Below are 72089 nucleotides of genomic sequence, written 5' to 3' on the forward strand. Positions count from 1 at the left end.
GACCATAGGTGCCATACATAAGTGGAGGAATACTGTTTTACTGGGCAGTGTTAAAACCAGGTTTCCCATCACATCTTGGTAATTGCAATTCAACCTCCAGAACAACAGGGCCATTCATACTCACATTCCCCTACAAGATACCCACTGAGAACAATTTAACACAAAGTTGTGCTGATGCATAAAACCCTGCGTTGTGTGCTTTACTACTCCACCCTCATAAAGTTCAAAGCTGCACTGAGGCAAGGATGGATTTACTCCTCCCTGTTCCATCCCTTCCAAACCCCACATTAATAACCAGAAATAGCAACGTCGCAGTTAAATCCCAGGATGGCACCATCTTTCTCCATTTCCCTCATGCCACTTTCTCCCCTACTCACCCAAAATTGCCTTCCCTTTTTTTGAGGCTCTTTGGTAAGTCCTTTACATGGATGTTCACTGTGACTTTAAAATCCCAAGTCCGAAGCAGCAGGCAAATGAGGCGCTGTCAGCTTGGGCTACATGGTTCAGTGACTTGGCATCGATGACGTTTATTTTGGAACCTGCATGATGCCCTGACCTATTTTAGGATCTCTGCTCCTCCCTCCCCCTTTTTTCCAATTAGAAGTGAAGGCAAAAGGGAACGTGGGGAGTTTGGGGCGCTGGCGGGGGACAGGGAAGAGCTTGGAGTTCAATTTTCTAGAAGTTCCATGTGAAGCTGCCCAAGTTGGCTGTAACATTTTAACCACTGTCATAAAGGCGACTATAAGCCATCCTGCAAAGGCTCAGGGCTGCGGCCACAAAATGAGAAGAAGTTCCAGAGGCACTTCTCTGCCCAGCTTCCTGGGTGCGGCCGCAGGAAATGAACAAACCAAACGCCACATTTGGTATTGTTCAACGTTTTCCTCTGTGCAAAGACCTGTCCAGGAGAGAAATTATTTCGTTCTTCCGAAGAGAAAAGCTGTCTTGAGGAGGGAACGACAGGGGGAAAAAGAGGGTGAAGCAAGCGCAGGCAAGTGGCCAACCGCGCACATTTACAGAGAACAGGAATGTAAAACAGATGTTGTGCGGGAATCTAAACCATAGCCCTGGGAGCGCCATCCTCGGCCTCCGGAGAATAGGGTTTCTCAGATGCAGGCAAATAGCGCAGTCTGTCACTGAACGCTGCAGAGTCATCATAACCAGCTCTAAGGAATGGTCCCCCTGGGCGGCCCGGCGCTCCCACTCCACGTCTTTCTCATGGCTGTGCAGTGGCCAGCGTTCCTCGGAATACGCGTTATTCTCTCTAACTAGGGATGAGGTGTCCTCACCCATGCTGGAGCTTCTTACCTTGGCCATGCAGCAAGACCTGGAGCTCCAAGAGGGAGATAAATGGTGGCTCTGTGAGCCCTTCCCTAGTGTCCCCAGTGGAATTGGTTCCAGGAGAATGAGAGTTCTAAGGAAGCTGAAGGACCAAGGCTACTCTTTGGAGAAACTAATAAAGGACTTGTAGCACTCATGGAGCAAATGGTGACATCAAAGTCCATGGTACAGTACCCATGGCAGCGGCTGCTGGGGGCTACTCAAGAAAACTTCAGTGGCTATCGAGAAGATTCTACCTGGGACCTTCCAAAGGAAAGGAAAGAAAGGCATTTAAAAGGCGTGGGGTCCCAGCATTGCGTGAGGTAGGAGACCAGAGGTATAACGGTCTTCTCCCTTCACATCATGGCCTAGGAACAAGCCCATCTGAGCAGAGCATGACTCTGTGGAAGCATCCCAAAGACATAAAGGGCCAAGGTGAGTCATAAGCAAAGAAATAAAATTAAGAAACAGGTGTCTACCTGGTGGTAAGTCACTAACATTGAACATAGTGATAAGTCCAGCCGGCAAATTGTTCCTGGAAAACTGAACCCATGTGGTCTTGTAATAGATTATTTAAATCAGCAATTTCTATGAGCTGTGAAACATACTCCCAAAATCAGAAATAGTCCTTTCTCTGGGCATTCTTCCTTGCCCTTTCTGAATCTTCTGTTAGAATTTCACAAGGCAGGTAGGCATTGCAATATTTTGGGCCCCAGAATATTTTTCAGGAAAGCAAGCTGGAAATATCAACCTGTCAGACATTGTCTTAAGTTATTAGCCTGCCTGGTGGATGCCTTGCAGAGGCTGGCTGGAAATTTGGACAAGCTTTTTTTTTCCCTCCTTCCCTATCTGTTTCCTTTCTTTACCCAGTGTATTTTCCTAGGACTGTGATTCACATATTTATAATTAGAGCAGAAAAAGGGGAAAGGAGGTGATTCATGTTCTTTACCCATTCCCAGCATGGTTGAGCCTCTGGAATCTAGATTAACAATGTTATATTAAATATATTGAGAGCCTGCAGGGAAATGGAAGAAAGAGAAGAAAAAGAAAAAGAAAAGGAGGAGGAGGAGGAATTGAAGAAGATGGAGTTCACTGCAAATTATATTTCCAGTTCTCAGACCCAGAAGGACATTGAAACTGAAATTGCTTGCTCTTATAGAATTCTGTCATACTGAAAGAACTTCTTTTTATAAGTGGAATCGGGTTTAACAGAGGAACGTTGTGCCTTAAAATTAATTAGAATAAATTAATTCCCTAATGAAATATACCATCGAGCATGAAAAAAAACCACAAAAGGGTAAAAAGTATTAATATGCCGATTAAGAGGAGTTATCATAAGGATGTCAGTTTATAGAAACTAACTAACACTGTGTCTATATACACAGATGGCTTTAAAAGACATCCACTCTTCCAACCGTTGGATCACAACCAACCGGTTAGTAACTGCTTGGTTGCTTGACTGAATTCAGCTGGTTTGTTTTGCAAATAACCCACACTCTGCCTAACATCATCACTTTTTGAACCAATTTGCTGGGTGCTATCTTGACGTGTCTGCCTAAACCCAAACTGCTGATGGATGACAATCAGAAATTGGCTGAAAAAGAGAGTTAACAGAAAGTCCAGGAGGCAGGAGAGAATCAAACGGGGGGGGGGGGGGTGCTGGCTGAAAGCCAACTGCAATTTAAGAGCGATACCAAACTGAGACAGTGGAACTGCCAGAGAGAAAACCAGGCGATTCTAGAAAATTCCATCCTAAAACATGTCAAGGAAGCATAGTTTTTCCTAGGCACCAGCACTCAGGGGGCAACCCTGGAAAACAGGAAGAAAGAACCAGCTAGGCAATCTGGTCTCTCCGTATGGCATTTGGCAAGGTGAGACCATTAGTCAGTGATCTGTCGGCACTCTCCTCCACGTGGAATGTCATTGCCAGAAGTCTTTATGATCCAGAAGTCTTCAGAAACGGCACTCTTGATGTACTGCTCAACTGACCTTTAGTTGGTTCCAGCAGAAGAACAGAGAAGTCCACAGAGAGCTGGCTGCTTATTCTAAACAGCTGAGATGAAGTTGGGATGACATAAATGTAGACATCCATTTCTAGCACCTCACAACAGTGACACAGCTCCAGAGAAAGGCATGGGGACTGATTCCTTTCTAATGAGTCACAGAAGCTTTTGATAAGAACCCCAGGAGTCCCATACCTCCAAAATATCACTTGTCACATGAGCACATGAGCTCACGAATGCACTGGATGAGATGGATGGGGGGTGCCAAGTCCTAAATCTCCTCTGGGGTTCCCCTTGACAGGCTGCTCTTATGATTTAGGGCACCATCAGTGGCCCTGGTTTGACTCATCACTTGGTGATTCATCTTTTCCAATAAGCTATGGTTCCTGTTTTGTACTCCTTCCATTCCCCGCCTTTGATGAGAGAGAGAAACAGTGATAAAAGCCCGGCTTTGGAACAGAATCCTAGCTTTTTTCCTTCCAGAATTAGCCCTCAATAAAGCAGCAGCAGACAGGTTGTGAGATCAGTTTAAAGCAAGACTGTACATATGGGACAAAACAATGCCCATTTACATCAAATGTGTCACTTGTATTATTTCACGGATTGGTATAAGTACCAGGAGCAGCCATGGCAACATGTGAACAACTGAGTGGATTTTTTTCATCTGAACATTGTGACTATTTAAAGGTAAAAGCACATTTGGCTTTTTAAAGGACAACTATATCTTGACTCTTAAGTATGTCGATTTATTAATATGCTAAATCTTACATTTCTGTCTTACAAGGTATTACTACCATTTTGAATTTTGTTATGTATTGCCTGTTTTGGCTATTATAAGTCCCTACACTTCTTGTTTTTACCATATTTATAAACAATAGTTGAACTTTTATTATATAAAAGCAATACACATGCATTATAGTGGACTTAGAAAAATAAAATTTCAGGCTAATATAAAGCAAACAATGCCTATTATACTACTACTATGTACTAGAAGCAGTCACGGTTCATAACTTGTTGGATTTTATATATTTATATATAATGTACATACTAGATAAAAATATATAAATTAGGGTCATCTAATCTAAACGTAACATAGTAATATTTTGCCTTTCTCTGTAAATGACCTTCACCCTAGTCAGCCCTACTGAGTCTATAATGTCCATCGAGCTGGAGGGAGTTTATTATAGAAAGAAAATATAAAGGAAACTGAAGTAAAATTCAGCTTCTGGAATTCAAAAGTAGCATTCTGCAGGAGACAATACCTGTGCAATTCCAGGCATTTTCTTAAGAAGGTTTGTCTAAATCTCTTAATATCCTCTACCCTAAAACGCCCCAAACCAACTGTTTTTTTTTAATCATCTAGATTATAGATTTTCATGTAAAAGTAGTACAGACAGAAGGAGGAAAGGGGAGATCCCACCCTCTAATGTAGATGTGCCAATTTTCCCCTGGGAGAGGCAGCTACATATATGAATGAATGAATGAATGAATGAATGAATGAATGAATGAATGTAAAATAGGAGCCAGGATAGGGATTAATGAAGGTAACACAGAGAGCAAAGGGGGCTTCAGACCCCACTCCTCATCTAGGACTCTGAGACTTTCCAGGCGCCATCTTGGGTGCAAACATATCCATTTGGGTGCAGAGCGGCAGTCAGCTAGGGAGACACCCTGAGGTTTTGCTCTTCTGAGCTGTCTTGGGATCCCAGATGGCAAAGATGCAGAGTGGAGAGCCAGAGGGGCTGCCCACTTGTTAGTTCTCTTCCACAGAACTCTGAGTGAGTTTCTGAAGAAGCTTCTACATCACCGTGAAATTTAATCTTGGTGCCGTATATCCGCTTCCTTGTTCCCTCCATGCATTCCTTTCTTCCTTTTGTTTCAGCTTATTAAATATTAATCTCATCCCATTAGACCCTTTGATTTAAACCTAAGTGAACACTGGTTAGCATAGCTCCCAGCTAATTTTTTTTAAGGATTTTTTATATATCCATCTGGTTCTAATTTTTTGTTTACTTCCATCCCCACAGCTTGGTCCTTTGATACTGAGAAATAATGAAACATAGGGTTATTAGTTAGGACGTGGCAGTAAAAATTGGACCCAAAGGTTTATAAATGGCTCAAATACAGTAGACATATTTCTAGCTCCTATAAGTGTTCAAGAGCTCCTGAACAACAGGCAGCTCTCCTTCATGCGGTGATTCAGGGACATGGGCTCCTTGAATTTCCCTTCAGAAGATGGAGGAAAGGGAAGAAAACAAGAAGAAAGCATAGTCTCTTCCTAAAAGTGTTGGCATGGAACAAGCACAAATCACTTCCATTCACATTTCTTTGGAAATACCAAATTCAGACCATATCTAGTTATAAGGGAAGCTGGAAAATGCAGTCTAGGTGTTAGAGAAGAAGAGAAGGATATCTATTTGGGTGGACAAGTCTGCCACAGCATTGGAAACTAGAATCACCAGTACATACTGCTCTATAGACTTTTCCTGCCTTCTCCCCTTGTCAACATTGCTTTTCTTGGTTGTACAAAATACAGCTTCCAGTCTTTGTCTACTATTCCCCCTCTGGCTCCTTCTCCTCCTGGCTAATTTGAGTAAGTTAGCCCACTCAACCCAGCCTCAGCCCTTGGGATGCAAACTTGATAACCAAGCCAGGCAGCCTCAGGTCATGATAGAAATTAACCAGAGAAAATAACACGGAGGGGAGGAGTGGCCAACCTAAACCAATTCCTTTTCTTTACTTATTTGGGAAGACACTTAGATTTTTCTCTGAAAATAGAGACAAAACAAAACAAGTCAATATATCTCCAGCTTAACAGTTCTCAAAGTGTGGTCCTTGGGGCAGAAGCATGAGAATCATCTGGGTACTTGTCAGAAATGCAATTTTCCATGCTGTACTCCAGACCTGATGGATCAGACACTGGAAATGAGGCCAAGCAGTCTATGTTTTAACAAGCCCTCCAGGTGATTCTGTTATATACTGAAGTTTTAGAACCACTGCTCTAAATAAAACATGCCTATGACCTGGGCCATGGCAAGACACCCTATGTTAACCAGTAGTAGTTAATTTTAATTATATATCAAACACATAGAGGAATGTCTAAAAGTCTAATCTTGTAAGACTAAAAGTATAGGATGATGATAGGAAAACTCAAATCCCTATTCTGACTTATTAGGAAATCTTAAAGCCTTTGTTGAATAGGAAGATGTCATCACTCACAAATTATTGCTTGTGTGTTTTCCTTGAGGCTAAGTATCTAATTCCCTGTGCTAAATGAAAATGACCATGGATGATAAACACAGAGACATAAAATATCTGATGTGAAAGGACCTCAGCAACCATCAAGTCCACTGGCCCATTTTAGAAACTGGAAAACTGAGATGGAGGAAAAGTAAGTGGATCTTCCAGAGTCCCACCTCTGGTTGGAGGGAGAGTCAGAACTAGAACCCCAGACTCCCGACTCCTGGTCCAGAGCTCTTTGTGCTAACACCATCTCAAGGGATCACGTGTGAAGCCCTCTGCAACACCTAACGTGCAAAGTGGTTGCTTTATATTAATATTGAATTGGATTCGGATAATTTGAATTCCAAATCTTAAAGAGTCAAAGTTAAATGTGTGTGCAAATTTGTTCTCTAAGCCCTGTCCAAATGGAAATAAAAAATGAATGAAGAGTATTGCCTTGGAATTATAGAACAGTTTGGAACATTGATGTTGATATTAAGAAATGTAATGAAAAAGCGTCAGGCAGCAGTCTCTGTTAGCTCCCTTTTATGTTTTCCTCTAAAATGCCCTGAGGTATCATAGAAATCTGGGAGAAATTTTCCCCTAACTGTAATACCAATAGGACCTGAATAGAGAACAGTGATCTGTGGGTTCCATATACCTTCTTTCACAGTGACAGAAATCCAGGCATCATAAAAGAGAGTGGGAAGCATCTAGCTCCTGTCATGGTCTGTCCCAAGAAACATTAGCATAAGCAACAAGAGGTGAACTGTACAGGCAGATGGTAGACAAAACACTTTCCTGCCTCTTCCCCCTGCCTCAGCCTCCCCACGTCATTCGATGACCCTTTGGAGAACGCAATTCCCTGATCACAGCCTATCAGTTTCTGAACGCAGTAAGAGCCATCCACCATGGCAGACCCAGCACATTTCAGAGATGGACAGCAAGTGAGGCAGCGATGAGACAGTGTCGCAGGTCACTGATAAATGGAGCTGGTTTTAAATAAAACCCGACTTTGTTTTATTGGTGGTTGCTGCCTAGTCCCCAGCCGGCTCAGACAGGGTTGGTATAGACATGGGAGCCCCAAACACCTTGGAGCTGCCTTTCCCCAGGTGGAGTGGTCCTTCCTGTTTATTTTTTAGGGTGTGAACTAAAATCGACTTCTCTCTGCCTTAACTTTTTAACTGGCTTAACTGGATCTTTGGCTTGGAAATCAATTTTTAATGGCTTTATTTATGTATACTTCATACACCATACCATTCACTCATTTTAATTGTACAATCCAGTAGTTTTTAGTGTATTCACAGATATGTGCAATCATTACCAGAATTTCAGAAGTATTTCATCACCTCCAAAAGAAACCCCTTACCCTTTAGCTGTCACTGCTGTATCCACCCCCTCCATCCCTCTCAGTCCTAAGCAACCATTAACCTACTTCCTGTCTCAACAGATTTCCCTGTTAAGGACATTTCATATGTATGGAATCACATAGTATGTCATCTTTCGTGATTTGCGTCTTCCACTTAGACAATGTTTTTGTGAGTCATCTATGCTGTAGTATGTAGCAGTACTTCACTCCATTTTATTGCTGAATAATATTCCATTGTATGGATATACCACTTTTTATTTCTCCATTCACTAGCTGATGGACAATCAAGTTGTTTCTGTCTTTTGCCTATTATGAATAATATGATTATAATTTTAGAATTGCCATCTAGTCTAAGGGAAAAGAACTTTTCAATGATGTAATTCCTTTAATAACTGGCTAGTTTTATAGTGTTTAGAATATTAATTTAACATATTTAGCCCCTGCAGAATGCAAAACAACTTAAAGACTATAGTTCTTAGGAATATTTATAACCATAATGGTAAGAAGTCTTTCTCTTACAAAGCCCTTTGACATCATTTAGATGATTCTATAACACTATTAACCTGATATTACTAGTAGCCCTTTTACAGAAGACATAAACTGAGAATTCAGGTTCAGTAGAAAATGGCTTGGAAGGCTTCTAGTCCAGTCTCTTGTTAAGATGTATTTTCAGGCCAGGCATGGTGGCTCACACCTGTAATCCTAGCATTTGGGGAGGCCAAGGCAGGCAGATTGCTTGCAGTCAGGAGTTTGAGATCAGCCTGAGCAAGAGCGAGACCCCATCTCTATGAAAAAAAAAAAAAATAGAAAAAATTAGCTGGGCATGGTAGTGCACACCTGTAATCTCAGCTACTCAAGAGGCTGAGGCAGAAGGACGGCTTGAGCCCAGGAGTTGGAGATTGCAGTGAGCTATGATGAAGCCGCGGCACTCTAGTCCTGGTGACAGAGTGAGACCGTGTCTCAAAAAAAAAAAAAAATAGAAAATTTTAAAAAGATATGTTATTTTCATAGGGAAGAAGAAATCCTTTCAGAAATATTTTCCCATAACAACTGAGGCTTTTGTAGCCCCGGGTTCTGAATCAGGACAAGCACATTTCCCCTATTCTAAATTCCAACTTCTTTTTTAATACCTTTTAAAACCCTATCACCTTTTGCCTTTTATCATCGCATCTGCGTTCAGAGTTATCGCCTTTGCCAGTAGTTCATAGGAGAAAGATTAGACCATAACTGCTGTGAGATATCTGCTAGCCCTAAAGGTTCTATGGCATTTTATTCAGAGATGTGGAATGATTCCACCACTAAAACAATGTTTGTGACTTTCTATGAGGCTGGGCAAACCCAGTAGAAATGCTGACCATGTGGGCTCATGCTAGGTGGATCTGGAACCCACTGGAAGCCAGGGGCTTGTGCATGGCAGCACCGAGGAGGGTCACGTGCTTGCTAATGGAGTGCTATGGTGGGAAAGGAAGCCACCAGAGCAGGGAATGAGCAAGAGTCAGGAGCAAAGGAGGTCAGTCAGAGGTTGAACTGTCTGAAGGCTCACAGCAAGACCTTGGTTATGTTGGTGCCTTGTTTCCTGCTAAAAGACAGACTTGTCTAGCCGAAGGGAGCAGGGCATGATTGAACATTCTGGGCTGCTACTGAGTCTGGTTTCTAGACTTCACTTTCTGAGGGCACCGTTGCTACCATCTTCAGTGAAGAGTTGCCACCTGGCAGCCTGCAAACAAATGGAAACAACCCAAATGCCCATCAGCTGGGCAAGTTAAACTATGGTAAATACATACAATGGGCTACTTTCAGTTCTTTAAACAGTGGTGGAAAGCTATACATGATTCTGGGAAAATATTCATGGTACAATGTTGAATATAGAAAGATTGTGAGATACTAAAAATATTATACCATTCATGCAAAATTTCATGCGTATGTATGTGTATATGGCATGTAGTTTTGTACATTGTATGTGTGTGCATATGTATGTATGATTTTATGCCTCCAGGTATAAATGGACATAGAGAACTCTTGCATCTTAAAAGTATATTTACCAAAAGTTAAAATTAAAATTGAAATCACTTTCAGAATAAGTGATTTCTTGCTTTTCTTTTAGCCGTTTGCTATCATATTTTTCCATTATTGTATCCTTAAAACTTACCAAATGTTCAAAATTCATAAAATAGTCTACTTCAAGATAATACTATTTATTGGACACACACTAGTTGCTAGTTATATTCAATGTCTTAGTGGAACTTCACAGCAATTCTCAGAAGTATAATATTATTATCTCTATTTTTTAAATTAGGCAAGTAAGACTTTAAAAAAAATGTTAAGAAATTGGCCCATGGTCACATAGCAAGCAAATGTCAGAATTAGGGCAGTAAAGTAGAATTGTCTAACTCTACAGTAGATGCTCTCAATCTCTGTACTCTACTGCTATACAAGTAACAAATAATACAAGAATACAAAAAACACAGGCCTTCTCCAGTAAGGACTATGATAGTTAGTGTGCATAATTTCCCATATTACTTATTCTCCAGGACCACACTGACCAGATCGTTATGAACTTGGGTCACCCTTGATTAGGAATGTTCAGAACTCACAAGCCCATTCAAAATAGAGTTGGTCCTCTTCATACACCAATGTGATGGTTTATTTTATGTGTCAACTTGACTGGGCTAAAGGGTGCCCAGATAGCTAGTAAAACTTTATTTCTGTGTGTGTCTGTGAAGATGTTTCTGGAAGAGATTCCACCTTTGAATCAATAGACTGAGTAGCAAAGATCTACCCTTACCAATATGAGAGGGCATCTCCCAACCCAATGAGGGCCAGAAGAGTACACAAAGGTGGAAAAAGGGCAAATTCTCTCTCTCTTTCATCTCGAACTGAGACAGCAATCTCCTCCTGCCCTCAGACATCAGAGCTCTTGGTTCTTGGGCCTTTAAACTTCAGGACTTACACCAGCAGCACCCCTAGTTCTCAGGCCTTTGGATTTGAGCTGGGAGTTACATAATCAGCTCCTCTTTCTAAGGTCTTCAGGCACAGACTGAATTACACACTGGCTTTCCTGGGTCTCCAGCTTGCAGATGGCAGATGGTGGACTTCTCAGCCTCCATGATCATGTGAGCCAATTCCCATAATAAGACTTTTCACATATATGCATCTATATTATTGGCTCTGTTTTTCCAGAGAACTCTGACTAATACAACCAATATCAGATGCTGAAGTGGTTTTGAAACATGTCTGCAAATTCTTCGACACTCCTCCCATGGAGAGGCAGTGTCTATGCCCCTTCCCTTGAGCTAATAGAACATATTGGAAGCAACACTGCATGACTTCCCAGCCTAAGTCACTAATGTGATGCAGCTTCCACCTCACTCTCTGAGACACTCATTCTTAGAGCCCCAAACCACCCAGAGGACCCTGATGGAGGAAGCTCATGGAGGTGCTTAGTTGACTGCCCTGGCTGAGAGCCAGCATCAACTGCCACACTTGAGCGAAGATGTCTCTGCATGACTTTAGCCTCCAGATGACAAATCACCCCCAGCTGCTAAGTCTTTCCAGCTGAGACTCTGACGCCATGGCTCCAAGACAAGCTATCCTTGCCTATTTCCTGACCTACAGAAGTCATGAGCATAATAAAATGGTTGTTTTATGCCACCGAGTTTTGGAGTGGTCTAGCAATAAGAACCAGAGCAGATACATACAATTCTCAGCTTCAACACCATCTCATTTCTTCAACAGCTATCCATTTCACTGAATTCTTACTAGCTGGATTTGAGCTCTTGAGGTTATTTGGACAGGAGTTTTTGGCTCTAATCTCATTCTCCATAAAGCTAGGACAAGCTACAAGCTCCCTGAAGGCAGGAATGATTTGTCATTTTGAAAATTATAGCTCAACACTAGCTACAGTGCCTGGAACACATGAGTAGACTATTTCAGCTACCTATCATATTCTTGAAGTCACCCCAAAACTTAGCAGCTTAACACAGGGATCAGCAAATTATGCTCTTTTGTAAATAAAGTTTTATAGGAACACAACCATACGCAGTCATTTGCATATTGTCTATAGCTGCTCCCGTTATACAACAGCAGAGGTGAGTATTTGCAACAGAGACCACAATGCCCTCCTGCAAAGCCTAAAATATTTGCTACTTGGCCCTTTGCAGAAACTGTTTGCAGAGCCTTGTCTTAAAACAACAATAACTTATTATTTCACCCACTTCTGTGGTTGGCTGGGCTGAGCTGAGCAGGTTTTTCCCCTCTACATGGTCACTCATGAGACTGCATTCATCTGAGATCTTGGCTAGAGCTAGGACATCCAGGATGGTCTCACTCACATGTCTGGGGCCTTGGTGCTGTTGGCTGAGGCATCTCAATTATCCTTCACGCACCCCCTCTTCTGTCTCTCTCCCCCACCTCTCTCTCTGGCTTCTCATGATTCATTAGCCCCTCCCAAGTTTCCTTATTAAAACTTCCAAGAGAGAGCAAAAGCAGACGCTACCAATCCTCTCCAGATCTAAGTCCAGGACCTACACAGCATGACTTCCACTGCATCCTACTGGCCAGAACAAGTCACAAATTAGCCAAGACTGGAGGAGAGGAGACTGTCCACTCCTGGCTAGAAGAAGTGGCAGAGACACACAGAGAGGGCAGGAACCGTTGGTGGCCACTTTTGGAGTGGTCACATAAAGCACATATTTGCTCCACCAATGCAGGAGAGCTCACAAGGCATACAAATAGAAAGAAAAGTGAGCAAGTAAAAGGCAGTGCCTTGAAGGACATGTGCTACTTATCACGCAGGGAAGCAAGTGCTCCTGGAGCTGTCAGTACTGGAAGAGGCTCAGTGGGGCTAAAGAAGGGCACAGTTTCCAGCTGAGTGTGGAAAGAAAGTGAGATACACCAGAGATGCAATCAGTGGAGCCATTTGGGGATGGAAGGAGCTGCAGGGATGAGGTGGAGGGGAGATTAGATACTGGATCCATACAGCAGAGACATCAGCTCTTCTCAGAGCAAGCACAAAAATCAGACTTGATAGGTTAAGGCCAGACAAGAGCTAGCCAGGATTGATGGGGAGGAAAATCAATGAATTTATGTGAGTGCCCGCAACAGCCAGATTGCATTGGATGGCCTCCTATTGCACTGGCCATGTGTCAGATCAGATAACTGACCTCAGTGGATATGACTCCTCGGGCCATGAGCTCGGTTATGACAGCAACTGACCCCGACTAGTTAGTTAATTAGGCTTGGAAATACTTATTACAGTCCAAGAAAGGCCCGTGGTCATGTTCAACAACAACACAAACAACAAAGCGTTACATTCCAATGGTACGGGTAGGTCACAATTCATCAAACCAGCAACTCAGTCGGTGAAACGATCAGAAGATGAAAATGAGTCCTGTCCATTATTTCACTTAATCCTATGAAGAAGCAAAAATCTACCCATATCACGGACAAGGAAACTGAAGCTTAAAGACAGTAAAGAATTCTCCCACATTCCTGCAGCTAGCAGATGAAGGAAGTAGCATTTGAACTTAATTTTGCCTGAGTCTATAACATGTCATGCTGCTTCCCTGGGTAATACAGACATTTCCATAAAGGAAAAAACTAAAAATATGAAGATTCATTTGTCCAGAAAAGTTTATCTCAAATTATGTCCTGTGCAATAACATTACCTAGAAAATAATGGTCTCGGCGTGAGTGTGAGACCTGATACCTTGTAGAGGCTCTTTTGAAAATCACATGAGCATTCACATGTTTAAATAAAACTATGCCTGAAATCCAAGTCTCTTTCTCATGTATTCCCCACCATATCCTGAAGAACTGGTGTTCTAAGGAACATACTTAGGGAAAATAACATCTAGGGAGATGAAACAGTAAGAAAGCACTAACTGTACAATTTTATTAAACACACAACCATTGAGGACACATTTCTGGCAATCACTAGAATTTAGAGATACCCAATGAAGGTTGAAGCAGTTTTAAGACAAATAAGTCAAGATCTTGTTCTTCACAATGTAAAGTAAGCTTATAAACCTTGCCACTACACTAAATTAAAATATTTTAAAAGCCATAATATATAAAATAATATAACCTACTGTCCTCTAAAAATGGCTGTAGGTGTCAAAGTAGAGGCATCATGTTGCATTGGGTGCACCATTGCTCTGGCATTCTGCGGAGACTCATAGCAGCAGTTTTGATCTAGCTGACTTGGCCTGTCACAGCTGGCTGTGGGCTAATTTCTCCTGTTTCTAATCTCAAAGGATACCTGAAAAGTCAGCATCTATCTTGCCATGTTTACATCATTCCAGTAGCTCAAAACTGAGGTGGCAGTTACTTTTGCAACACTGGTGAGAATGTAAAATGATGCAGCCACCATGGAAAACAGTATGGCAGTTCCTCAAAAAATTAGAAACAAAATTACCATATGCTCTGTCAATTTCACTTCTGGGGATATACCCCAAAGAATTTAAAGCAAAGTCCTAACGAAATACTGATACACCCATGTTCACAGCAGAATTATTCACAATAGCTGAAACGTGGAAGCAACCTAAGTGCCCACTGATGAGTAAATGGATAATCAGAATGTTCTATGTTACATGTATAAAATACACACACATACAGTGTATGTGTGTGTGTGTGTGTGTGTGTGTGTATATATATATATACACACACATGGGTTATATACATATATACACACAATATACATTTACATAATATATATAATACTGTGTGTATGTGTATATTATATACACATACAGGCAGTGTGTATATATACACACACACACACACAAATGCACAGCATGTATACATAAATAGTGGAATATTATTCATCCTTAAAAAGGATGGAAAATCGGCCACATGGTACAATATGGATGAATCTTGAAGACATTATGCTACTTGAAATAAGCCAGTCACAAAAAGATAAAAATTGTATGACGCCACTTACACGAAGTACCCAGAATAGTTGAATTTAGAGAGACACAACATAGAAGGGTGGTTGCCGGGGGCTGGGGGAGGAAAATGGGGAGTTATTGCTTCCTGGATGTGGAATTTCATTTGGGGATGATGAGAAAAGTTTTGGAGCTGGATGGTGGTGATAGCTACACAACAATGCCAAAGCACATAATGCCAGTAAATCATACACTTAAAAATGTTAAAATGATAAATTTTATGTTTCATATACTCTACCACGATTTCTTAGAAAAGAACTGAGATGGCAGGTAGGTGGTGTCTTATTTTGCCTCCTAACAATGACGCTGAACACAGACCCTTCCACCGTGGCCCCTCACCTCACTCCTGGGTGGATTTGCAGGAGGGAGGACACCCTGCCCGGAACTGCTCGACCCCCAGAGGGAGGTGGGGCAAGCCCTCGGGCAATTGCACCTGCAGCTGGTTAATTACCTGTCACCCAATCCTTCCTTCACACCAGTGAATAAGGGTCCCACAAGTCTAACTTACCACCGCCCTGTGGTCCTCGTCCTGCAGCAGGAGTGGGTGGCAGGTTTCAGGCTGACAAAAGAACCAGTTTAAACTACAACAAAGAATTGCTTCAAGCCTAATGAAAATCAGGTATTGAAGGAAACAAGAAGCTCCGTCTCTCCTTTCTAGTTCCTTTTTTCCCAGGGAGGGTGAGGCGGGCACTCATGAGACCTGGCTGTGGAGGGGAGCCCGGGATGGGTCATCCTCCTGCAAGTGTTGTGCTCTCTTCCTCCGGGAGGGTCACTGGTCCTCACTACCTCATAGGCCCCATACAGTTTGTAGTGACCCCGCTGATCTCCACAAGTCATGCATGTTTGTCATCTCCTCATAAATTCCTCCTCCTCAGACTAGACTGGGAAAAAGGAACATTTCTGAAGCAGTGGAGAGTCAAGGGTAATAGTCATCAAAGGAACAACAAAGTGCCATTTTATCCCTGTGGAATAGGAAGGAAGGAAGGAAGGAAGGAAGGAAGGAAGGAAGGAAGGAAGGAAGGAAGGAAGGAAGGAAGGAAGGAAGGAAGGAAAGGAGGGAGGGAGGGAGGGAAGGAATTTAAGAGATGCAAAAAACTATATTCTATATTCATTAGAATAGAGATCTCAGAATTATTTCCAATATTGGGAAATTGCTAACAATCTAAATATCCAGTTAACATGGGAATAGCTATGCAAGCTATAAGAAATCAGCTTGATGATGTATAGCCATTAAAAATAATGACAAAGACCATATCATGTTATGAAAATGCTCTAGTAAAGCATTAATTAAGAAATGCAGCCTATACATTTATTGTATACTCTGATTATAAGTATGTAAAATATGTGCATAGAAACCAACTACAACAGAATATAAAACTGAAAATGGTTGCCATAGTAGAGTGGTGGAATTATCAGTGACTTTTTTCCTTTTTAAAAATATTTTGTTTAAATTTTAAATTAAATATTAATTATCAGAATGACTTAAGAGCCAGGAAGGGTGCCAGAATTTATTATCATTTTCTATCATAAAATGCAGTTTTCAGAGATGTATAACACAGGGTTTTCTACATGTATGGGTCATAGATAGAGGAAAAGGGAAAGAGAGAAAGTGCAATGGCCAAGCAAATTCATGCGTTAAAGGCTTGATTAATTGATTGATATTTCAAATGCCCTGCCTGAGACTGAGTTAGGAAATGTAAGGAAGCACAAAAATGTAGCACCAGGGGAAAGAGTTTGATTGCTCTTCAATAAGTTAAACATTGAAGTACTATATAACCCAGCAATTCTGCTCCTAGGTATATTCCCAAAAGAACTGAAAACAGGTGATCAAACAAAAAGGAATGCATCCATGTTCATAGCAGCACCATTCACCATAGTCAAAAGCAACCTGAATGTCCATTAACTGATGAAAGGATGAACAAAATGCACTATATCCATATAATGGAATACTAACTATTCAGCCATACAAAGGAAAAAAAATTCTGATACATGGAACAACATGGATGAACCTTGAAGACATTATGCAAAATGTAAGAAGCCAGACACAAAAGGCCGCATATTGTATGATTCCACTTATATGAAAAATCAAAAATAGGCAAATCCGTAGATTAGATGGAAAGCAAGTTAGTGGTTACCAGGTGCCAGGAGGAGAGTAGAATGGTGCATGACTGCTGATTAGGCATGAAGTCTCCTTTAGGAGTGACGAAAATGGTTGGAACTAGACAGTGGTGATAGTTGCACAACACTGTGAATGTACTAAATGTCACTGCACATATACTTTTTTATGGTTAAAATGATGAAATTTATGTTGTGCATATTTTACAAAGTGCAACACTAGATCTGTGCCCTCAAGTTCATGGCCTCATAGCCAAGAAGTAGGCAACCAGGACAAAAGATATGAGTGTAGCTATCTTTGTAACAACAATGTCCACCATAGTGCTTGGGACTGGAAATATAGGATAGAGGGAAGAAGGATGGGGAGGGAGGGAAGGAAGAGAAAAGTGGGTAGGGGAGCCTCGCACGTGTTTATTGAATTGAGCATCTTACACAAAATGTACCTTAAAGCCACATACTTCTGATAGTTTCAAGGTTATGTTCATATCTCCTGCTTAAAGAATGCTCTCTTTAAAATCATAGCACACTGCAGCCACCCGCAGCTCCGGGAAGTGTTGGCCACTTGATTTGAATAGATAAGTTGCTTTTCCCCAGAGGCTTGCAGGACTATGTATAAAACGCAATTGTCAATACCAGTCCCCGAAAAGTATAAAGGACACTTCCTGGAGGGGAATTTATGCTTTCAGACGGTATATGCTGAAGTTGAAAGGGTACAGGTTTAATAAAATAACTTAAATGAAATCACTTGGCAGACAGCCTGGTTTATAGCAGGTGTTGAATAACTGTACACTGAACCTTCACTAATATGAAAATCAAGAAAGCAAGCTTCCAGTTTCAGGTAGACTGAGGTGTACGGCTTTAAGCAAATCCCTCAACCGCCACCTGACTTGGTTTTGTCCAACTATGACTAGAGGCTGCTCTTTGAGATGACCTTTATTTAGCCCAGTACATATCATAGCATATTAGTTAAAAACACTGTCTCCAGAATCTCTAGCTCCAACCCAGACTTCTTCCAGAAGCTCCAGGCCTTCATTCAGAAGCCAAACAGGCACCTGAAAATTAAGATGATCAAACAAAACTCCTCTCCCCGCTGCAAGCTTGCTCTTCCCACCTTTCCATCTCAGTAAGCAGTAAGTGGTCCTGCTATCCACTCGGTTACTCAATCACAAACCTGATATTCCTCTGATCCTCAATTGTTCTCTCTTTGCCTCCCCCGCCCCGTCCATCAGCACAATGTCCACGCATAATGCTTCTCCCCACCCACCCACGTGCTCTACCTGCAATCCATTCGCATACTGACGTCAGCATGGCCTTTTGAAAATTAAACCTGACTGCATCCCTCACCTGCTTCAACAACTTGCCCTTGTACTTCTAATAAAATCCAAACTCTTGACAATGCTACAGGCCTTATGTGACCCTGCCTCTGTTTCCTCTTGGCTTTCATTTCCTCCATCCCCCTACCCCAGACACTACTGCTCACCCACTGGCCTGGCTCCTTCCCTCATCTGGGCCTTTGTACTAGCCATTCTCTTTCCTGAAATGATTTTTACATTCTTGGAACCTCCCCAATTTTCTGATCCCAACCTAAATATTACCACCTCAGTGAGTAGTTCCATCACCTAACCAAACTAAATGACTTCATCAACTCCCTCTATTTGAACTACCTGCATACAACTTACTTTTTTTTCTTGATAATTTATTGGATTATTTCCTTGCTTATTACTGGATCTCCTTCAGAGAACTTTAAGTCCCATGAGAGAAAGAACCTGTCTGTCTTATTGACTGCTACAACCCCAGCACCCAGGATAGTGACTGGCACATACCAAATGTAATAGTTAGCTACTGCTGTGTAACAAACTGTTCCAAAGCTTAGCAGAATAAAACACCACCACAAATGGATTATCTCACAAGTTTCTGTGAGCCAGAAATTAGGAGCAGCTCAGCTGGGTGGGTCTGGTTTGTCTCTCCTTAGCTTGCAGTCAAGATGTCAGCCAGGGGCTACAGTCATCTGTAGGTTTGACCAGAACTTTCCAAGATGGCTCATTGATGTGGCTGGTAGCATTTGGCCTTACCCAGGGGAGACCAAGGCAGAAGCCACAACATCTTTTATGATATAAACTTAGAAGTCACATATGGTTAGTTCTACAATATTCTAATGGTGACATATGTCAGCCCTATTAACTGTGAGAAAGGACTATCTCCTGATGAATACCAGGATAGCCAGCTTGGAGGATGGCCGCCACAGTAAGATTAATATATGCTGATGATAACCTCATAATTAAATAGTACAAAGAAGTTGACTGCTTGCACTTAAATTCTGGCTCTGGCACTTGCTAGCTGTGTGGCTTTGCCAAATTATTCAATCATACATTCATCATCTATAAAATAAGGTTTCATGAGTATAAATTATATATTCAATGTAAAAGCACTTAACACATGTGTAGCATATAATAAGTGCTCAATAAATGTTGACTATTTTTTTTTTGTTATAGTTACTATTAATTCTTGGCGGTAGGCTCCTCATGAAGACTCCTTTAAAGGTTCATCTTTCAAAGAAAGGGTAATTCACTCACCTAAAAAAAATGTTCAAAGTATTTTACCTGTGCCAGAAAAATCCAAAACATTTTCAAGACAGCCCTAGAAACCAGACAATTGGCAAAACACTAGTTGAGGATTTATTGAATCTACTAAGGCCGCTGAAGAAAACTGATATTTGGAAAAGTTGGATCAAGATGGCAGCTGAGCAGTTGCTGTGGTCACTCTTCATACCAAGAAAGAAACAGGAAATCAATACTCTTACTAGAATATAAAAAAGTGTGCCATCAGCAGATCAGAAACTTTTAGAAATTCATAAAGGAGAGAAAGTAGATGGGCACAATCATATATTGTTAGTAGTAATGTCAGATGATAAAGCCTTTTTTGAGAGCATGAGCTACATGTACCAAAATTGTTTGATGTATATGTTATTTAAACTGTTTTCATACTAGAAATCTATCTTAAAGATGTACTCAAACATGCACCCAAGAATTCGCTGTGTATACTTCTGTGTAACTATACACACAGTATCTTCACTAAAACATGTTTCTATAATTGCAAAAAAATTAGGAATACCCAAAAGGACTGGGTGTGGTCATCATTAAACAAATTGTGAAACACTATGCAGCCATGAAAAATTCTATAGAAGCCTCACATGTACTGATATAGAAAGTGATTTTGATTATATTTTCATTATTTCCTATTATTTCTTATTTCTTCATATTTAATATTAGGTGAAAAAAGAAAGTTGCAGAAGATTAGGCAAAGAATATGATGTCACTTTTGTAAAAATAAAGTCTATACTCGTGATTAAACATATAATATGTGTGTGTGTATAAATGCATAGAAAAACATCAGAAACTTACAAACCAACCTGTTAAAAATGGTTCATTAGTCAGGGTCCAATCAGGAATCAGAAATCACAAAAGTTATTTGCACAGAGAGAATTTAATAAAAAGAAGTTTTAACTAGGTATAGAGTTGTTGACTAAATAACTGGAAGTTATCACAGAGGTAGCAACTATATGAAGCAACAACCACCCTGTGGGCTGGGGGAACAAAGAGAAGAGGCTAGAATTATCAAAACTTAGAAAGCTTTGAGGAGGGGCTATGGGGCTGGCACTCTAACCTCTAGGGAGATGAGAAGAGCCAGCTGATGTTGGTGTCTCTGAGGGGGCATGATGAAGCTCATCTGCAAGCATTGGAGAGACTGCAAACTCAATTCAGCCACTAGTACAAAAAGGAACTGCCACTGCTGGAATGAGACAGTGCCACTTGGGTGGCACTGGCATGAACAAGAAGCAGAGGAAGTCCACAGGAAGCCAACAGGAAATCCACAGGAAGCACACAGGAAGTTCAGAGGAAACACACAGGAAGTCCACAGGAAGCTGACAGGAAATCCACAGGAAGCCCAGGGGAAGTCCACAGGAAACGCCCAGGAAGGAGCAAGTCTCTTCTTCCTTCTCTCCCTTGCACTCTCCCTCTAGCCCAGCTTTGGCAGAGCCTTACGAGCCTTACAAATACGGTTTCCAGAGTCCCTGCTCCAGGATCACAAAGCAGACTAAATCCTGGACTCAGTGACTCCCGCAAAGAATCAGAATCCCAGTGGTGAGGGGTGCTCCTGAGGTCATGTTGACAAGGCTCTGAGACTCCAGGCAGATGTATTTGCGAACTCCCAGAGATGTGATGAGCAATTTCCTCTACTGTGGCCCACGGACCATTATTCAGAAGCAAGGTAGGGCCGGAAGTTAGTAATTCAATTACTAGAGGCAGCACTTCTCAACTCAAAACTGCATATATTTCTATTTCTGTGGAGCAGGAAGAGTCTTTTATGTTTACTTTTTATCAAGCTGTGAAATGAGGTTTTAGCTGTGGGTGTCTCATTGATGCCAGCCGTGCTCAGGAGGCTCTGTCTCTCGAGTGTCTTTAAGATTGTGCCCCTGCAGTGTCCCCTGTAGGCAAGAGCACACAGCCCAGTTGAGACAGCAACTTTTTCCTTAAAAGTTTTCTGAGAAGTTTTTCTGTCCTTACAATTTTTTTCAATTTCATTCATCCTGCTATCTCTCAGGAAGCCCCATTCAGCAGCTGTAACAGTCACTCGCCAAAATCATGTCTAATTTAATAAAAGCTGCAGGGCAACCAAACTGCCTTTTTGGTACTAAGGGGAGATGGACTTAGGGGCTGTGTGTGTATGTATGTGTGTGAGAGAGAGAGAGAGAGACAGAGACAGAGAGAGACAGAGAGAATGTAAAGATAAGGTTTATAGTTTTACTTTTCCAAGACACCTGAAAAATCCAACTGGGATTTTTAAAAAAAACAAAAACAGCTCTTAAAATTTCCCTTAAAGCAATGAAGCTGTTAGGTGTCAAAATAATAAAACTCTGGGGGTCAGCATCTTGAGTTTGAGTCCATTCGCTTTTTTTGGAAAGGATGATAGTAGAAAATCCAGTGTCACCCACATCACAAAGCACAGAACCAATGAAGAATTAGGAATGGTGGGAGTGAAAAAGTTCTGTTGGTCCTTCCAGAGACACCCTCTTGATCTAGGCTTTGAAAACTGATATACTAAGAAGGGATCTAATCTACCCAGGTTCATGTAGCTGCTAAGAGGCTAAGCTAGGACTAGAACCCAAGTTTCCTGATTCCCTGATCAGTGTTGGGTCCATTACCTCACAATGCCTTTCTATATCTGTAAATACATATGGAACAAAGTGAAGAATATGAAATGTTCACCAGGAATCCCCTTGATGTCAGTAGGCCACACGTTTGGAAGAAAGAGTTGATGGTCCATTTAGAGTAGAGTTTAAAACTCAAAACATAAGTTTGAAAAGTTAAAGATGATTTCTCAGCTACCTTCAAATAACAAGTCCTGCTAAGTGGAGATTTTCCAAGTTCCTTCTTGAGTATGGGGATCCAATTCAGGGTCAGGAACTGTGACAGAATAACTCTGCTTAAAAGATTGGTCAGAAAAGTAAGATTCTGATGGGAAGGTCTTAGACCCAAGGAAAGGAAGAAAGGAAATATACAGAAACTAGTAAAACTATGTGTTGCCTGAGAAAGGATTGGGAGGAGGAAGGAATATTAGCATCTTTGCCAAAGATGGACTTTGGAGAAGAAAAATGTCTAAGAGAGATTCTTAAGGTATTGGCTGGGTTGCATGTGATATAAATCCCTATGTTAGGGAAATGTCAGCTGCTGAAACAAACCCCAGAAGTTTAGTGGCAAACATAATTTCTCACTTATGTAAAATTCTAATCCAGATGCTTCTGGTCAGTGTATAGATTTTTTCCACACACTGATTAAGGGACCCTGAGAACTTCTGCTTTGTGGGTCTGCCATTCCCTAAGTCCTTTCTGTTTTATGCATAGCTGGATATCTCTGTGACATCTCCTCCCCCATCACTCCTACAAAATCTTCATTGAATCCCATATTGCTTCCTAAACTTCTAAAGAGTTGAATTCTTTGAAGAGAATTTGGAATTCTGTGACTAGAGCAGGGTGGGAAAATGAGTCTGTCCAAGGGGTCAAAGAACAAGGCAGTGTGGTTGTGCAGAGGATTCTGGTTGTAACTTTCTCAGAAAGAGTGAGAAACTTTGTTCAAGTTCTCCTGTAGCGGAGTAAAAATGAGAACAATGAAGAGAATGTTATGAGAACTAGCCCTACCAGGCTATGTGGACAAGTTTTTAACCCCTTAAAAGCAAAGACATAGGACCAGAAGCTAAAGACATTTCCATAAAAGTGGTATTTCACAAATATTTCCAGGACTCTGCCTTCTGGGTGCATAGTAGGACTGTACTTCCTGGATCCCTTGTGTTTGAATGGAGCTGCATGACTGCTTTTGGACAGTGAACTGGAAGTAGAAGTAATGTGTATCAATTTCAGGCTGAGCATTTAGTTCCTGGTGAAGATCCACCCATTCCCTCTTTCCTCCTTCCACAGTAACCTGTGATATTCAAGATGGTGGCTACTCCTCTCTTACCAATTAGAATGAACAGAGGACCCCACTGATCCATAACGGACATGTAATAAGGGGGCAATTAACCTTTGTTGTTTCAGACATGTTGTTTCACAACATGGGCACCGAGGGCCAAAATGGAGGGTCTCCATTATCTGTAGGTAATGTACATCAATCCTCCAAAATTATACTCAGTGAGAGAGTTCTCCAAGACAGGAAATGGGACTGGATGCTGAAAACCCAGAATAAAGATGACACAGACCTCCATAAAGGGATAATATAGGTGTGCTTTAACCTTGATCGTGTTCTTATCTCATCCTTGCTCTAATTTTTCACAGTTGGAATTCTCAGCTCAGATTCTCCTACCATATAGTGTTTTTCTATCACAGCCTTTGTGCTTGAAAGGAGAATTCTGTGTTCACAGCCAACTAAGGCAGCAGCACAGAAGATCTCATGACCAAGAGTTTCATGACCTACCTTCAGAAAGCACTGGAGATGCTCATATGGTGACAACTATGCCAGCAGATGAATGCCTTCTTGCTATGAGGTGGATGCCCAATGCACCCCTATACACTCAATCCCTCCAACTGCAGGCCAAGTGACTTTGAGCAAGTCAACTTTCTAAGCCCTGGATTTTTGCACCTATAAAGTAAGGTTAACAGTCCCTGCCTTATAGGGCTGTTACGAAAAATAAATGCAATAACATGGGCAAAGGTCTGGCAAACTGCCTGGCACATAGAAGGGTCTCAAATAGAAGAGTTCATTTATCCTCTCTAAAATTTTACAAGCTGGTTAGAAAGACCAGACACATCCCTTCTGTGAGCTGAAAAGAATTTTTGAAATCATGCTGCCCAGGACTTTTCAAAATAGATTCAGCTGCCCAATTCCCTTTTGCAAACATATGGAACCACAAAATACAAAATAAATAAAGCTGAGCTGCTCTGGCTGAAGCTGTGTGGAGCCTGGAGTCTGCCTGCTCTAGGGGGACCCTCATCACTCCATGTTCTCCTTCCTGCCCCTACACAGAAGCTATACATGATATAAACTCTCAGACCCCTCCACGCAATGGGAGGGCTCCATGAAACACACAGAGAAAACCACCACCTACTCTAACCACTTATTCTATAGAGGAGGAACATTGATTCCAAAAGAAGATAGATTCCTAGAGAAGTAATTTGCTTACAGACTCCATAAGTAGCCCCTCCCTACTGGAAGTCAGTCATTCCTAACTTAAAACTCATCTTGAGAATGGATTGATAAGTAATAAAACAAATAGAACAAAATGTTAATGGTAGAATCTAGGTGGTAGGGATATGAGTGTTATAGCATTCTTCCAACTTGGCTGCGTGTTTGAAAATTTATATAATAGAATGTTGGGGGAAATGTGAAAGAGAAGTCTAAATCTTTGTGGTCACAGGCCAATCGGGTTTCTAAAAAATGAAATGGCCTTAGGTTTATAATTTATCAACTTAAAGCTGTTTAAGTGTTTATGTCCCTAAATTGAATAATCATGCAGGGATAAGTTTAAGATTTTTTTTTCTTCTCAGGATATCTGAGAAGATAGTGGAGTGCGGGGTGGCTATAGATTTTCCTCAGGGACCAAAACTACCAAAAGAAAGGTGGAAACACTTTTTCAAAGAGTCATTCTACAGAAGACAAATTAGAAAAGCTACAATTCCTGGACACAAGAGCAACTAGGCCAGGCGTGGTGGCTCATGCCTATAATCCTAGCACTCTGGAAGGCCGAGATGGGAGGATTGCTCAAAGTCAAGAGTTCGAGACCAGGCTGAGCAAGAGCAAGACCCTGTCTCTACTAAAAATAGAAAGAAATTAGCCAGATAACTAAAAATATATAGAAAAAATTAGCCAGACATGGTGGCGCATGCCTGTAGTCCCAGCTACTAGGAAGGCTGAAGCAGAAGGATTGCTTAAGCTCAGGGGTTTGAGGCTGCTGTGAGCTAGGCTGATGCCATGCCCCTCTAGCCAGGGCAACAGAGTGAGACTCTGCCTCAAAACAGAAAAAGGGCAACTATATCAGTGTCATGCTGTTGTGATGACTATAGCTTTGCTTTGCAATAGATTACACAATGTATACATACATCAAAGCATCATGTTATACGCCATAAATATATATATCATTTTTGTCAATTAAAAAAAATTTAAACAAACTATAGAAGCTAGAAAAACTCTAATCTGAAGAAAAAGGGAAGTTTTTCATAGATTTGTGTTGATCGTTTCTGAGTCTTACTGCACACACACAGTGCACAGACAGTGTACACACGGATGGACTCACCTCCAGGATCCAGTCAGGAGAGACAGAGCACATGTCCGGGTTCTCAGGCCATGCTGTAGGTGGAAGAGAGAATAATGAGTACAGAGAAGAAAGAAATCAGTAACGCTAAAAGGCAAATAATGGTTTCCATGTCAAAACAGCAGAGTTCAACAAACAGCTCTCCAGTTTTCAAGGAGGAAAAAAATTGATGGCCCTAAAAATAGATCACGATTATCCAAACTGAATAACAGGAGTCCCTGGAGGAATAGGAAAGGTAAGTAACCTTGAAATTGTAATTAAGAAAATAATTGGGAAAACATTTCCCAGATCTATAAAGAGACCACAGAGGACAAATGGAAGAAATTCTCAGGATTCTGACCAGAAATGTCCCTACAAGCAAAGCCCCAATGCATGTCATTACAAACAGCGTAAACAGAAAGAGAAACAGAGAAGGAAAACAGGATACCAAGAATACAGGATAATTAATTGGGAAGAGAGTTAAGGGAGTCAGCAAGTGGCATGGAGGGAAGAGACTTGGGTTTGGAGTGAGCTGACTTCAATCAGCAATCACCTTGCAACCACGGGGCTTATTCACACTGTCATCTTGGTCAAATGACTCCTTCTCGTTGTCTACCTGATCTATGAAATGGGTGTGTTTATATCTGCCTCCCACAGTAGTCTGGGGGATTGAGTGTGATAACCTACACTGGTGGTTTCCAAACATACCCAGGCTGCTGTGGGAGGTGAAGGGCTGAAAGGGGTCCCTCCCTTCCCTGGCTCCCATCCACCACTCGATCAAGTCACCCCTATCACATCTGCTTTGCATTATTAGTCTTCTTCATAAGACTTCATTTGCAGAGAATGTTCTATCGAGGAAAAATATTATAGCTTGAAAACTACTAACCAGAGTGAGGGTATTTAATGAACTGAGCAACAAAAGCCTAACGTATTAGGATCCGTTCATTCCCACATTCATCAAATATGGATTGAGCCTGGAGCTGTTCTTAGCACTAAAGATACAGCAGTAAGCACAATAGTGGGTAAGGCAGACAGTAAATACATAAACTAATAAATGTATAATGTGCCAAGTGCGATGAAGAAACATGAAGTAAGGTCAAAGGACTGGGTAATTGAGGGTGTTATTTAACAAGGTGGTTAGAAAAGGCGTTGCTGATAAAGTGGTATTTGAACAGACCTCAGGGAAGGAGGGACTGAGCCATGCAGACAACTGGTGGAAGAACATTCCAACATGCATAGAGAACAGCGAGTAAGGTGGAGTGGGAGAGAGGCAGCTCCACCGGCAGGACCACATGGGCCTCGCCAGCACAGAAATCAATCACTTTGCATTTCCTTCTGAGTGAGCCAGGGTTAGAACTAGAAGATTTGGAACCGGGGATGGACGTGATCTAATTTGCATTTTAGATGGATCATTCTGACTGCTGGGGAGAGTCAAGAGTGGAATAAGTAAACCAGCTAGGAAGTGATGATAGAGACAGAGAAACAGAGGAGGAAGTGGTGAGCAGGGCACAGATTTGGGATATATTTTGAAATTAGATCTGGCAGTGGTCGGGGATGGGTTGAATGTGATATGAGAAAGAAGAGTCTAGGACAGCTCTAAAGTTTTTGGTAGAATGGGATTGCAGAGATGAAAAGATGGAAGATGCAAAATGGGGGGAATTTTCGTGGGAAAAGAAGAAGAATCAAGAGTTCTGTTTTGATGCCTCTGATTGTGAGATGCCTTTTTGAATTACAAGAGGCAATAATCACACCACTGGCTACGCAAGCCTGAGGCTGGGACAGAGAATGGGTTAGACCATAGGACTTGTCTTAGGCTGTTTTGTGTTGCTATGAAGGCATATCTGAGGCTGGGTAGTTTATAAAGAAAAGAGGTTTATTTAGCTCACAGTTCTGCAAATTGTACAAGAAGCATGGTGCTGGCATCTGCTCAACTTCTGGGGAGGGATTTTTTTTTTTTTTTGAAACAGGGTTTCACTCTGTTGCCTGGGCATCAGCTTAAAGTACCGTGGCATCAGCTTAGCTCACAGCAACCTCAAACTCCTTGGCTCAAGCAATCCTCCTGCCTCAGCCTCCCAAGTAGCTGGGACTACAGGCATGCAGCACCATGCTCAGCTAATACACACACACACACACACACACACACACACACACATATATATACACACACATATATATATATATATATATTTTTAGTTGTCCAGCTAATTTCTTTCTATTTTTTTAGTAGAGACGGGGTCTCTCTCTTGCTCAGACTGGTCTCGCCTGCCTCGGCCTCCCAGAGTACTAGGATTACAGGCGTGAGCCACCGTGCCTGGCCGTGGGGAGAGCTTTTGTGCTGCATCCAAAAGTGGCTGAGAAGATCGAAGGGGAAACAGGCACATGTGAGGAGGCACCAAACCCGAGGGGTGTCCTGGTTTTATGACAACCCACTCTCTAGGGAACTAGTCCATTTCCCCAAGAACTGTCACATTTCAGGACAGACAGCAAGTCTTCACTCCCTACTGCAAGGACAGCACCCAGACAGACATTTGTGAGGGATCCAACCCTGTGACCCAAACACTTCCCACTAGGCCCCACCTCTCAACACCACCACACCGGGGATCAAATTTCAACATGAGATTTGGTGGAGACAAACCAACGACAACCGAACCATAGCAGGGCTTGTCATGCATGGAGGCTACTGAATCCTTGGGGGAATAGAACAAGTGGAGAAGGGGCCCAGGGCCTAGTAGCATCAAGCATCAAATATCACTTGAAGAGTATAATCTCTAACCCATTGATGGAACATTAAAAGAATAACGGGTACCTAAAATAAGTAATTGAAATATCGTACTATGTCATTTTATCATGAAAACATGAAGGAGTAAGAGGGAAAGAAGAAAAGAAAATTACATTTCCAAGGCACAAAAGCAAAACAAAAACCAGAGATTAGGAGGAGGCATGTGAGTCCAATAGTACCTCTCCAATCCACCCTAAAATTAGGATTCAAACCAAAGTCGTAGGTTCAAATATATCAAGAATAGTAAAAAAAAAAAAAAAAAAAAAAACACAACTTGATTTACTTAAATAGGTTTAATTACAAAACAATATTAGGCTGACAGGAACAGTTTCCTTCCAATTGCATTTATTTATTTATTTTTTATTTATTTTTAGCGTATTATGGGGGTACAAGTGTTAAGGTTACATATATTGCCCATGCCCCCCTCTCCCCTGGAGTAACAGCTTCCAGCATGTCCATTCCCCAAACGTTGCACATTCCAATTGCATTTAAATAGAAATAGAAAAGCTCAAAATATTTAACAGAAATAATATTTGTGATGGGAGAAAACAAAACTTCATTAAGAGGGAAAGAAAAGAGGTTGAAGAAAAAAGGGGTACATACACGATTATAACATTAAGCAGTATTCAGCTTTTGGTTTTCAATATCATCTACTTAGCAACCCTGAAACAGCCTTTCCCAATTTTTAATTAAAATGCCTTTAAAAACACAGGAAAAAATAAAATTCACAATTCCATGAAAAACCAGGAGCAAGACTAAATCTATTTCTAGAGAGAATTGGGAGATTTTCCCCCGTGAGACTTATGGGACTGGAAGGAAAAACACGGTTGATGGCTAAATGTATTTATAGATAGATGTCAGCCCTCCCTTCCAGTATCTGCTCTTCAGTTCAAGGTATGTATCACCAGGAACCTGAGAAGTAGCCTCTCTCCTGCAAGGATGTTCCTTTTTAAGGCCAGAAGAGTGCAATTTCTCTTCCCCCAAACTCCACCTCTCCTCACCCAAATCAGGGGCTCTTGTGTCAATGTTCAGTCAAAACCTGCCATTCCCCAAAAATAGCTGGTCCAAGTAGAAGGGATGGACCGGTAGGAGTTCAGGAGGGCTATGCATCCAGGAGGGTAAAACCCTGAGGAAGGGATACACAGGAAGAGCTATTGTATTATAGCGTATTCTGGTAGCTGTAGGTAGGTTTCACTTCCTACACTTATTCTTAATAGAACCTCAGGCTGTGGGAGTGAAAGATCCCATCTCTCCCAACAGAACCTCCCTAGGGGACACTCCCCACACACTGGCAATTGGTGTTTGGAGCTGCCTGGGTGTGCATGGCCGGCAGTGCACAGTCCGACACTGGCGAGTACCCAGTTGAACACACCTCCCTCCTGTTGAGGATAAGTGAAGAGACCCCACCACCACGACAACCACACACTAAATAAATACGTAGTGAACCAAAAACGCACAAGTGGGATAGAATTTCACTGCCTAAACTAAAAGGAGAAGCAAATTTGCTGAAATAAAGAAGAAAATTTTAGAAAATTTCTTCTTGATAGGCAACATCTGACCTCTGTAACCCAGAAGTGGAAAATCATAAGAAGAGAACAGATAGAGATGAAAATACTGCAAAATAAGTCGGGAACTAAAAGAGATAAGGATAACTTGCTGAGAAATTAAAAACGTCATTGGGGCAAGGAGCATGACTACTTTATCCACCATAATATTGCCACGGTCTAACACAGTATCTCTATGGTACCAATTCTATGTTCTAAAAGTTGTGTAGGCAAAGCACAGGGTGGTCATTATTTCACATGGTTGGTTTTTTTCCCCAAAATATTAAGGGGGTACAGATTTTTTTTGACACATTGCTTGAATCAGGGCTATAAATGTGCCCATCACTCAAATAGTGTTCACTGTACCTGTTAGATGGGTTTCCCCCCTCCCCTCTGCTTGATTTCCAGTGACTTTTACTGTCCTCTGTGCACCTGTGTGCCCATCGATTCGTTCCAGTTTATTAGAAAGTACATGTGGTGTTTGTTCTTCCATTCTTGAGATACTTCACTTAGAATAATGGTCTCCAGTTCCAGCCAAATTACTGCAAAAGGCATTAATTCATCCTTTTTTAGGGTTGAGTAGTACTCCAAGGTGTGTGTGTGCGTGTGTGTATACCATATTTTGTTAATCCATTCATGAATTAATGGACACTTAGGTTGATTACACATGTTTGCAATTGTGAATTGTGCTGCAATAAACATTCAAGTGCAGGCATCTTTTGGATAAAATGACTTCTTTTCCTTTGGGTAAATACCCAGCAGTGGAATTGCTGGTAGGTCTACTTTTAGTTTTTGAGAAATCCCCATACTGTTTTCCATAGGGGTTATTTCACATCTTATTCTGCCCTTCATGTAAAAATAGTCCTCTATTAGTAGGTCATATATCTTGATTTTTCCCCAGATAATCTGACAATCTAATCACAATCTGTTAGATTATGATTCACCTCATTAATAACCAACAATCCACATTTCTGATAAATTGGGTGTAGGTAAGGAAATAGGAATAGCTACTCAACAGAATAAAGTCAATTAGATGGTATGGACATTACACCCTGGTGCTGACCTTATTAGGGTCATGCCCTAAAGAGCTAAATTAATGGCATTACACCAAAATCAGAGAAACATTTAGGGCCATTTAAAACCATTAGGATAGTACATCTTTTGCTTTGGAAACATGCACACGCCTTCCTCTTGCACAAGACAACTCCCTACGCTATCAATGTCTCTCCATCTCGTTGGTTAAAGCATGTAACAATTGTACAGTACTTCATCTTGTTCAAAGTGTTCTCACATCCATCATGTCATTAAAGCCTCCCAGCAACCCAGCAAGGAAGTAGATCAGGTGTCTGCCTGTGTCCCTGCTGAAGAGGCAAGTTGCAGAAAGAAAGAGATTACCACGGCTTCCCAAGATAGCCAGGGGAAAGGGTGGTAGACTCGTGTCTCTCATCATAACCCTCTTCTCCCCTTCCAGCCACTATTCAACGTCAGGACACAGTGCCCAAATCTACCACCTGGGTCACAGAAACCTTAGTGAACAAGAAAGGTTTCCTTAAAAGGGTCTGCTTGAGAAACTGCTCAAATGACAAGTTTGCCAAGATCCTTAGAAACAAACAAAAACGTAACTGATCTCAGGGACTTTGGTGGCAGGGGCGTACAAGAGGCATGGAAGGGTGGTTCTGGGCTGTTAGCATGTTCCGTTTCCTGATCTGGGTGATTGTACGTGGATGAGCTCCCATTGTGGTAGTTCACTAAGCTGTTACCCTTAGGATTTGTGTGCTTTTTTGTGTCGAGGTTATGTTTCAATAAAAGGGGAGTATTTTTTAAAGGCACAGATATCCCTCCTAATTCTGTGCTCACCTCTGCCTCTTTTTGTCTCTCGGTGTTTCGCATTATTTTTCTCTCCCCTCCCAGGGTGAATCACCCTACTTGTTAAAATTGTACTCCAGCAAATGTTAGTAAATGATGTGCCTTGTGGTGGTGATTAAGTCAAATCAAACACATTTGTCACTGAAGAGATGGCCTCCAGCTGTTTATCTGGAAAATATAATTGAATACTAATGGGATAAACACTATAAGTTGCCAGTTTTATTTTTACTATAGGTGCAGGCTAAAATATGAGAGGGTGGATGTCTCTAAATTTAAAATACAAACGGGATATTTAAAATACACCGTAATTCTTCCAAAGAATTTAATACAGGTGATTTCAAAATCAGTTCATCTCGCCCCAGCCATAGAGGATGTCCTTACTTACATAGTACAATTGGTACTTGTCCCTGCATTTCGCATTGTATTGCGCTCTTACCTTGCACTACACTCATTATTAAATAGTAATTATCAGGATTTGCACAAAAGTGATAATGGGCTCTGAAAAATCTTTGTTAAGTGACTCAAAAACTGGATTTATTATTTAGAAGACTATGATATTACAAATGGAAATTGAATGTTTTAATAAAGTTCAACAAATGAAAAAATGACTCAAGACATTCTATGTATTTCTGAAACATCCTAAGCACTTTCCAATCGAACCACCAACTGGAGTCCCAGCCTGAGGATGTCTGCCAGCTGAAAGAGGTGAAATACACTCTGAAAATACAGCAAACAGACCCAATAAAGACACCAAGACGTTCGTGCAGCTCATTTTTATCAAGCATCTTTTGCCTTTTTGGTCTACCTGGTTGCAAAGATGCAAGGTCCAGCTTCCACCGTCCCTTCTTTGGAGAAAGCCACTAGCAAAGACAGCAGCTATGGAACACATTCAAGCTTCCAAAACTGGAACCTAGGTTCCCAGGACTGTATTGTGACTGGCCATGAAGATAGCTAGAAATCACAGAGGTCAAACATTCAGGAATTATAGGGGTAGTGTAACAGGAGGCAAAATAAGCTTATATTTATGATGCTTTCATAGACATGGACTAAATGTTGGAAATGGACCCTACCAAGATGCCAAACCTATTGGATCTATGATAGCAAGACTATTAGAAGGGAATGCAATGGGGTAAAGCAGCAGGCAATCCACAGGGGACAGGGGATCAGTATCTGAAAAGTCTGGCAATAGGCAACCATCAGAGGTCTTATAGAAAGGCAGAGCCCAGGATCAGGTGCCTGATGCGGTGGCTCACGCCTGTAATCCTAGCACTTACCTAGGCAGAGGCAGGAGGATCACTTGAGGTCAGGAGTTCAAGACCAGCCTGAGCAAGAGTGAGACCCTGTCTCTACAAAAAATAGAAAAATTAGCCAGGCCCAATGAAATACACCTGTGGTCCAGCTGTGGTCCAAGCTATTCAAGAGGCTGGGGCAGGAGGATTGTTTGAGCCCAAGAGTTAGAGGTTGCTGTAAGCTAGGCTGACACCACTGCACTCTAGCCTTGGCAACAGAGCAAGACAAAAAGAAAAGAAAAGAAAAGAAAAGAAAAGAAAAGAAAAGAAAAGAAAAGAAAAGAAAAGAAAAGAAAAGAAAAGAAAAGAAAAGAGAAGAGAAAGACAGCACCCAGGATCAGGAAGTTCCATGGGCAGTCAATGGGAACAACTTCCAAAAGAGCTACAAGTGTTCTGGGTGAGGCCAAGTACCAGGCTCAGGAGACCTTGCAGGATTCCAGGACTATTTACAGTGAGAAATCAAACAGATCCCATTACAAGCACTTATTAAGGTACTCGCTTTTCTTCTCTCTCCCATATTTTTTTGCCCAGGACCCATGACTTCCCACTGTTGAGAAAGGTTTCCTCAAACAAGCCAACACCAAGCAGGGAGAGAGAGAGAAGACACAGCATCCAATTCTTTCCCCCGCGTTCCCTCCTGGGTGGCCACTTGCCTTTGTCTCTGGTCAACATGAGCCTGTTCACTGAGCAACAATTTGCAAAGAAATTCAATCTCCTTGAATTAGAACCAGAGAGACACACTGTTAATAGGTATTTTTTTGCTCTATTGAGTCGTTTTTATGTCCCCCCAATCTTTCCATTCAAAAATCTTTAAAAACACACACAAAGGGGAAAAATAGGCCAGCACGCATGCTAATTACATTGTGTTCCTTTCTCCTCAAGCGCAACCTGCTAACAGAATCATGTTGCACTTTTGTTTTACTCTCCGTTCTGTTCTGTAACGCACAGTTGTTGTACTCTCGCTTGGCAGACACAGCAGAACCAAAGGGATTAGACACTTAGCATCTGGAAATATTCCACTATCATCAGAGACCAAAATCTGTGCTGGGCTTCTTCCCTCCTATGCCAAGCAGGTGAAACAAGAGAGAGAAAAAGATACGTTTGCACACCCAGTGCACCCCATCAGAGGAACAGCAAGCTAATGGGAACCACATGTTCCAAGAGCCAGGGACTTGTTCTGGAAGTGAAACCCACATGTGGCACGTAAGCAAAGAGAGGACTTGGAAAGGCTTAGGTGATAGGCTTTTAACACTGTCAAGGGAAACATGTAAATCCTCAAATTCATGAATACCATGCCAGCACATCATTTCTACAAAAGCTGGAGCATAACTCCAGGCCCTTAATGAGGCAGAATCAAGCAGAGACTAACCGAGCAAAACTCAAATTCTGAGCAATCTGCTGGGCTCACTGGCTTGTCCTTCCCCCACAGGTCTCCCATAGGGTGGGTTTCCGATCCCTGCGCCAGCACAGATTTCTGCAAGCCTGGGATCTACAGGACCACTCGAGGACAATCAAACCCACAAAAGTGAAATTGTCACGGGCAAGATCTCGCCATTGTGGTTCTCAATCTTGGATGTGCATGAGAACAGCTTAGGGATGCTCAGGCCCCACTGGAAACCCACCCAGCCAGAACCTCCAAGGACAGGACAGTTACTAATAGCACCAAACATGAGTTGGCTGTGCCCTCCGTTCAGAACAACGTCTCCTCAACAAATATTGACTTGCAGTTTCATTTATTTTTACATCTCATTCAACCATCTGTGATAATGAGCCATTTCTTCTTTGGAGAGGTTTTCATCACAGAAATATTCCATGGGAGGACATCTAATTGTAAATTAAAACAGAGAAAATGCAAGAGTCCTATCTCCATGCTGAATCCATCAGCTCTTATTACCAGTCCGTTCCTACCTCATCTCAACTCTGATGAACTCATAGCCAACATAGAAACAGCGATAGCTTTACCAAATTCAGTGTCCACTTCTTGGGTGTTTGAATAAGTAGAATTTTCCCTACGAAAGAGGAGCCAAGATTGTACGGTCCTCGTAAAATATCCACATGTGAGCCCAGATTGTGCCCTGGCCCTGTTTGGAGAGCCAGCTGTGCTGAGGGGAAAATAATCCAAGCCAGAGAGTTCAAAGACCCGAAGCCATTTCTGCCTCTGCCACCTTGTAGCTTTGGGACTCTGGGCAAGTTATGCCCTCTTACAGCCTAAGCATCTACACCTGGAAACAGGGTTGTAATAAAAGTAGATGGCAGGCTGGACATGGTGGCTCTTGCCTGTAATCCCAGCATTTTGGAGGCAAAGGCAGGAGAATTGCTTGAGCAGGAGTTCGAGACCAGCCTGGGCAACATAGCATGACCCTGTCTCTACAAAAAATAAAAAATAGCTGGGCATGGTGATGCACACCTGTAGTCCCAGCTACTCTGGAGGCTGAAGCAGGAGGATTGAGGCCCAGGAGTTTGAGGTTGCAGTGAGCTTTGATGACACCACTGCACTCTAGCCCAGACAACAGAGTGAGACCCTGTCTCAAAATAAAAAATGGCAGAAGGCTTTCTCTTAAGTTAATATTCACACACTCACCTTCCCTCTTAGACTTTTACCTCCTAGTCTGCTCCGTCCTCACGCTGGGGCCCTCACCTGGAGCCCTAGAAGAGCTTGTGAGTGAAGCAGAGCTTCTCCCCATTACTGTTGCTTTGTCCTTACTGTTTCTTGACCTCATTCCTGCTCCCTACGGCAGGCCTTACCAGCCTCAACCTCTGCCGCCCTCTCTGATCCCCTCCTGCCAATCCCAGCCCTGAACCGATGCAGGGTGGGGAACTAACCCTCCTTCCAGGCTGACTTTGACATTCAGCCTCCATTTCCCCACGACCCAGCCCCTCTTTCCCTCTTCTCTGGAGCATACACCTCTATGATGCCTACACTTGCACCTTGTTCACCCAAACCAGCCTCCACCTTGGAATCACACCTATTCCTTTGTTTCTGTGGTAGTCCAGCTCCCAGTCACTCATTTAGTACTCCAGTTCCCATGTTAGATGGAAGCCTTGAACCTCAGCCCCAGTCTAGTTGGCAACTTGTCCTGTCTCCTACAGTAAGGCATTCTTAATGCCAAGAGCCTACAGGACTGTCCAGCTAGGTACACCCCCCCACTTCACAGGTGCCCCATTTCTGTGCACTGCCCACCTGCCAATACTGCCTGGGCAGCACCTAGAGCTCGCCTTACCCTTCTTCTTTCCACCCCTGCAGTCCCTGCAGCAAAGTGGATTGCCCCAGTCTGGCTCACCCCCAGAGGTGGTCTTGGTGCCAAGTCCCAAACCCTCCTGGCCTGGCCTATCATTCTGATCTCACATACACAAAGCCCCACCCTTTTCTGAGCCTCATTCTCACAGCCTGGTGTCTCCACCAACCCTTTGGAAAATGCACACCCCACCTTGACTTGGAGTGGCTCCCAATCTGCTGCCACCCATGTGCCTGGGGCTTCGGAGCCTGTGGACCACGCCCTCCTTCTTTGAACAGTTTAGTCCCCTAAAGACCAGATTAGTTTCCCTTTGCTGCTGTAATAGGTGACCAGTGGTTTAACAATACAAATGCATCATCTTTATTTATCAATAAATCCTTATTAATCAATTAATCTTTATTATCTGGGCACCAGAGTCTCGCTGGACTAACACTTAGGTGTTCACCAGTTCCTTTGGGAGGCAATAGGGAGACTCTGTTCCTTGCCTCTTCCAGCCTCTGCATGCTGCCTGCGTTCCTTGGTGCAGGGCCGTCTTCCACCTTCGAAGCCAGCAATTGCATCACTCCGTCCTCTGCTTCCATGCTCACTTCTCCTATTTCCTCTGCCTCCCCCTTTCCCTTATCCCCAGATAATCCAGGATCATCTCCACATCTCCAAATCCTTAACTTTATCACACCTACAGAGTCCCTTTTGCAATATAAGGTAACATATTCACAGGTTCTGAGATTAGGAGGTGGACATCTTTGGGGGCCAATATTCTGCCTGCCAGAGAGACCATGACATTTCTCTCTCCCAGCTTTCTTTTTCCTCTGACCACTCTGCCTCATTTTCCTTTGTTGGCTCTTTATTCCCTGGTGATCTCTTAAATGTTGGTGTCCCCATGATTTCACTGTGGTCCTGTTTCCACTCTAGATCTCCCTGTGCACGCTCACCAGTGTGGTTTAGGTCAGGCACTGCTGAACTCCTAAGTAGACATCTCCAGCCCCACCTCCGCTCCTGAGCTACAGACCTGTACATCCAGCGGCCAGACCTCTCTGCCTGGGGTGGCGAGGCCAGGCTTCCCAGTGGGTGGTAGGGCCCAGGACAAAATGGGGAAGCAACCAATGTCAAAACCTCAACAGGGGGACCTCTGGGGTTGGCTTTGTCTCCCAGAGATGCAATAATAGAAAAGAGAAGATCATTCTCTCTCTCTCTCTCTCTCTTTTTTTTTTTTGAGACAGAGTCTCCCTTTGTTACCCAGGCTAGAGTGAGTGCTGTGGAGTCAGCCTAGCTCACAGCAGCCTCAAACTCCTGGGCTCAAGCAATCCTCCTGCCTCAGCCTCCCCAGTAGCTGGGACTACAGGCATGCACCACCATGCCAGGCTAATTTTTTCTGTATATATTAGTTGGCCAATTAATTTCTTTCTATTTATGGTAGAGACGGTCTCGCTCTTGCTCAGGCTGGTTTCGAACTCTTGACCTCGAGCAATCCGCCCGCCTAGGCCTCCCAGAGTGCTAGGATTACAGGCGTGAGCCACCGCGCCCGGCCAAGACAAGGTCATTCTTGCAGGAGGAATAAACACGAACAGGCAGAAGGAATAGAAACATATGTCCTCAATCTACTAATCTTACTTTCTTGATATATAAATAGCCCATTTTTCCACATCTTGCTCTCCTACTGCCTTCTCCATGAGAGAGAGAAAAAATAACTTAAACATAATACAAAGAATAAAATTACACAGGATAATAATGTAAATGGCTAACACTTACTGAGAACCTACCAGGAATTGTGTTAAACACAGTATGTGAAATATTTTATCCCACTTAATCCCCACGATGAGCCAGCGACATAAGTATTTTTAAAATGAAATGAAGAAAGTGCGGCCTTGGAGGTTAAGTACCTCGCCAAGTTCATACGGTCAATAAGAGGCAGAGCCCAGACTTGGAGCAAGGTCTGCCTGACAGAGCTGTCCACGCACCCTGGGGTGAGAGCAAAGGCAGATGTCTGAGGAGGAAGAAGAGCACGTGAAAACAAGCAGGAAATGGCTGTTCTTCTTCCAGTAGGTACCGCTCATGCTTCCTGCTATTAGTTTGTGTCTTTCTCTGTGATCACTCCAGAACTCTGCAGGCCTAGAGAGAAGAATCTGCGGCTCCCCATGAACTTGCACACCTGCCTCGGTTTCCCTGGCTCTGGAGTCAGATCATCCAGCCTCTTGGTCCCCAAGAGGGCTCCAGTCATGAAAGTGCCTTGGGGGTGGGGGGGGGGAGGACGTCGATTGCCTTGGGTCCCATCACGTCCCTGGAAAACTGACACTGGTTGGTGACAATCGTTGCTGGCTATTAATTTCAGAAGAAACTGAGGCAAAGGGGAAAAATACAGCTGGGTACCCACACAGCCAGGAAGAAGTAGCACGGTCTCACTTACTCCTGAGTGGTCTGCAGGCGGTTTATTGAGATGCATGTTCTTCCTGGATTCCCAGAGCCTACGGGGCTCTTCCTCATTTAAGCATGTATCCTAGTGGGTGCAGATTGAGCTTCATACAATACTGGGACAATGGGAGCCCCTAGACTGAGTCCTGCAGAGAACAACCAAGGGAGGTAGTTCCATCCTGCAATGTCCCAAAGGGGACAGATGAGCACTTTCCAACCTCCCATCCCCCACCTCCCTCTACCTAACCACTCCCCTTCTTCTGGAGTGGGACTTTCCACAAACAATAAATTAGATGTTTCCCTGCTCCTCTCAGTCTGTTCAGGTTGCTATGATAACAAAATATCATATAACAACAAACAACAAAAACGTATTTCTCAGTTTCAGAGGCTAGAAGTCCAAGATCAATGTGCTGGCAGGTTCAGTGTCTGGTGGGGGCAGGTTCCTCAGAGGTTTTTCACTGCAACCTCACATGCAGGAAGGGATGAGGTATCTCTTTGAGGCCCCCTTTTTAAGGGTACTAAACCCATCCTCCCGGCTCCACCCTCATGACCTAATTGCCTCCCAAAGGCTCCACTCCTAATGCCATCGCTTAGGGGGTTAGGATTTCAGCACATGGATTTTTGGGGGGACACAGACATGGAGTCCATTTCAACTCTACTCCAAAAATCATTTCTAAGAAAAGAAAGAATAAAAGAGACAGAGAGGAAAAACGAAAGGGAGGAAGGAAGGAAGGAAAGAAGGAGGAGGGGAGAAAGGGTGGATAAAAGAGAGGAAACACATACTCTTGCCTTGGAATAACATTTTTTCCATTTGTAATCTTATTAATTTAAAATTGATGTAATATATTTATTCATTAAGGATATGTTCATTTACAGCTTTCAGATTAAATTTCCATATGATTAACCCTGTTTACAAACTTAAATTCCCTCAAACATTTTATACTATGTTTACAAATATTTCTCCCCATTTCAAGTAACTAAAGAGGTAGATTTACAAAATCTAACAGAAAAGGTCACTAGGCCCTTAAGTGACTCATAAATCCAATCAATCAAGCCTATAAATATAAAAATTCAGATATTTAAGAATTTGATATAGTTTATAAATAGCTATGTTCTCTTAATTATTCATATTAAAATCACAAGAATCACAAGTCTTAATTGCTTTTATTTAAATTGATAAATAACAATTGTATATATATATGGGATACAATGTGATGTTTTGATGTATGTGTACATTGTGAAATAATTAAATCAAGCTAATTAGCATATCTATTGCCTCATATACTTATCATTTTTTTTTGGTGAGAACATTTTAAATACTCTTTCAGCAATTTTGAAATATACAATACCATGCCATAATTCCCATGCTGTGCAACAGATCTCTAAAACTTACAGAATAACCTTTTTAAAATTATTCCACCACCCACTGAAGTCTCTGAGTACCTCACAACCTGCAATAGATGATCAGAAAGAAAGAAGAAAAAATAGAAGATTTGCAGAATGTGAAGCTATGTGTGCCACTCCTTAACCATGGAGAAGCTTTTGTTGTGAAGAAAGAAGGAAGATCAAGGTAGGAGTATAGTTGTGAGACTCTAAAGTCCTTCTGCCTAAAAAGGAAAAGGGGTGGAAAGAGTCAGGCAGGTATCAACACAATGGGGCTAAGAAACCCCACTGGCCAACTGCCAAATTTCAATGCAAATTTGACCTCTTCCATTGTAAGCATTGAGCAATTCTTCTCCACAGGCCAAATCCCAATTTGTTTTTTGATAACTGTCTAGCAGTTCCAGAATAATTTGTGGCAGAAGGAAAATGCATAATCTTTCTTTTTCTTCCTTTCTTCCCTCCCTTCCTTTATTCATTCATTCCTTCTTTTCTTCTTTCCTTAGGTGAGGCAACACTTTTGTGGTTCCCATGTGTAATGTTCTTTAACTTCCATGGCAAAACATTTTTAATTCTGGCTGCATATATCCAAAAGTGTTCCTCCAGATCCAATAGATGAAAAGGCAAGGGTGACCACACCACAAATTCGTCCATGAACACAAAGTGTGGTTGGTTGGTACCCACTGACTTCCAGCAAGTGAAAGATGAGACCAGTTCTCTAGATAAGGATGAATGGTGCAGTGTTGACCTGTTTATGCTTTTCATAGGTGACATCATAAATGGGCAAGAATTTCCACCCCGTGTCACATCAGTGGCCCTTCCAGGCCCCTGTTTCAGCTCTGAAAGTGGCACCAAGGAACACTTGACTAAGAGCAAGGGAGTAATTACAACGATGACCTTCAACTTTCTAAGTAACCTGGCATCACCAGGCTGTTGCACCTGGCACATAATAGGTGCTCACTAAAGAGGTGACACATGGAAAACGGAGGGGGTCAGGCATGTAGGGGCTTAAAAACAATGACAGGTTCATTCTTGATTACTTGCACAGCACTCAAAGAACAAAAACTAAGATTTAGTGAATGGTGATTCTATGCCAGGCACTGTGAGACACACTTTCCAAACGTTATCTTCTTACATCCCACAGTAGCTCCCTGAGGTCGGTCATTTTACAGATGAGTGAGCGGGCACAGGAAGTGAAAGGACTCACCATGATCTCAGAAGCTGTCCTGCTCCAAGAGCTCCTGCCTGGCTTCACGGAGAGCTTGGGTCTGCTGGAGAACCAGGCAGCTGAGTGCTGAGAAAGAGAGGAGCACCGAAGTGGTCCCTGTGTCTGCTCTTGGGAAATCCCTGAGCGTGCACGAATGATGACGATTCAGGGTCGATTTGTTTTCCAAACCTCTGGCAGTAAGATCCACTCTGCTCCAACTCTCCATCCAGCAACGGCCCAAAGGATTCCTGAAACTCCCTCAACAGCCAACTGTGGTCAGCTAATTTTTATGGTCACAATGCAGACTCTGTGGTATAGACAGAGAACCCACTTCCTACCCTAGAGGACACAATTCCTGAGGGACTATTACAGCATCAAAAGCCCTCTTTTTTTAGTCCGGCTACTTAATAATTTTTTATTAAGAGCCTACCATGACCAGGGCAGTGCCAGGCACTAGAGATACCATCACGAATAAGACAGACGTGCTCTCTACCCTGACAGCTTACAATCCAGAAGTCATTTGATTCCAACAAGGACAATCTAGAAAGTGCCCAGGGAGGAGGCAGAAACCATATGATAAGATCAGCAGAAACACTGGCAATTTCTGCAGCTGGGTGATGGGGCCACAGGAGTTCATTATATAGTTCTCTCTATTGGGGGCTTGTTTGAAAACGCCCGTAAGTCATCTGGAATCACCATGCTGCAAATGAAGTAAACACAGTTGTCTGAAAATCTAAAGAATACCCCCTTAAATTGCTTAGCCCTTTCCAAACCGATGTGGTCCCAATCAGTCCTCACAGCAGTCGTGTGAAGTCGGCAGGGAAGGTGTTACAATAACTGTCCGCACTTTATGAATGAGGAAAAGAAGGTTGGAGTCGGGAGGCACCTAAGAGGCCCACCTTCAATTATCCATCTTAATGTTTGACTTGATTACACTCCCATCCGCCACGACACATTACATCAAAGCTGCAGGGAGACAGATTGGGGGCCAGTAGGAAACAAGAACTTCTTAAAATCTGAAAATAGTATAGACATCCTTGGAAATGACTGAGTCTCTGTCCCCAGAAGTAACAAGCAGAAGATGCAAACTTCTCCCATTAGAAATGACTTGGAGAGATTTTTGCTGTCGGTGGGATTGAAAAGCATCAAGGAGGAGGTGCTCTTATTATTGATTTTCCCCCATGCTGGAGATTTCAGGAGGCTTCTTTGTATTTTTTCACCCATTTCTTCCTGGGGTAGGTGGAGGGGCAGGGAGGGGGAGGCGGTGTGGGCAGGGGATATCACCCAGATAGGATTTTGGTCCCCACTTGTAAATTAGAAGGAAAGAACATCAAAATAAATACAGCTCCCATTCAATCAGCAGAAACCCTGTCTGTGCCCTTGCTGAAGGTTTATATTACCTCACCTAATATTCCCATTAACCCAGTAGGTAGATGCCAACGTTATACCAAAGCAGAAGCATGAGAAGTGAAGTAACTTACCCAGCTGCTGAAAGATTCTTAGCCAGAATCTCAACAGCAACCTTCGGTTTCCTGCCCCTGGGACAGTTTGCTCCAGTTTCCTTGTTTAGAATTCTCTAGCACCCAGGGAGGCCAGCCCAAGACTGACAAGGGCACTTAGGGAGTGGAGAGGAAAAACAAAGGCACCTGCAGAGCCAATTAGTGAGTTGAAATTCAACTCCCAAACCTAACAGTTGGCTCCTTTCTGCTAAAGTAGAGAGCTTTGATCACAATTACTAACTGAAAAACAGCACGGACTGACCTCGGTTCCCCGCAGGGAAAGGTAAACATTCCTGTGGAAATGCAAACATATCACTAATGGTCTAAAAGGGCCTGTAATGGAGGCATAATTTCTTTTGGAAACAAGCCCCCTACAAAGGTGAGGGTGGTGGTGCTGGTGTTGTTACCACCTTAATGGATGCTCTTTCCAACTGCAGCCAGAACGCTTCCTCTGGAAGCGACAGCACCCGCAGAGCGCAGGAAGCGTGACATACTAATTTCCCAACCCCGGATCCTGCCCGCTCTGCCTAAGAAGCCGGCGCCTCCCCCACTTGGAAGTGAGTGTCACCCGCTATAGTTCTCCTCTGAAAGGGAGGTGGATAGGTGAGGCTGAGAAGGTATAATTACAGGTGGAACCTGGAACATCTCAGACTCCGATACCAGGCGAGGCTTTCTCTGCCAAGCGCACCCCTGAAAGAACCTTCCCGCCACCATTATGAACACACACGGCTGTCAGGGAGCAGCCCTGTCATTAAATGCCGCGTGCGCCCTGTCTGTGCTGGGGGCGTAATCACAGGTGGCAGACCTGGAGGGGAAGTTCAAGGGGAGAAAAGAAAGAAAACACAAGAATGAGCAGACTAAAAACACATAAATGAGGTGTAAAAATTCGATTAGAGGTCTAGGGAAGATGGAGGGGATGAAGAAACGGTGGGTGGGTGGCGGAGGGGACTCTCAGAAGGTTCCTTTAGTTTGGGGGTGGATGGGTCAGAGTGTTTTTTTGTTTTTCAAACCATGGGGTGGGAGGAGACGCTCTAGAAAGTTGAGAGGCATGGGAGAATGTGTATTTCTGGCACGGCCACGTCTCCCTGGGCCACCTGCTGCTCCCTTCAATGAAATAATGGAGTCGTGGATCAATAAACTAGAAAGCTATTGGCGTGTGTCTGACCTGGCCTTTGGCAGGTACGCCAAAGACACAAATGACCATCAAAGACCACTCACCAAGCACAGCTTAGGGCGGGGGAAAGGTTAGACAGGCCTTGCAGGTTCCAGACAGGAGGAAATCGAGCAGGGTTTGTTAGCCCAGAGTCATCTTCGTGATGGGCCTGTGAACAAAAGGCAGCTGCTAGGAGTGTGAGTCGCAGTGATCAAGAAAGAAAATTATCTTGGAGCCATAGTTAGCAAGCCTGGGTGGATGCTGGAATCTCTGGGGGAGGGCAGAACAATGGGGGTTAAAAAACAATGCCAGGCTAAAGTTAAATTTCTAGAGGTGGGGCAGAGGCATCCCTACATCTTTTACGTTTCTAACGTCCAGCCGGGATGGTACCACTACCCTGGAGGAAGCAGGGCTCGTACTCTGTCTCCTGGGAATATCCATCCCCATCTGATCTAAATCCTCCCCACCGTCAAGTCACAGCCCAAATGTCACCCCTGGAAAGCAGCCATCGCTGAGCTCTTAGCAACTGCAAGGTGATGGGCTTAACGCTATCTGGGACACGAATAAGAGCAAGACACTCTCTGCCCAGACAGTTTATAAACACAGGGAGGGAGAAAGCAAGTGTCTGGTGCAGAGGGAGAACTCAATAAATATTTATGAAATAAACAAATAAATGAATAAGTAAGTGAATGGCTTTACAATAATAACACAGCAAATTAAATACATGAATAACGGAGAAGCAAGTGTATGTACAGACGAGGAGGGAATGACCAGTGGGCAGGGGTGGGGGGAGACTTTATACAGGTGGCAGTGTTTGATTTGGGCCTTGTAGGATGGGTAGTGATACATTTTCACATTAGTTCAGGACTTTAAAATTGACAAATGTTTTATATACGTTAATTCATTTGGTGCCTTTCACTAGCCCTTGAGACTGGCAGTTCTTGGCATTTTAATCCTTGCTTCAAAGGTAAGGAAAGATCAAATGACTTAACCAAGGTCGTGTAGCTGAGGAGAGAGGGAGCCCAGGGCTCTAGTCTGGAATCTACTTCCTCTCTCATGACACTGCCGAGGACTCGTCCCATAAGTGGCTTTGGGGGAAGGACATTGCAAGCCAGGAAAACAGTACAAGAGAGACAGGGATGTTTCATTCTGAGCATGTGGTTTATAGATGGAAGTTTTTATGCTGTGTTTTGTTTGTTTTGTTTTTTGGGTTTTGTTGGGGTTTTTTGTTTTTGTTTGTTTTTAAGGCGTCTTCCTTTTAGGAAGAGAATTGTGAATGCAAGAAGGGCTGGCTGGGAGAGCTGAGATGTTGGTGAAGTTGTTTCCAGAGGCCTCCAAAACCTTAGAACAATTGATTAACATTTCTTCTGAGACGCCCTTGTCACATTCTGCCAGGCTTTCTTCTTGGCTGAGTTTGTCTCATCTTCTCTCCTATATGATAAACTCCTTGGCCAGATGCAGGCCACATCTGTGTTTAAATTTCTCTAAAACCCTACCAGGGTGGATATAGGTTTTGTGGATCCTGTAGCTTATCCAATTTGGGAGGCTCTCTTGAAGAAAAATAATCTAAAATTATAAACACCAGATTAGGTACAAAGTGAAGGAAGGAGGAAGCTATTTAGAATAGCTTTATTTATTTATTTAGAAGGAAGAAGGAGCTTGCAGCAAATTACACATTTTAAAAACAGACAAATAAAACAAAGCCAGAAAAAGAACAGATATTTCTATTCCATAACTAACTGACAACTCTCTGTAAGACATTTTAAGTTCCAAGTTTTTGGCTGCATAAATTTTTATTACCTTTTGATATAACCGTGAGTGTGGTGGACCCAAACTTGTTTCCTGTTATTGAGACTTTACAAATGTTTATTTGAGCATCACAACTTGTTAATGATAATGTTATGTCTACCAACTTATTTCCTTTGATATCTGTGAGATATGGGGACGTGTCTTGTATAGGGATGAATCTTAAATACTCTTTAACTTGAACACTCTGAGAAATAGGGAAACAATATGTTTTTTCCTGCTCTCACACGCCATCCAACACAACATTCTGACATCAGACGTGTGGGGTGAGGGGTGGGGGTTTCCCACACACCAACCAATCAATTCTCCAGCAGATACTAACAGGTTGCCCTAGAATTCGATTCAATTCTGACACTACCTCCCTGGAGATAGCATCAGATCCCCCGGGTTAAGGGCTCAGTTCCACCACACTGCCCCCGCTTCCAAAGCCAATCTCAAGCCCAGGTTGTGAACTGTGCTGTAGATCAGGGATTCTCACGACCCTCTTCCTCCTCTGGTTTGATTGATTTGCTAGAACAGCTCACAGAACTCAGGGAAACACTTTACTTATGTTCAACTATTTATTATAAAGGCTATTACAGAAGATACAGATGAACAGCCAGATGGGATAGATGCATAAGGGAAGGCACGTGAGAACGGGCACAGAGCTTCCGTACTCTCTCCAGGCAGCCCACCCTCTAGGCACCTCCTCGTGTTCAGCTGTCCTGAGGCTCCCCAATCCTTGTCCTTTGGGGTTTTTATGGAATCTTCATTAGGTAGACATAATTCATTATGTCATTGGCCATTGATGATCAACTCAACCTTCAGCCCCTCTCCCTTCTCTGGACTTTCAGTCCAACCCTCTAGTGCCATGGTTGGTTCCCATGGCAACCAGCCCCCATCTGGAGGCTGTCCAGGAGCCCCCAGCCACCAGTCACCTCATTAGCATACAAAAAGACTCAGCTCCCTGGAGATTCCAAAGGTTTGAGGAGCAGTGTGCCAGGAAGGGGGAGGCAGGCAAAGAAATATATCTTCTTATAAATCACACTATCACAATGACGCTCGTTTGCCAGAGTGTCTCACATGTCTTGGTTGCGGTGGTGGAGTATGTTTTATGTTATCTTACAGGAAGGAAATCCCACTTTGTCTAGGCATGTTTGGGAGGAATCAAGCTTAGCAATTTTATTTGTCTGATACGTGGAAGAATTTCCCCAACTAGATTACAACTATGTACATTTCAAATCTAGTTTCTCCTTCACTTCCTACTTGCTTCTGGTGCTGGAGTTCTGGAGGGTCCAGTCACATCACTGCACGCTCTTGGCCCTCCCTGTACCTTTGTGTCACAGTGCTGGTTAAGTCAGTACTATGGAGGTTAAGAGGATTGCTGGAAACCACACATACACTGGTAAGACTAGCAAGAATCAAACTACATATAGAAATGACAGCCAACTACACAAATTTATGCCACTGAACTCAATCTAAAATGCAATGCTGCCTCAACTTCCCCTTCAAAAGATCAAAAAATGCAGGCCACCCCTCTAATGACACCAACAGAAGTGAAAGGAAGTATGATAGAAGGGAAGTCAGAGGAGAAAGAGATAGCAGTTATAATTACATTATCTTTATAGTTATAATGCGTTAGGTTTATAAATTTAGCAAAAACATCTGACCATGCAATGATTGCCAGGGAATGGACACAGGCAAGAGAGGAGTTTGAATCTCCTGCTTCATCAGCTTCAAAGAAGACCTACCTCTGAACACATTCCAGTGCTTTTCAGAGAGTAAGTGCCGAATGAATGAATGCTTTTTTCTCTTAATGTGAAAGCCTAGGCTGAGTGCTGAGATTAGTGAACACTCCACATAAGCAAGACCTGCAAGGGCTCACTTCCTCATTTGAGGCCCACACTGTCAGGTCCAGCTCAGAGCCATGCCCAGAACTGAGCACCATATTTCAGGAGTGATCTAACTCATGCAAAGTGCATGGAGTGGACCTGTTGCCTTGCTCGTTCCAGAGGATTTGCTCGTTCCAGAGGATAGATGCCTCTACCCATCCAAACCAGAGGTGCATTATTGGGTTTTTTTCCTTTCCTTCTCTGTTTTGGCAAACTTCCCATGACAAAGATGCATACTGAGCTTGTAGTCAACTAAAACCTTTGAATTTTTCACATGTGCTAACCCGGTTCTCTCCCAGGTTGTAACTGAGCAATTTACGGTGCAAATGTACAACTCCATATTTATTTCAGTTAACTTCTATATTTTATGTTTAGCCCACCACTCTGGCCTCATGAGATGCATCTGACTCTCCAGTGTGTCACCCAACACAATGACTACAGCTACCCTTTTCCTATAACATTCAAGTCACTGATTCCAGACGGGGCTCTGAGTGGAGCCGTGTAGCTCATCACCCTGAACTCCTGCTCTGCCCTGACATTAATTCATTAATCAAAGTCTTTTGAGTCCAGATGTTCAATCTATTTTGAATCTATCTAATAGTAATGGCATACAACCCAAATTTCAAACTTATAAGGATATCAAAAGCCTCACTACATGGAGGCTTCATGGTAGACCCACTTTGAGGGCAGCTGGCTCCCAAGAGGCAGGAAGTAGAAGCTGCCAGACTGGCAAAGGGCTGTGCCAGCACTGATAGGGTCACTTCTACTATATTCTATTTGTTAAAGTAGTCACAAGGCCCACTTGGAGTCGAAGGGGTGGACAGTCCCCACCTCCCAATAGGGTAGAGCAAAGTCGGGGTAAGAGATTATTCTCCCCACCTTTGCTACATATCAATGCTTTGGTTTCCAGAATCAGATTCCTTTGTCCTTCCCGACAGACGACACTTCTTCATCTGCACCAAATGTAAGTGATGCACATATATTTACCTTAGCAAAACATAAGTGCTGCACACACAGCTACATGCATCCTTGTATAACATTTTTCCCAAGAAAACAATTAGAATTTAATGCAATTTTGGGGCAATTATAAATTCACAAGTTGATAATAAATATTTTTTTAAAACCCATAAAACACACATTCAGAATGAGCTCATCTGGAATTTGTAGCGATTTTAGAACTATGTTTGCAAATCAAATGATCAATCCTAACAAAAGCGGGAGGGGGATGTTTCATCTACTTAAGAAAATTAACTCTGGATATTTGGCAATCACTTTATCAGCATCATTTGCATGTAAACATTGTGCTCTTATCAATGATTCTTATCTAGTCATTAAAGTAGGCCTTGTACTTAGCTAAACGCTTGTCATAATTTCACAATTTTCACTCACTAGGGCTGGCCACCCTCCAAGATATTCCAATTAAGAGTTTATTACTCTGTCACACTTTCAGGGGCTTGTGTAGACATACAGTTAAATTCTATCTGGAGGACGTATCCCAGGCTACAGCTGCTCTGCTGCTGTGGGATTTTTTTTTTGCCTTGTTTTTCTAATGAAAATAATCTATTGATCCTGTTCATAAGAGGAACACACAGCTTCAAATCATTACCTCCTGGCAGTAACTAATTTTTGAGTCCTCTCTGCTTCACCACACTCCTTAATGGCAGTCGAATAAATATCTAAAATGCAGACTTCTCAGTCCTTCCTGAAAGATAGTAGCTTCCTACAAGGGAGCAAAAAAAATCAATAAAACCAACAAATATTTACCGAGCATCAGACTATGTGTTGACCACCAAGATAGGTGCTCTCGGGTCTTCTGCCCTTAAGGAACTTAGCCACCCAACAGTGGAGACAGGATAAAGCCACAAGGGTAATTCTGCACTGCCTGGAAAGGACTGCCAACCTGCCCTTCCCACCTTCTCAAATAACAGCTCATGGGGCCAGGGATGGACGTGTGACCCAAGGGCAGCCCAGTGTGGTCTATGGCTTGTGTAGCCTGGCTCAAGCAGATGAACTGCTACAGTCTGATTCTCACTCAAATTTGAGCTAAAAGGCACAGACGTTTTTGTCAACAAGGATGGTGAGCATTGGAGCTGAAAGGTCATATAAATAGATTTAGGTACTAAGACAGACATTGAAAAAATAAAAATAAAAATAACCAGTCTGCAGGAAAAGTAGAATAGGACAAACCAATAGCACAAGGTTGGAAAGAGAGTACAAACCTCTGCTGGCAATGCCCAGCCAAAGTTCCCCAGAGACTGGTTCTAATTAGATCGCTCGCATTCTGTGAGATCTCTTTACAACTGCCCTTTGCGCTTGAGCTGGTTTGACTATGTTCAGTACCTTGGAACTCAAAGATCGGAAAGAACCTCGTGTGCTCATGTACTAAATGCCGCATGGCTAGTGTTGACAATTCATGCAACCAGGGTTCATCTGATACTGAGATGGCTTCAGGCTGCAGGTGAGGGTAGAATAGAAAAGATGAACACAACTTGGAATCGTTCATGTAAAACAGGCTGCTTCTGAGCCAAGAGTCCCTTTTGATCTTAGCAAAAAACGCCTGACAAAACCTGTTAGGAGTTGTTGCCTCTAGAAAGGAGAACTAGATAGCTGGGGGGCAACAGTGGGCAGGAGACTTAAGTTGTGGTACACACCTTTTGTACCTTTTGGATGCTTGTTAATATATGTATATCAAAAAAATAAATAAACAATTTATTTTTTTTTCTTAGGCAGAACACCCTGGCATAAACAAAACATGTAGTATTCCTGTGTTTTCCTGAAAACAACATCTTGCCCTGGAAAAACTTTCTCTTACTTGATCTGGCTACTGGGTCTCCTACAGTCTGGTTCAAACTACCGCAGTCTGGTTCATCCCACTGCCAACCACCCACCTTCCAGAACTTTCCATTTCAGCCATTCTGGTCTCCTGGTACAAAAACTGCCTTTTCATTTCAGTTTTGAAAATAACAATAGTACTATCTCACAGATCTACCAACATAATAAATCCATTTGCGGTCACTAAGTAAATATTTCAGAAAATGAAAAACCCCAAACCAAACACACACACACACACACACACACACACACACACACATACACACACACACATACACAAAATCTTGCCTTCTACTTTCCCTGTTCTGAGGTTTTGCTTTTGTGCCTTTGCTCAGGAATGCTCTTCTCACCCCAGACTCCCACCCCTGTGCCCTTTGCCCCCTGAAGGGTCACCCTGTTCTTCAGTTTTCGTCCCTGAAGTCCTCCCAGGTAACTTTAATCCACTTTTACCACCTTGGCTACAGTTTGCACAGGTAATTTGTCAATTTTTCATGCCTCTTCAACTCAGGAACTGTATGGTCTATAGGCCTAAAATAAGCTCTAGTTCATTCTGGGCTTAAACGACTGTGTTGAGTGGCTACCAGCCCATCAGATTACTGGGTAACTCGCCTGGGTAGATGGAGCTTCTCTGGAGATCAGGGACTGTGACCTACTTCTTCAAATTCCCTCACTGAATATATTAGTTTCCCAATAGATATTAATTGATTAATTGAAAGCTACACACTAAAAACTTTTATTAGCACACACACATACAAAACCAGAAGGCCCACGTTCCTATTCATACAGCTACATAAATCATTCACTGTGTTTCCGTAATCTTTTCAAAGAGCTAGTATAGTCAATTTCCAATTATCTGTGTCAGTGGGGAACAGGAATAGTCTGAATAATGAAACCCACAAATAATCCATACATTTAATTTTAGTAGTTGCTTCCAGCCAGTATGAAAATTTCCCACTGTGAATGTCACTTTTCTTCCTGCCCCTCCTTTCTGGCAGGGGCAGATGTTGCCAAAAGGTATCCATAGCAGGGAGACGGGAACGTGGAGGTTTGGAGGATCTGTGTGCTAGCTAATCAGACTTGGAATAATGAAGGCTGACTCTGCGTCACAGGAAGCGTTCTCTCGTGTGGTGGCAAAGGAACAAGTGGAAGTGCCGGGCCTTGCCCTACACTCCAATTCATAGCAACACCCAAACTCCTGTGGTCACCAGGAGTGTGTGCCCCTTGGCCAAATCAGCCAACTGTGTTGCCAACTCCTCATTCTGGGTCATGGAGCAGAGACTCACAGGGCAAATAGTACAAGCATCACACTATGTGGAGCTGTGTCTGATTCACTCAATTAGCAAGTATTACCATGCACATACTATGACACGTGCCAATTATACACACATATGTATATGTATCTGTGTGGGTCAATAGAGGGTGTGTACACATCACACACATGTACAAAGCAATTATTGTGCCTTTGATATATTAGATACATTCACAAAAGAAAATAGGCCTGATATGAGAACCATTCCGTAGGGCCCCCAGTTACCAGGATTTTGAAAGCAAATAGCACCTGGGTCTACTCATTTCAAGTGACTTCCTTTAATGATAACCAAAAGGCAAAGTTTTTTGGGTTTCTTGTGGTTTTTTTTAATCCAGGTTCTTTTTTTAACCCAGATTCTTTTTTTAACCCAGGTTCTTTTAACCCAGGCTTCCAGGTTAGTAGGATTTTTAAAAAAATTACAAGGATTAATTTCTTTCCTCTAGTCTCCCCTGTGTTGGGAACTGGCTAAACCTGAGGTTGCCAACAAGTGGCCTGAGGGCTGACTCTGGCCCTAGAAGTGTTTGGCTTTCTCAGTGTAAGTGGTCTCCCGTTCACCAGGGCCTCCTCAGACCTCTGCTTGTCTGTGACACTGAGGTCACATGTCAGTTGCTTTCATCGCCTGACACCTGACCTCTCCACCAATTTGCATTATCCGCTTGGCTTCTCTAGGCATTTGCATTTATAGTCTTTGGACTTCTGTGCTTTCTAAATTGCCTCAAAAATATTTCCTGTCCCATAGCTCTTCTTACGATGGGGCTTTGATACTCTTCCTATAAAGAGATGGGGGTCTAAGTTCCTTCCTCTTATATTTGGACATGTCTGTGGGGTACAGTACAGGTGACAATATGTGACCTCCAAGCTGGGGCAGTTTCACCCAGTGAGGTACTGCAGTTCAAACCAACCCTTGAGACCCAGTTGTATACATCTCTTCCCAACTGTGTGTCCAGTCGCTTCCAATTAGCCATGGTGGGAGTATTTACACCACAGAAATCTGCAAACACTACAAATCAGGACTTCTTCTACCCCAGGAAGCCAACTGTCAAGCATTCACAGCATACTGCTTCTCCTGGTTGTCTTATGATCCTCACTCTTAGAACCAAGCCACCATGCCACGAGGAACCCTGAGCAGCTTGTATAGAGGCCCACATGGAAGGAAACCAAGGCCCTGGCACTCATCCCCCACTGAGCTCCCAGCTGACATCCAGCACCAACTTGCCCACCCTATGAGAGAGCCACCTTAAAGTGGACTCCCCAGCTCCGAGCTGATGCCATAAGGAGCAAAGACCAGCCTTCCCCATGGAACACTGTCTAATTACAGATTCGTGCACAAAAGTGGAAATTCATGAGAAGCTATTAAGGTTTGGGCTGACTCATTCAGCAGCAATAGCGACCAGAACATAGCTGCTGGTGGCTTGCAGTAGCATGGCTCTGCCCTGCATGGGCCATTTGACCTTTGACCCACCAGCTTCACTCTTGTTTGCTGATTCCCACAACTTTCACATCAACACTAATTCAGGCATCAATGTGGCATTAGTGTTGACTTAGCCATTCTTCATGTCAGGACTGACATCCTCCTCTCAGAGAATTCCAGGGCCTCTGTCCCCAGCTGCTCACAGTTCAGGACAGAACAGCTTGGGCTGGAATTTGTCTGCTTCCTTTTTCCCGAATCTCTTGCCCTTGTTATTCCTGATTTGAAAGTACACACTTCCCACAAACAGGAAACTTAGAGGATTCCACTCTTCCATACCTACTGCTGTCATCTGGAATGCTTTATCTCTGGCTGTTGTAATGGACCTGACATTTTGGACAAAAATGGAAAACATGCTGTTTAGTGCTACCTGAAAAGTCCCCCTCACTGGCATGAATCACTGATGCTGCCTTAATTCCCATAACCCACTCTCAGACATACAACCTGCCATGGCTTGAGTCTGTCCCCATCAAAACTCATGTTGAAATTTGATCCTCAGTGTGGCAGTGTTGGGAGATGGGGCTTAGTGGGAGGTGTGGCAGATCCCTCATGAATGGCTTGGTGCATTCTCATGGTTGTGAGTTTTCATTTTGGCAAGACTGAGTTAGTTCTTCAAGAGTGGGCTGTTACAAAGCCAGCATTCCCTCAGGTTTTGTCTCTGTGCACATGTCTACTTCCCCTTTGATCTTCTCTGCATGTTGTGATGCAGCATGAAAGTCCCCACCAGAGGCCAGGGTCATGCTCTTGAACTTCCCAGCCTGTAGAACTGTGAGCTAAATAAACCTCTTTTCTTTATAAATTACCTTGCCTCAGGTATTCTGTTATAACAACAAAAATGGACTATGACACCACCCTTTTGGTGGCAGAACACAGATTGCTAGTCACTCATTTAATTTCTACCCATGTGTGAGTCACACAAATAAGATTCTGTCCTTGCCCTTCAAGGGTTGCCGTCTACTGGGTATATGCCCTGAGGGAGCTGGGGAAGATGTCTCTTAATCTGGGTTTCATAGTTTGAATAAGAGTTTGCTTGGCAGGAAGGAAGGGAAGGAGAGAGGGAGAAAGGAAGGAAGGAAATATTAATTACTTCCAGGCAGAAGGATGAAGACAAGTTTGGGAAAGAGTAAGAATTTGGATGTATTTGGAGTAAAGATACACAGAGCTTTCAGAGATGTCTTGAGGTCAGACAAAGTTTGAACATTGTAGAGTTCATGAAAGTAAGATAAAAATGACATGATCTGATTTGTGTCCTCTAAAAATAACTCTCTTAGAGGCAGAGTGGAAAATGGCTCAAAAGGGGACTTGATTGCTGGAAAGGAGGCCAATCTCAAAGCCAATGCTAGGCAAGAGGCTATGAGGACTAGAAATGAGGTGGTAACCATTGAAATAGAGGACAGATGCAACTTGTGGGGTAGAAACCACAACATTTGGTGAGTGCTTTCATCTGGAGGCCAGAGGGAGACGTAGAGGGATTGAAGTGTGGAGGAGGAGGAGGAGTCCTGTAATAGCAGCAGCAGCTGCTGCAGCAACAAACACATATACAGCACTTACTCTGTGCCAGGCATTATTTTAAGGGTTTTACTACATTTAATCCTCACATCAATCCTATGAAGTAGGTTTTATTATTATTATTATCTCAATTTTACAGATGAGGAAATTGAGGCACAGTGAGATTAAGTCACTTGCCTAAGGTTACAGAGCTGGGCTATCAAACCAGGCTCTTAACCATTACCCAGTACTGCCTCTGTGGGGAATGAACACGGGGAGAGCATGCAGAACGAAGTGGGCCTCGAGGCAGGAGTGGGGGCAATGGGAATGAGGAGGATGGTTCTTCCAAAGGAAGAAACAGAGCTAGAAACAGATTCCATCTAAGGAACTGCCAATTTCTGCTTCACTTCCCAGCCCCAGTCTTCCCAGCTTTTCAGGGCTGATGGCCCCAAAACCCCCACATAAAAGCTGATACTCTTGTTAGGGCTTGAGTCAGTCCTGAGCAAATCGGGCACCATCAGCGACCTCAGTCCTGCTGCCCTGGGATCCCAGCACAGTCACTCTCCTAGTCCTGGGATCCTGTGTCCCATCCTTGTCCCAGGTGCCTTTGCCACTAGTTCTCCATTGATGCTGACTAGACCTGAAGTTGATACTATGGGAAGGCCCCAGGGAGCAGCCTTTCCTTCCTTCCCCCTCAGTGTCCCCTTCTGCTGAGCCAGCTTACAAGCCCTCTCCTTGGCTTTGATCATACTGAATGCTCCAGGGCATCCTCTGGCCAGTGCCTGGCCCACAAGCTCTCATGCTCTTCTGCAAGAGCCAACTGCCAGCCCCACCACTGCTTAACCCTATCCCAGCCACATACTGGCTGTCACCCAGACACCCAACTGCTGCACTCCCTTGACTGATGGGTTCCTGGGATCTCACCCCTTGTAGAATTGATAACGAGATGGACGGATGCCTCAGACATTGTGCCTGGAGCTGGGCAGCTTTCACCCACACCTGCCCCATCCCACGTGGCTGCCCTTTGCGCCTCGTCCCCTTCCTGCACCATCCTGGCTGGCCCGATGCTGGTCAATGACATCAGGCCTCTGGAAAAAGCTGTGCCAGACCACAGCTACAGCAAGGAGGAAAGTGACAGCAGAGTCAGAGCTAGCGGCAATGTCGCTAACCCGGGAGGAGGAGTGATAGCACTGCAGAAGGGGAGTAGCAGGAAGGGCCTGGAGCCATTTTGTTCCCTTTCTTCTGGGTGAGTAGACCCAGAGCATCACCACTCGTGTGGCGCAGGCAGCTGTGCCCATCAAACCATCTGCATCACAGAACGCCCAGGGACTCACGCAGGGCTTGCATCTGCTTGGGGGTGGGGAGACAAGGATTTGAGATGACTCCAGGGCTGCCGAGCAGCGCCACTCGTCCTAGCAGGCCTTTCCAGTGGGGCCAATTTGCCACTGCACAAAGCCCACGGGCTGCTGCTCTGTGGCCACCTGTGGGTCGTTTGTGCTCACTAACGAGGATTGGTTGACACTGAAGGCCTGATTTCCATAGCTGAGCATTATGTCTGCGTGGAATTCCAAGTGAATTTCCACAGGGCCTAAAGACACGGGATACTTTATTTCAAGGCATAGCTTTAACCACACCAAGAATTCTGATAGTATTCAGGGCACTGACATTAAAGGGCTGAGCTTTGTGGCCTCCCATGAGTGGCTGTTTTGGAAGTCTCTTAATGGTACTAGGGTTTTGACCTCAGCAATTGCAGTCCCACATGGAGAATGAATGCTCCTTTCTATCTGCCTTCTTTAGAGCCCTGCCTTCTGTGCCCACTCAAGAGTTTAACAACAAATGGCCAATCCCGTACTATTCCAGAGAGCAGCAATTAGCAAGCCAATGCTCATTAACATAAGCAAAGTGGCAGACTGCATGTATAGGAGTGTGGGTAGATGAATGATTAGACAGATAGATGATAAAAATCTCTACCATATGTCAGGCATCACCATTTGGGAAAGGTAAAATTGGGTCACATTATAATGAATCCAAGACACCCCCACAACTTACTCAAAAAGAAAACTAACCCTTATCAAAAGGTCCTCCAGGCTGGGCACAGTGGCTCATGCCTGTAATCCTAGCACTTTGGGAGGCTAAGGCAGGTGGATTGCTTGAGGCCAGGAGTTTGAGACCAGTCTGAGTGACAGTGAGACCCGATCTCTATTAAAAATAGAAAAATTGGCCAGGCATAATGGTGTATGCGTATAATCCCAACTACTCGGGAGGCTGAGGCATGAAGATTGCTTGAGCTCAGAAGTTTGAGGTTTCAGTGAACTATGTTGAAGCCACTTCACACTAACCCCGGCAGCAGAGCTACCCTGTAACAGTCCTTGTGTGGGAAACTAATGCAGGTGCCAAGGGTGTATTCCTGGGATGCTCCCACAAACTTGCCCTTCCTTGGCCTGGCCAAGTAGTGCTGGATGCCTTAAGACCCACCCCCCCAAATCTGCATTACTTGTGGCCCCTGATAGTGATGAAAGACCAGTATGGTCCATAGAATTTTGCAGCTAAAGGTGTGGTTCATGGAGCTGGAGCATCAGCATCACCTAGTCCCACCCCAGAGATCCTCAGTGGGTATGGGGTGCAGCCAAGGCATCAAGAGTTTTAAAAGCGCCCCAGGGGATTCTAATCTATGGTCGAGCTTGGGAACCACCATTCCTGCTGCTGCTTAAACGTTGATGTGCTGGGGAATCACCTAGGGACCCAGTTAACACATAGATTCTGATTCGGTTAGATCCATGGTGGGCCCCGAGATTCTGCACTCCTACACCCCCAGGGCGGCGCTGGTGTGCCTTAGCCTCGGATGACACTGTGCACAGCAGGCGTGTGGAGGATGGCGCTCTCAGCCTCCAGTCTTGGACCTCACCCAAGGGCCTCAAACCCAGTCCAAGGGACAGAACAGGGAAGACCCAACACACAGAGTCCTTTCTCACCATCTTCTCCCCTCCTTGTTTCACCAGTTCCAAAATGTAAGTCTCCCATGAAAATCAAATGCTCGGAGCATGGAAAAGGGTGGGCCAGAGGAGGAGAGACTGTTTGGAACATGCCAGTAGTACGTCGCCCCAGGGAGCTGTCCTCATGGACGAGGTGGGATCTGAACAGGTTGCCCACATGAGCATGATCCAGACATCATCTCCGTATCCACCCACACCAAAAAAAAAAAAAATGTGCCTATGAGAGAGAGAAAGAGAGAGAGCGTTGTCACCGGGGTAAAATTATGGAAAGGGTTAAAACTGGATTTAAGATTTCAAGGCATCTCACAGAAAATCACAAGCATGTTTACTAATCCCTGAAGAGGTCATTTACATAAGCTATTAGTTAGAAACCGGAAGTGTCAACTCAAACACAATTTGGAATTGGATAACGTGTGATGGCTTTTAGACACACACGAAATCAGCATGGGCTTTGCAGCAGCCCTTCTGGAAACTTCCAGAGCACAGAGCTACAGCACAGAGCTACACCTCCCCAGTCAGGTGCCATTCCCCACGTCCAGAGACCCTAAAGAAGGGCTGCTGTCACCTCCATGCCCACCCCGTGCCCTCAGCTGTCTCTTTTCTGAACTCAAGCAAAATCCCCTAAGTCTTCTCCCACCTCCAGCCGCTCCTCACTGCAGTCCCAGGTCAACCTTCCACACACACAGCGCTCACCATGTCTCTGTCCTCATCCCAGCCTTCCTCTGGTTCTTCAGGGCCCCCAGAACGAACCCCAAGTTCCTTAGCCTGATACTCAGAGCCCTGTGTGTGCTGATCCCAAATGACCATTCTCCCCCAAATCACCCTCCCTCCCCTGCTTGTGTGCTATAAGCCTGGAGTCCAAACTGGCCTCTCGCCATTTCCCAAATTGCATTCTATTTCCTCCACCTGCAATGCCCTCTGTCTTTCCATCTCCTGTTTTATTCTCTTACACCAGTCAGAGAGAGTAACCTTTGCTTGTAAAGAGAATTTACAGTGAAAAGCAGGAACCAGAGCTCAAGAGGGGTGGACTCTGTAATAGCACTTAGGCACTCGAAAGTGCAAGTCTCTCGAACTGAATGGATTCCAAAGAAATTCTAAGAACTTACGGATTACACAGTCAAGCCAATAGCTGGAGCAGCAAAGAGCAGACCTGAAGATGTGCAAGCTGAGTTCTGCTTCCCAAGAGTGCAAGGGCAATATTCAAATATATTTGAGCATCCAAGTCAAGGGCAATCAAAAGACAGCACTGGCCCAGAGCCCTGGGGGCCCCTAATGGGCAAGGTTTTTGGTTGCTAGAGCTTGGGGAAGTGCACTCAGGCAGCTTCCTGCTGGAGCTTGGTGGTGGGGAAGACCCAGGGAAGGAGGCCAGGAGGGCTTGGATGGTGATGGGGACAGGGCACGCCGGGGATCAGGACAACAGCTAGCTCTTCCTTTTGCAACCTTCCCTCTCTCCCACCCACAGAGCTGAGAACTTTTGCCAATTTTCTGAAAGAGAAAGAGATTGGAATCCTGCCTCCAACTCGAGAGGGGTCCAAACAAGTGTGCTTTGTGTTGATCCAGGAAAGATTCTAGATGAGATGGTTTTCATGCACTTAAAACAGGAAGCAGCAAGATTTCATTAAGAGCTCACTGTGCGCAGTTAGCTTCACATTCAGTTTCCCCGCTGGGCGCAGGGCTCCATGATGACAGGCCACATGTGGTCTTTGGGTTGCAGCCTTTCTGATGTGTCCATGTGGGTCCAGTTTGTCCCCACCTGCTCTCCTCCCTCTCCAGGACCCAGGACCAATGCTGCCCAGAGGAAAGAGCCTCGCTTTCTGGGGCTGTTATTAGGCAGCTGTTGCTCATAAACATGCCAAGTTCAGACAGTTGCCCTGTGGCTGTGTTGCAGTTGAGGGGAAGGGCCTCAGTCCTCGACCTGGACACCTATTCCAGTGAGCTGCCTGCTACCCTGGCACCCTTGGCCTCTGGCCTTGCCTTGCTTGGCTTGGTCAGCTTCCTCCCCAAATTCAGAAGCCCTGACCTTGAACTCCAAGTTGGGCTCCGCTGAATGACAACCCTTTGGTTGCCAGCCAATGCCAACACCTTCCTACCTATCTGGATCCTCCTGTATCGGGACCCTCAATCTGCACTGTCTCTGTGGTTCTGTCCTCATAGTGACCTTGGCCTGGGTGACTACCCACTCGCCTGGACCTAGGAAGATGCATCGTGGGCAAGGCCGAAGCTTCTGTCAGCTCCTTTATGAGGATCTACGTCTGATCACCAAATCTGGGTCCTTCTCTACTCTTGCAGCCCTTCTGTGAGTGACCAGGCCAGATCTGGCCAAAACCTAGAGGCAGAGGGGAGATCAGGACAATGCACTTGACAGGGTATACTGGCTTCAGTGGGGTCTCCCATAAAGTTTTTCAATGTCTAAGCTTTCTTATGCTAGTTATTAAAACAAAAAGTAGTTTCTGTTCTCTTTGAATGACCATTGGAGGAATATTTACTTTTTTAGGTTTTTTTGAGATATACTTCAGATACCATACCATTCATAATTTAAAGTATACAATTCAATGGTGTTAAGAATATTCAGAGTTGTACAACCATTACTACCATCAATTTTAGAACATTTTCATTATCCCCCCAAAAAAATCCCATATCCATTAGCACCCAACCTTCTACCCTGTCCATTCCTAGGCAACCATTAATCTACTTTTTGTCTCTATGGATTACCTTATTTGGGACATTCCATAAGAAGGGAATAATATAGGACATGGTTTTTTGTTACTGGCTTCTTTCATTTGGCATAATGTTTCTGAGGATCATTCATGCAGTAGCATATGTCAGCACTTCATTCCTTTTCATTGCTAAATAATATTCCATTGTATGGCTATACAGCATTTTATTTATCCATTTACCAGTTGATGGACATTTGGGTTGTTTCCACTTTCTGGCTATTATAAATAATTGGCTATGAACATTCACCTACAGGTGTTTGTGGGGGCACAAATTTTCATTTCTCTTGGGTACACACCTAGGAGCAGAATTCACGAGTCAGATGACGGCTCTGTGTTTTACCTCGTGAGGAACTTTCAGACTATGCAAGAGTATTTACTTTTAAGGAACACTCCACCGGATCTGCCCTTGGCTTTTCCTATGCAAAATACTTACTATAACCCAACCAAGAACATTGGGAGAGGGTGATCATTAATACATCCTCATCTGAATGACAAAGAGAAACTGCAAACCTAACTTGACAAAAAGAAAACCATTTACAACAACCTCCCACGAGAAGAAAAAATCGCTCTATCCTCAAGCCTTCCCTATCTCAGCAGATAGTGTCGCCATCACCCCAGTGCTTATGCACAGAGCCTGGGCATAGCCTTGATTCCTGCACCCTTTGTGCCACTTATTGATAACTATAGTTATTTCTTATTTGCTATGCATTATCATCTGTGTCCCTCCACCACCCCCAGAATATAAGCCCCTTAAAGCATATGTCTTTTCCTCACACCCACATCTAACCCATAAATATGTTTTATCAGCTAAACCTCCAAAATTCAGATCAAATATGACTATTTTTCCCATCTTTTCTGCTACTTTCCTCATCAAACCACAATTATCTCTTGCCTGGACCACTCCTAATTGGTCTCCTTGCCTCCACTTTTGCCTCCCACCAAAACATCCTCTACATGGTGGCAAAGATCATCTTTCCAAATCATAAATCAGATCATATTATGTCCCAGAAGAAAATTCTCCACATTCTTCCCATCAAAACCAGAATAAAGTCCAGACTCTTTATCAAGGTCTGTAATATCCTACCTGATCCACAAGGTACCTGGCCACCTCTCTCACATCACCCCTCACCGCTCTCTCCCTTCCTGCTCACTACGCTCTGTCTGTCCCAGCTTCTCTCTTAGAAAGCCACACTGATTCCTGTCTTTATATTTGCCATTCCTTAATATTTGAGCCCTACTCCCAGAATGTCACGTAACTGCCTCCTTCTTGTTCAGGTCTCAATCAAAATGCCCCCCTCCTTCCCTTCCCATCCTAGCTAGAGCAGCCTCACCTGGTCATTCTCTGTCACATTGCCCTATTTTGTTTTCTTTGTGCCACTTGTTGACAACTGTAGTTATCTCCTTTTCTTATTTGCTACATATTTATTATCTGTCTTCCTCCTCCACCACCAGAATATAAGCTCCTTAAGGACAGAGGACTCTGCCTTGTTCACATCTGTCACTGCCCTTGGCCCATAGAAGGTACCCTGTTTGCTGGTGATGGATGATTGGATGGATGGAGGAATGGATGAATAGATGAATAGCTCCATGGATGGATGGATGGATGCATGGACGGATGCATGGATGGATGGGTAAATGGATAGATGGATGAGTGGACGGATGGATGCAGACCTCTTAAAGGCTACATCTCAGCCCTCTCTTTACACACTCTCCTTGAACATTTTCATCCCTCTATGTTCAACTATTGTCTCAGGACTGATGATCCTCAAATTTGCATCTCTAGTCCACTTCTCTCCTGACCACATGGACAGATACCTTCAACTTCCCTTTAGACATCTCTATCCAGATGCCAGACAGTGCATCAAAATCAAATGCCCACACTGAAACCTATTTCTCTTCTTAATTTCTTCTCCAAATGAAAATTGTCATAATGTACTCAGGTGTCAAGGCCAGGATTCTGGGCATTAACCTTCACTCCTTCCTCCCACACATTACCAAGACTTGTTGATTCAATCCAGGATTTATACTCTTCTCTCCATCCACACCACCTTGCTTTATCACCACCCCCATCAACTCCCACTAGGAGCACTATAACAGGTCTACTGCCCTCTCCACCTCTAGATATGTACCATGTGCCCAATCCTCTCCACGTGCAGCCTTCTGGTGTTTCTTCAACTCAAATCTGTACATATCATCCCCTTGTGTAAGCCCCTTTGCTGGTTCTCCATTGCCCGAGGATGAAGTCCAAAGTCCTCAGCCTTTCATGATCTGGCCTCGCCATTCCCCAAGTGCTCGAAGGTTCTCCAATGCACCATTGCCTCCATGCATTTACCCTGTGCCTGAAATGCCTTAATGTATCCTACATATTCTGCCCTCCTTTCTATGCAGGACTTATTATGGATGTCACCTCTGCAGGGGACCCTCCCCTCATACTCCATTCCTGATTCAGGTTTAGACTAGGGACCTCCTCTACTCGCTTCCACGAAGCCCACCACCTCTTTTATTGCACCCACTGCACTGCGTCCTATTTGCCTTTTATGTGTCCATGAGCTCTCTGAAGGCAGTGACAGCATCTTAAGCATCTCTAAATCCTCAGTGTCGAGAACAGAGCTGATGCAGAAAAGGCATTCAGATGTGTGTAGATTGATGGGTGGAAACTTGTGGGAGTACAGCATATATTTTGGAAAACCTAATAAGGGCTCCAGGCATTTTTGACAGGATAGAGTGATGAACTGCGGTTTAACAAGATAAAATTTAATTGGAACAAATGTAAGGGTCTGCCCTTGGGTCCAAAAGGCACAGGTGCGGGAAGAGGGAGCAGTGTGCGATTGCAGCTTATATGAAAAGCCTGGGGAGTTAGAGTTGTCGGTGAGCTCAGCGCAGGTCAATAGCATGATCTGACTGCCAAAGAAATTAGCGTAATCTTACCTTGCACTGAAAGTGTAGTTTCTAGAATGAGAGAAGTGATACGTCCGGTCCAGTCAGGCCACACCGTAGTTCTGGGTTCATGCTGAGTTTCACACTTCAGGGGCCAAACTGTGACAGGCTCTGAGGAAAAAGGCCAGGTGGTGAGAGGACACCAGGTAAAGTCAAGTTAGAAACAGGCAGATGACCTTGGAGGACCAGGGTCTGTGTAGCCTTCAGAAAGCATTTGAGTCTGTGCACATTATCTTCGAACATCAGAAGATATTATAGCCTATTATACAGAATTATTTTCTAACCAATAGGGCTGTCCATAAATGGACAGATGTGGAGCCTCCTGTCAATGGTGGCATTTCAAACTACAGCAGAATCACCTTTTCAAAACGCATGTCTGATGATGTCGCACGCACACACGCTCACAATCCCCACATGCCACATACAACACCCCTATCTGCTTGACCCCCTCGCCAAGCTCGGCTTAAAACCCTTCTAAAGCTATCTTGTCCTTTCTTATGGTCTTCGGGTTTGCCTCACTGGCTTCCACGCTGCTTGCTAAACGGACAGCTCTGGGGGTGCTGACCCCCTCTGGGGTGAGGACCGTCCCAGCCGTGGCCTCTGTTGCACGCACACAGGGAGAGCTGCAGCAGAACCAGTTCTCAAGCCAACCCATCCCGACCCGGGAGTGTTCGGCCCTCCCGCCACTCCCAGACTCAGAAACAGCGCCGCGCACAGGCTGTGGCTGTCCCGGCAGCCACCTGGAGGGGGCTTTGGTTGCACAGCCCAGGAGTGCTAGGGAGTTCTCATGCTGTGAGGTCTCCTCTGACCAAAGACAGACAGGAGGGACAAAGGAGCAGCACATGAACTCACCCCATCACTCCTCGGTGGGCCACTCCGTGCACCATAGTTCCGTATGGCGGCCCGACCAAGCAACCCGCTGTGTGTTGTCATGAGGCTGTAGCCAGCGTCCTAAGGCACAGTTTCGTACTTGCTTTTTCTCCATCCCTGATTGACTTCCCTTTTCCTCTCTCTAGCTGCCCTGGAATTGTACCGTCTCTTCTAATAAAACATTAGCATATTTAAAAAATCTTCTTAGGCTTCCCAATGTCCTTAGGACACAAAAGCACAAGTCTGCATGCAGCCCGCTAAGGCTCTGCTCATCTGGCCTCACCACCTCTCCATACCCCTCTGTCCATTTAGAAACCTCTCCCCAGACTCTCCTGCCTGAAGACTTTTGCCCAGACAGTTCCCTTTGCCTTGAATCCTCTTCCCTCCCTTCCCTGACCTAGTTAATGCCTTCACGTCTCTCACCTTCGCTCCCTTCCCAGCACACCCTGCGACCAAGGCTTGGCACATCCGTATGTTCTATGAGTAAATGGGTAGCATTTACGTGACATTTCATTACATCGTGTTTCACTAAGTCCTGATTTTCAATTAGGAAAGTGTGTTGGTACACATTGTATCATATAATGCAGGTCAAATCCCATCAGAAGAAAATGCACAAATAATTTCATTACACCAGCATTCTGTTGAATCAAATAGTTTGAAAAGGGGAGACAACAGGCTTGGGACTTTGAGATCCTACTTATGGAGGGATTCTGTTGCAACCTCTTTTGTGAATTTGACCTGCATGTGCTTTAATGAATTTTTAAACTATCCTCCTTCAGGCTGCCAATTACAGTCAATTTTCACTCATCTAAAAATCATAAACAGTAAATTAAGTTGAACATTACTCATTTAATACTTCCCTGTGGGCTTTCAATTTTTCCCTCCCCAAAATTAAGAAGACCCTATTGAATATGTAAATATGAATTTTCAAGATACTTTCTCAGAGGAGTACAAGAAATTTTAAGTTTTGGTTTTTTTTAATGAAACTTAATTTCTATCCCAAACTCCCCTTTTTTCCCTGGAGCTAAAAAACTTAACCTTGCCCATAAGTGTAGAGCTCAGTTGAGTTGGGGTTCTTCTTTTCTGCCCCCACCCTGGTTCCTTGCTGTGGCATTTGAGTTCTGGACCTCTGCTCTCATTAGGTTTATGAATTCGCCTTTCAAGATGGAACATTCTGTCAAATCCTCAGGCGTGGTCACCCCTCCATGCTGACATCTGTTGAGGTGTCCCCATCATTGTCTCTGATCTCAGATATGGCATCATATGTGGCATCAGTTAGGATCGTGTTCTACCGCAAATGTTGTCATCCTGACTTACAGTGAGTTAAACCAGTGGTTCTCAGTGTCTGGTCCTCATTGTACTTGTTAGAAATGAAAATTCTCAGGCCCCACCCATGATCACAGAGTCAGAACCAGCAATCTGTGCTCCAACAAGCCTTCCTGGTGATTGTGATGCATGTTCAAGTTTTGGAGGTACTCAAAAGGAGTTTATTTTCTTCACAGAACGAGAAGTGTGGAGATTAGTGGCTGTCACCTGGTGACATCGTGGCCACTCCTAGCTGCAGTGGACGCTGAGGAAACATCAATTAACACTTTTGGCCCCTGTAGTGGACGGTGGCAGAGGAAATGAGAATGGCGCTGGCTGTTGGGTCAGCCAACCACCAGGCTCTGGCCAGGGCTTTTGTGCTCTGCATGGTGGTGTCACCTGTGTGTGATGATGAACCTTCATGTCCACCAACACCCCTCCTTTCACTACCTGCCACCTGTCCTTGAAGCCCTGAGGCTTCTGTGCTGTCATCTTGATGGTTCAGGGCCACAGGGAACTTGGTTTCTTTTCCCCCAGCTCAGACTCCTCCTGCAATTATCTCTGCACCAGGCCACGTACCACGCCTGCAAAGCAGCTGCCCCGTCTATGCTCAGGTGCTTAAACTTACTGGGGAACTTTTTGCTCTCCACCTTTTGCAATGGGACATAAGGAGAGTTGTGGAAAGGCAGGGTACGACACTGGCACCCCTTGTTGCCTAACAAACCCTCTTCTCCATCTCAATGAGAGAGTTCCCTCTTATAGGAAAAACATTTATCAGGTGTCGGGCGGGTGGGAGGGGGGAGGAGGGGGTGGGTATATACAAACGCAGTGAGTGAGATGTGCAATGCTTGGGGGTGGTCACGCTTGAAGCTCTGACTCGAGGGGGAGGGAGGCACAGGCAATATACATAACCTTAACATTTGTACCCCCATAATATGCTGAAATAAAAAATAATAAAAATTAAAATAAATAAAAATAAATATCTCATCTTGAATAGAAAAAACAAATACTGGTACCAAATGTATTCTTCAAAATTGCTCTGACTATACCAGGAATGCATCTTGAAAGCCAAGCATTTGAAGCCTTTTCTTTTTTCCTGACTCTGTTCTAAAGCAATGAAGCCTCAGATATAGCAGTCTGGAGGAGGCAGGGGTGGAGGGCTGGTGCAGGGTGGAAGAGAGAATGAGAGAGGGCGGGAGGCATGGAACACTTGATGGTGTCCTGACAAATTTGGGATGACTTCATAAACACTAGCTGCTGCTTTCAAAAACATCTTTGAAAGAGAATATTGTACAGATGTGAAAGTGTGTTGGTGGGGGGTGTCTCCCCTAATGCTGTGTCTCCAAAGTCCAAAATAGCAATATGCAAAGACATCTTTCTGCAACCCAGTTATTTTGAGATGAAACCTGGTAGAATGGATGGAATAGTGGGGTAAGAATGGAGAGAACTGGGTTCTGCATCCAGATCTGTCACGTCCTAGCTGGGTAATCACAGCCAAGCCACTTAATCTCTTTGAATCTTCAATTATGTGACCTATCAAAAGGCAGAGAAAACACCTGTTCTGCCTACCTGGCACATATTTTTGCACCCATTTCACAGACAGCAGTTGTAAGGGTCAAATGAACTAAGGCACTTTGAAATAAAGCAATGATTGCACAAATGAAAGGTCATGTATCACTATCTTGTCTTATAAACCAGACGGGAAGATTATTATTTGCTTTAATAGAACCAGGGGGTTTTTTTAGCCACATAAATTCCAATAATATTTCTAGACTTACCCCTTGGTTGCCTCTACAGACATTTCAAAGAGATTAGAGAAACAAAATTAAGAGGTTAGGGAAATACAAGACAACAGAAAAGTGTGTTTCCCATGTAACTCAGCAGGTTATTTTAGGTCAAGTATATCCTTACTGATTTTCTGCCTGCTTGATCTATCAATTACTGCAAGAGGGATATTGAAGTCTCCAGTTGTAATAGTGAATTTATGTCTTCTACTTGCAGTTCTTAGTTTCTGTCTCATATTTTGATAGGTGATTAGGTATATACACAGTAAGGATAGTTATATCTTCTTGGAGAATTGACCACTTTGCTTATCATAATGTGATGTCTCTCTTTGTCATTAATCATTTTCTTTGTTCTCAAGTATGTTTAGTCTAAAATTAACGTAGTTACTCTAGTTTTCTTTTGACTAGTATTATTAGCATGGAATATTTTTTCCACACCTCTATATTTTTTTCCATTTATTTTTAGTTGACACATAATAATTATACACAGTTATGGGAAACAGAGTTATAGTTTGATACACATATACAATGTGTCATGACCAAATCAGTATAATTAGCATATCTATCACCTCAAACGCTTACTTTTAGCCTGATTCTTTATATTTAAAATGGGTTTCTTGTAAACAACATACAATTGGGGTTTTTAAAAAAATCTCTGACAAAATGTATTTTCAATTGTTGTATTTAAAATATGCCCATTTAAAGTGATTCTTGATCTAATTGGATTAATGTCTAGCACATCTGTAACCATTTTCTATTCATTACATTTGTTCTTTTTTCTTCCTCTTTTTCTGCCTTTTCTGGTTTTAATTAAGCATTTTATATGATTTCATCTTATCTCCTCTCTTAGTGTATAAATTATGCTCCTTTAAAAAAATTCTGGTAGTTGTCCTAGAGTTTCCAATATGCATTTTATAATAACTAATCTAAGTCCACCTTCAAGTAACACTGTACCACATCACATGTAGTGCATGTCCCTTATAACAGAGTATTCTCAGTTCATTCCTCCTGCTCCTAATAACACTGTCATTCACTCGACTTACCTATATGCTACAATCACCAAATACTGCCTCCCTGACTCTCAGGTAAGTCTACACTCAGCCTCCTGCCATTTGTCAAGATCATCATTTAAGGTGTCCTAACAGCCTACAGTTCCAGCAGTTTCAGGTTCAGGGGAAAAGGTCTTGGCTGTGCGTCTTTGGATCTGCTTGTCTGTCCATATTTGGGATCCAAGAAGAGTCATTGATTTTCAGTTTGTTCTGCTTTTTCTTGTTGCTAAGGATGGGAGTGACGACTTCCAAGTGTTTTGCATGTCAGAGTTGAAACTGGAAGGAGGCCAGCAGGTTGGTTTACAACATGGAGATTATAGCTGTGTTTGCTGATTTGCTGACGCATCCGGGCCTCCGCTCAGCCGTGCTCCATCCAGCTGGCCAAGTCTAGGCCAAAGAGAGAGCATTTCACGTGGATGAGATTGTTTAATCCTGTAATCTGATCTGAGGACACTGCACACAGTGTTACTTGCACAAAGCAAAAAGAACAGTTAAGTCCCTGCCCTGTGCTAGTTACAACCTCAGTGACACTGGTGTCGTTGTTCCAGGACATAATGGCTATTTTTCAGTGCAGAAACCTCAACTCCTCCTCTAAGCAAGGACTGGACTGTACGAGCTCATCTCCCGATAATCACTATTAATTATACTCTTATCCACCCAACAGCTCACCAGAATTAACCTGCTCTGTCCCAGAATTTTTTTAAATCAAGGATTTGATTATAATATGCACTTTAAAGACACTTAGGCAAATCGTTGGTTTGAAAAAAGAAAAAAAGAAAAAGAATTCTGATTTCTGCAGAACTCTATCAACCTGAACCCTAACTGGCAGCTGCGCACAATGAGAACTGATGCTCACATTGATGGCCCTGCGGCACGACAAGATCCTGGAGAGCTTTTGAATCATCCAAGAAAGATTAAATTATGTTCAGTAGCACTTTAGTGTTAAGTGCATTTTATACCGTATTCCACATCTACAGAATTTCATCATTCATAGGAGGCACAAGGTGACTCTCTTATTGTCCAGGATCAAATTCATTTTAGTTCCATTTGAATTACAAAGGTTTGCTAAACACCTCCTGCTCATCCTGAGCTATGGTGCTCCCTGGAAGGTGTATTCCATTTCTTCACGGAGCTCACAATTTCACGGTTAAGGAAGAACAAACAACAAACAAAACAAAGAACACACATTTTATAACCCCAGCACCCAGCACATGCAAAAGTTGATTGAATGCACGTGTTTGTTCAGTGACCTGCAGACAAAGTGCTGGGCAGGCAAAGAGACAAGAGTAATCAGAGAATGTGATTCAAGGAAAAGATATTTCAGCCCAGCTAAGGAGTATGCTCAGGGCTCTGGCGTCAATAAAGTGGGGGAAAGTATTCTAGCAAAAGGCAAAGTGATGAGAACTTCAAGGGAATGGAAAAAATTCTGATATTTCTGGAATATGTGGGCAGAAAATGCCAAAGAAAATGATGCTGGAAAATTAACTCGCAGAGGGCCTTGAATGTCAGGCTGAGAGATTTGAATGTTTTCCTGCAGGCACTGGGGCACCAGCAAGTCTTTTGAGCTGAAGAGAGACACAGTCGCATGTGCTTAAGGAAAGATCACTCCAGAAGCACTGGGGAAAGCGGAGTGGGGTGAGAGGGGAAGGTGGGAGGCGCAGAAACCATTTAGAAATCGCTGTGTACCTTCAAGCAAGAGATAAGGAACAGCAGCGATGGAAAATGGAAATGAGTACACGGTTCAAGAGACACTACAGAGGCAGATTCAATAGTACTTGGCAACCAACTGGAAGCGACAGCTGAAGGAGTTGAAGATGGCTCTGGAGTAGTCCGCGGAAAGAGCTGCGGTTCTCCACCCCACCCCGTGCCCACACTCTTTGCCATGTGACTCCGCAGCGCCTATCGTCAAGGATGGAATCTGTTTCTCTACCCCTCAAAACTGGGTTCCGGCTCTGTGCTGCTTGGGTCCTGAGCCAACACTGAACAATGAGGCTGGTGTGCAGAGAGAGGATGCTGAAACCAGGTAACTTGGTCTGGGTTTCCCCAGCAACAGGCCCTGTGACAAGGATTCTAATGGTTGTCATTTATCTGGGAGACGATCTCAGGAAGCACAGGTAGAGGAGCGGGGGAGACTGGGAGAGAAGGGAAGGCAACAAACAATATGTTATGCATGCGAGTTACCACTTTGCACAACTGAAGCTTAATCCTGTGAGTAACTCTGGGAGACACCTCCAAGTTAACCCACCTGAGTCATGAAGGACTATAAATATTTATCTATCAGTCATTGCTTGGGGGTTTCTGGGGAGAGGAGAGAGAACTTCCTGGGGTCTGCCTGACACATGGGCAGAGAGAGCTCCAGCCTTCTTCCCAGCTCCTGCCTAGATTGCTTCCAGATGGGACAATTCTAAGACAACCAGTTGCAGGTGCTTGCGGTTGGGGCCAAAGTGCCCAGAAAAACTACAGGCTAAGGGGTTATTGGCAATGCCCCACATGTGTGCACTATGTCTCTTGCACCAGGCAAACAAGGACTGGGGTTCAGGCAGGAACAGAGCAAGGAAGGGGAGGGAAGAGTCACTGGAAGATGTAGACATACTATCCTCAGGAGCATGATGAACCCCAGCTCCATTTAGGGAGTTTATACACTGACATGACCATAGGAACAGAGGACTGGGTGGTTATAAAACCCTCAGAGAGTATTTTCAGCACATGTGCAAACACAGACAGCTACACATCAGAGGTGAAGTCTGCAGTTGGTTTTGTTTCCCTAAGTACAGTATGCACATGCCCACTCATGTGCCTGTCCTCGTGCAACCTCCAGTCCCCATCGTCTTTGCCACGTGTACACGACTGGTTCTCTGGGCCATGTTGCTTCCCCCATTAGGATCAGACCTGTCTTACTCAGTTCACACTGCTATAATAGAATACCTACACTGGGTGTCTTAAACAACAAACATTTATTTCTCATAGTCCTGGTGGCTGAGAAGTCCAAGATCAAGGTGCTGGCCAGTGTAGTTCCTAGGGAGGGCTCTCTTCCTGGTTTGCAGACTGCTGTCTTCTCATTTCATCCTCCCATCACTAGGAAGGTGAATCTTGCATGTATCTCTCTTCTGATCCCAGCATGAGGGCCACACCTCATCACTTCATCTAAATCTAATCACTTCCCATAGGTGCCACCTCCAAATAGCATCACTGCAGGGATTAGGGTTTTAACACAGGCATTGGCAGATGAGGGGGCACAAACATTCAGCCCATAACAAGACCTCTCCTTGAACCACACCCAGCTTGGTTGGGTCCTACCCACCTTGCCTAACTCTTGCTGGACCCATGTTTCTTAGGTCAGGACCCTTCCCCAAAGGCCTTGGGTGCTGCCTAGACTCCTGCCCACATGGCATAATATATTTATAACCAACGCCCTGCCACTCTGCAGAGATCCCTGTGCAGACCCAAAGCCTCTGCATTTGAGGATTCCTTGGAAACTAAAGGAAGCCTGGATGAAGCCAGAGTTCACCTTGGTCCCTTGGGCTCTGTCATTTGAACAGCAGACTCTACC

At 43.7% G+C, this 72089-nt stretch overlaps 1 long non-coding RNA gene across 1 annotated transcript; it reads right to left on the minus strand.

Annotated features, from left to right (window-relative positions):
- Positions 1 to 8316: 8316 nt before the first annotated feature.
- LOC142862395 (uncharacterized) lies at positions 8317 to 43057 on the minus strand. The gene is made up of 3 exons (XR_012913450.1): positions 42940 to 43057; positions 25752 to 25804; positions 8317 to 8696 (listed from the first exon to the last, which is right to left on the minus strand). It is a non-coding gene; the product is annotated as an uncharacterized LOC142862395 (long non-coding RNA).
- Between the last annotated feature and the right edge of the window lie 29032 nt (positions 43058 to 72089).

The sequence above is a fragment of the Microcebus murinus genome, chromosome 19 (genome assembly GCF_040939455.1).
Source record: "Microcebus murinus isolate Inina chromosome 19, M.murinus_Inina_mat1.0, whole genome shotgun sequence".
Classification (NCBI taxonomy): Eukaryota; Metazoa; Chordata; class Mammalia; order Primates; family Cheirogaleidae; genus Microcebus; species Microcebus murinus.